Consider the following 72,089-nt stretch of genomic DNA (forward strand, 5'->3'; position numbering starts at 1 on the left):
GAAAGGTATTCTTCTAATATAATCTATCATGCCTAGACAAACTTTACATTTCTTTCACTTAGGATGCCTTTTGTACAATGCCAACCAACTATGCCAACACTGATACTCAATTAGTTATTATTTAGACACACCATAGAAATTAATCTATGACAGCCTCAAATACTAGTTAAACCCTTCAATTTATTTTGAAATTCTTTTTTTCTTTTTATCTTAATGAAACTTTTCTTTCCCTTTTTTTCAATACAAACCTTTACATAAATACAATATACAAAATCTCAAACAGCTTTCTATCCACAGACACCATACTCTCACTTCATCATCTGTTTTTCACATCCAATCATCTGCATTCAAACCCATTTGTAACCCATACTACAATCCAGTCCTGGAAAAACCGGGTACGAACCGTCGGTCGGAGTGTTTTCTCCGTCCGACTCGTACCCGGGAAAAAAACATTACAAACATGCAAGTACGATTCGCACGGAAACACCATTTCCGTACGAACCGTAAAAAACACCGACCGACGAAAATATCCATACAAATGTGATCCGGGAAAGCGCCGACCTGACGTCGGGACGCATGCAGCTTGCGTTTCACGAACCAGGAAGTACGATTCGCATCCACAGCAGTCCGGACGGCAATATTTTTACGGCACCCAAAAAGTGCCGGGAAAGCGAAGTACGCCGCGAAACGACCAGATTAGGGGGCCCGGTACGCGCTGTACCCCCCCCAGCCCCCGTGAGTACGCGCCGAACCCCCCTCCAGCCCCCGTGAGTACGCGCCAAACCCCCCCCAGCCCCCGTGAGTACGCGCCGAACCCCCCCAGCCCCCGTGAGTACGCACCGTACCCCCACCCGTGTATGTACACCAGTGTACGTACGAGTCGTACCCCCACCCGTGTATGTACACCAGTGTACGCACGAGTCTTACCCCCACCCGTGTATGTACACCCGTGTATGTACGAGTCGTACCCCCACCCGTGTATGTACACCCGTGTAGCGCTGGGGGTACGCACCGTACATACACGGGTGGGGGTACGACTCATACGTACACGGGTGTACATACACAGGTGGGGGTACGACTCGTATGTACACGGTTGTACATACACAGGTGGGGGTACGGTGCGTACGTACACTGGTGTACATACACAGGTGGGGGTTCGGCACGTACTCACGAGGGCTGGGGGGGGTTCAGCGCGTATGCGGGCACATGTCTCCATGGTTGCTATGGGAGTTCGGTCCGTACGGTGCATTTTCCATACGGTTGTAACATCGGACGCACGGGACAGATCGTACTTGCGCGCTCGGACTTCACTTTTCACATTTGTACGTAAAATCGTCCGGGGATGTGTCGGACACTTTTTCCGACCCGAGGACGTGTGGGGAAATTTTCCCAATGCGATTCGTATGGACTTTTTCCCATACGAATCGTACTTGGCAGTTTGTACGCTACTTGTACAATTCGTACGGTAAAAAGACCGGATACGAGTCGTACGGGGAAAATTTTTCCAGGATCGGAATCGGCACCTAAGCGTTTTTGAAAACCAGAGGGCACTGCCAAACAACCATACAAATTCTACACCAGTCTTTCTAGTGCACTAAAGTACAACATTTGCAAACATTCACATAGTGACAAAATATTGTTTATCACTTTTTGGGTTTGATTTGCTTTTGTTTTTTATTTATTTCTTTGACAAAGTTTGAAACTATGACTGAGAGAGACACTTTTGCTTACTGTGAAGATCATATACAAAGATTTATCATTGCAGCCCCTGTGTTTGCATCAGCTTCCTTACGCTTATCAGCAAAAAACAAATCTGACAAACTTATTCGATTAAGGAAGAAAAAAATTAGAACTGACCTGCATGGCCAATTCTTATTAGAACATCTCAAGGCAGGGACCATCCCTGGCGGCTTACAAATTCGGAACATTCCTGTGATTTTTATTGACAACCCTGTGTACAAAAAAGGTTATAGCTGTATAGAGACAAAATGCATTAGGGACCTGATGGTCCTTACTGTAAAGACAGCTCATAGGATTTCACAACAGCAATTGGAAGAAATAGCGCTATTGGAGACCGAGATTAAAAACAACCAATTAATCACTGATTCAAAAGCACCATTGGAGAAAGTAGAAAACGAAATTTTAGAGTTTAAGGACTTTACTATAAATCAAAAAGGGAATAAGGTTGAAAAGGATAAAAAGAACTTTTCTCTGGATAATGTCTATCCTTTTTTACAACCAGATTTTTATACACGAGCAGAATCCCGTAGGTTTCTTTCCCAAATATCAAGGAAGATCTAGGAACAAGTTCCTTACGTTCTCGGATACATCTTCATCCTCTGGAGGGGACACAGATAGTAACAAAGGTCACCCTAATACAAACAGAAGAGGCAATAATCCCCCACAGCAGCAACAACCTTCCCTTCCTTTTTTAGGAAGAGGATAACAGAGACAAAGAGGACGCAATCGATTCAACAATCAACCATGGGAAATGACTACACGGAGACAATATTACAAGAACTAAGACCGTCTCCCATTTTCAATTTATCGGATCGTGTGTTAACCCAAGCAGAAACTACTATCTTGGAGAAAGGACTAACTTTCGTCCCTTCAAGATCTACGGATTTCATTAAAATGAAAACAGAGGCAATAGAGTTTTAAAGACTTGTATCGCAGAACATCCGTTTTCAAATGCATTAGAGTTCACAGGCCTCCGGAGAAAATCTTCGTTTTGTACTCCATCCAGTAAAATTCCCAAAGAGGTCCTAACTTTTGAAAGAACCTTGCTCTCTGCCATTTCCAATATGGAGCAAAATAAGAAGTATGTGAAATTTAACACTTCAAAAGAGCAAAAAGAGGCCATTTATGGTTTGAAAAACGATCCATCAATAGTTATAAAACAAGCAGATAAAGGGGCTCAATTGTCGTCTGGGGCACCCCTAGTTACACAGAGGAAGTTATGCGACAACTGGGCGACACAGAATGCTACAAAAAAATCACAAAAAATCCAACTTTGGAACTCCAAGGCCAATTGTTTGAGATCTTAAAAGAAGGTCATGACCAAGGATTTCAGGGCCAAAAGGAATATGAATACCTACAAAATAAATATCCAAGAATACCAGTGTTCTATATCCTCCCTAAAGTCCATAAAAGCGAGACCAGTCCACCAGGGAGGCCCATAGTCTCAGGTTGCGATTCCTTGATCGAACCTATTTCAAAATATGTAGATTATTTTCTAAAACCTTTTTTGACTGATGTCCCATCCTATCTTCAGGACACAACAGCCTTCATAAACAAATTGACATCTATAAACTTTGAAGAGAACAAAGACAACATGGTCACCTTAGATGTTGTATCATTGTACACTCAGATTCCTCAGGACGATGTTATAGCAGAGTTAACCCACCATTTGGAAAAAAGAACTCAAACAGTGAGGGTTCCCACAAATGTCATTATTCAACTGGCGAGTTTTGCACTAAAGAAGAATTTCTTCAGCTTCGGAAGTGACTTTTGTTTCAAATCAAAGGAGTCGCAATGGGCTGTCCATTTGCACCAGAGCTAGCTGTGTTGTTCATGGCCATGTATGAAGAAAGATTTATTTATAATAATAACCCTTTCCAGCAATACATTTCCAATTGGATGCACTACATAGACAACATCTTTATGGTATGGACTGGATCATCTGAACAACTAAATGAATTCTACAATTGGCTCAATGCGAGGACAGAGGATATCAAATTCAATCTTAATCAGTCAAAGCAGCGAATGACCTTCTTAGATGTGGATGTATATCCCTCAGATGGAAGCCTAGTCACAACTCTTTTTAAAAAAACGACGGAGAGAAACAAGGCCCTTCACTATACCAGCAATCACCCCAGAAGTCTAAAACAAAATCTGCCCTATGGGCAATTTTTAAGGATTCAACGCAACTGTTTTTTCAAAGATGAGTACTTTTTGCATGCAAACAATTTGTTAAGTAGGTTGCTTGACGAGGGTATCCTAAAAGACTTTTGAAGAATGCAATGAAGAGGGCATGGTAGACACCAAGTGAGTTACTCTTAAAAAAGAAGGAACGATCCTCTATGGATAGATTGGTTTGTGTCACCACATTCTGCTCTAACTCCAATCAATTGAAAAAAATAATACACCAAAAGTGGCATCTGGTGAAGGATCTTGATGAAACCCTTTCAAATGTCCCTCTTTTTGCTTTTAAGAAGGATAAAAGCATTGCTAATCATATTGTCCTCGCAGAGTTACCAAAAATATCAAAACCAACTCTCAGAGACTTTGTGGGTCTAGCACCAGTAAGTGGTCACCATAAGTGTGGGCCTTGCTCCTGCTGCGAGCAGACAATTGAAGGATCCCTGTTCTCTCATGAAGGCATACATTGGAAGCATGAAACTTTCTCCAATTGTAAATCTGAGTTTGTCGTCTATGGAATTGTATGCCCCTGTTCAAAGCTTTATGTCGGGAAGACGAATCAAGAAATCCGCCAAAGAATCACGCAGCATAAATCTAGAATTAAGAGAAATGTGGAAACTGCGCCATTGGTCAACCATTGAAAATTGAAGGGACATACAGAGAGAGATTTGAAATGGACAGTCATTTGCAAAGTGCAAGCGAACCCAAGAGGTGGAAAACTTGATCAGAAATTAATTCAACGGGAAGCTATGCTGATTGTTAAATTTAATACTGCGCTTAATGGTTTGAATGGACTTTCAGAACTATATAAATTATAAATTGTGAATATGAAAATTGGTGCCATCTTTTGTCTTTGGCAGTGCCGCCCTGGTTAGTAATGACCCAACATACAGAGACGTTAAAAACAACCGACTTGTGGAACCAGAAAGATACTTGTTTTCGTGCCATGGCCTTTCATCAGAATGGAACACTGTTTGCAACATCAATAATGTACTTTGTGGCATGCAAAGAAGTGGTCACTCGTGAGTCAAAAAAAATTCTTCCCAAATGGAAAGGCCCTTGTGATTTTGCAATTGCGTTTTTTTTAATTAACATTTTTTGAATTTAAATAAAGAGGCGAACTACATGCTCCAATAATTGGATCACTGTTCCTAGAATCCTCTGAAAAAAGAGGCTGCACAACTCGAGGAAGTTATAGTTTCCTTCTAAACGATAAGGACCTTATGAGCACTTGAATGCGGGTTCCTCTCATAGAGATGCGAACTACAAGTCCCAAGAATCCGGCCACTGCTCCCAGAATACTCTGGTAAGCTAGGTTGCACCATCCGAGGAAGTTCAAATGAGAGCAGACGCGCGCTCGATTCACCGCGATTTATAGACGTATTACGGATGGAGGCTTAATCACCGGTAGGAGACGATCTTCGTGAGGTAGGCGGGCAATGCACTCATAGTTATTTATTTTCAGTATGGAACATAGGGCCAAACGAAGTGACTATAGAATGTTCCACTGGCCGTGAACACGAGTGTACAGTGCCCTTGTAATTCAACAGATAGGACGAAAACTGTAGGGACACAATCACACGGAGTCTGTATGCTTAGAGTGTGATAGTTTAACACCGCATACAAGGGACAACCTCCACTGTGAAGATTGCCGTTTTGAAGTTAAGGTTCAATTTCGGGGCCATCATCGGTAATTGAAATCTTCTTTGCTCCAACAGAAAGGTACAATTGAGAGAGAGCCAGCCATTGAAGAAGGAAACACTGCTGCCTGGGCCCTAAGGTACATTCTAACAAATTATATAAGACACCCCATTCTTAGGGAATTCGGCCCAACACTCATGCGTAGTTTTATTTTTAACAGAAAAAAAAGAATCATTGCAGAGGAGCCAGCCGCCATTGCAAAGCAGATAACGCCGCCTTGTTTTGCACATTTATAGGTACGCACTTCCGAAATAACGAAGAAACTCACAGAGAGATAAAAGTGTGGCAGAAATCTGATGTTTGGTTTTTATCTCTCAGCAGCTCCTGCGTGCCAAAGACATAGATTACATACAGGACAGCTATAAGATTTGGACACCACATCACTTGTAAGTCTATTCTGACAATTGACTGACGACAGCCACACTGGTTTATTTTGTTTGGGACATCGTTTGACATTTTGATTTTTATACTTTTCACAGACCACTTGCCCTTAAAAATACTGAGAGCAGTAAGCCGTTTTATAATAAGTAAACGTAAGCTGATATACGCTGGGGAGCAATGATGTAATGAAAAAAAAGCACAGTTTGGTTTTTAGATTAAAAAGTAAGAGATGGTATCTCTGTTAGTTTTTCAGCCATTTTGGTCCTGAAGAGAACCCTCAAAAGGAAGGGATTTCGAAACGCGTCGACCTTGCGTTGTTTGCCATACAAACGTTTATTAATAATTTGGCTTTTGTGCACTGTAAATATTTTGTCACTTTGTGAATTTTTACAAATGTTGTACTTTAGTGCACTAGAAAGACTGGTGTAGAATTTGTAGGGTTGTTTGGCAGTGCCCTCTGGTTTTCAAAAACAGTAAATAGGATTGGTCAACCAGGAAGGGTCTGTGTTGTATGGCTGGATTGTAGTATGGGTTACAAATGGGTTTGAATGCAGATGTGAGAAATAGATGGTGAAGTGAGAGTATGGTGTCTGTGGATAGAAAGCTGTTTGAGATTTTGTATATTGAGGAATAAGGACGGTGCACAATGCAGCATAATATATTCGGTTGCTCGAATTCGCCTGAAACTTTGCGATTGGACCGTTATTATTATGGCCACCATGGAGACTTACCAGAAATGAAATTTGCAATTGGATAGGACCGAATAATTGTTCTATCGTGGGGATTACGTTCACCCTGTTATACTCGGAGATCAACGCATTTCTTTGTTTTGAATACCAGGAAATTATAAAGAAATGGACATATAGGATCTTTCGTAAACGAATACATTAAAAGCCCTGACGAAGTATCGTAGGAACGAAACGCGTTGGCTGTGCCGTACTATAAAAAGAAAATAAAGATTTTGTCACAAGACTGAAACTACGTATATTGTGCTGCATTGTGCACCGTCCTTATTCCTCAACGTTTTCGTATCTGCGATTGCAGTGGAGCATAAGTGTAGCACGCTCCGGACGCCGCGTGCACAAACCAGGACTTCACTAAGTGACTCTGAAATGTGATGTGCTTAACCATGGTCAGCTACACTGTTTCTTTCTATTAATGAGATTTTGTATATTGTATTTATGTAAAAGTTTGTCCTGAAAAAAAGGGGGGAAAAAGTTTCATTAAGATAAAAAGAATTTCAAAATAAATTGAAGAGTTTAACTAGTATTTGAGGCTGTCACAGATTAATTTCTATGGTGTGTCTAAATAAGAACTAATTGAGTATCAGTATTGGCATTGTTGGTTGGTTTGGTTATAAGGGCTCAGCCTAACTGGTTGAAATCAAGACCCATCGTTGTTTTGTTGTTGTACAGTGCAGCACTCGTGCAAAGCTGGATAAGTTTGGAGAAAGAAAAAAAATCTCTCCTTTTAGCCCCACTCAGAGGCGTTATTTTTGGCACAAAGCCTTGTCTTCTTTTATTAGTAAATAGTTCTTTGGGTCAGAATCCATGGATGGTTGTGTGGGAATGCCCATGTACCACCAACGGAACGACTCGCTTTATGCTAAGTAATGCAAAGCAGCACCTTCAGGCACCTTTCCAGTGCAAAACAAGTTTTTCACTTGAAAGTAAATTCCAAATAAACATTTGGCACCAGTTGACTACAACCTGGGACAAAACGTTAGTAAATCTGTCCCTATGTGTTTGGTAAGTTCTTTACCTGGATGTAGTGGGATTCCATTTACTGAGCTCTCAAGAAGTATTGAAGCAGTCACTTTGTTTATTTAGTTACACGCAGAACAACCAAAAAATGAGTAAACAGGATGAGCCAGTACTGCAATTCGTGTCATTAAATGAGAAGAATCACAAACCTCGGACAACATGCCATGACTCTCCAGTTCATAAAAACAGAGGCGCAACAAAAAAGAACGGAAATAGCAAATTTATACATCAGGCACTAGTACAGACTTCTAAAAAATATAAATGCATTTTATTAAATTCCTAGCACACTTGGGCCCATATTTATCTAGGATTTGCGTCGCCCTTAAATGTCGAAACCGGGCGCAAGGACCACGCAAACCTACGTGAGATTTGTCAAGCCACGCAAGGACACCTTGCATGTCTCTAAATGGCTTGATAAATGTAGAGTAACGTAAGGCAGCGCAAATCGCTGCCTTGCGTTGCCCTGCACCAGGGATGCGTTCCATGGGTGGAGCGTGGTTGTTCCCACGCATCCACCCATGGATTTCGGCGTATTCCCTGATTTACCATTAGTGCTATACCTGGTAATGCATCAAAATGCATCACCTCCCCAGGAGAGGCTTAACGAGAAGAAATATGTTTATTTCACCTCGTTGTTTCCTCTTTCTATGTGTGCTGCATTGTGCAGTGCCCATAGAAAGAGGAAAATAGCTCTCGGGATTGTTTTTGTGCAGGAAGGTGCGCCTTCCTGCACAAGAACAATTCTGCCTACAACACAAGCACCATTGCTCCATGATTGCAAGGGTGCCTGCATTAACAATAGGCAGCCAAAAGAGCACCAGCGCTAGAAAAGGACAGTAATGTGCTGTATAATGTTAACAATGGTGCATTGCTGTCCTTTCCGTTTCACGCAGTGCAGCGCAGCAAGGTGGCTTGCTGCGTTGTGTGAAAAATTGATACATTTTCCCCTTGTTCTTTTCCCGCTAGAAATATTTTACATTAATTTTCAAGTTAAGTGAAAGCGCAGCGTTTCCAGTTCTTTATGTGCATTTATAGTTATCTTTCGTGTTTCTGATGAAAGGCTGAACAAACCAAAAATAAAATAAAATAAAAATGTGCATTGTTTTTAACAGTGCGGGTCGCTGATTGCATTGCTGCAAGAGACGTAGAAGGAAGTAAAATATAGGGAGCAGAGGTCTTCGGTTGGCTCAATGATACCAAGTTCAGCATGCAAAGCAATAGTCATCTGAAGTGTCAAGCACTAAGATTAATGAGATTTATGATCAGAAACCCACGTGCATTAAAAATATTGTGGCTCATTAATGTTAAATGTTTATTCGCCTTCTCGGAAGTGGGCCGAGCAGCAATGTGAAAATGGTTTCACCAGATTATATAATTACCGAGGTGGTATTTTGTTCATTTAAGGTAGCATATGGAGATTAATGGCACTATTTAATTGGGAAATTAAACATGATTTTCACCAATGCACTTGGGTAACGTCAGATATGATAGAAGAGGTACTAATTTATGTAGAATGCTGCAAAAGACTAAAGATGGAAAATCGGAGACTTTATGATGATATTGCAGGGGGCTACAGTTAAAAAATAGAATATGCCATTAGGAACTGTCCTTCTGGGTACCTATGGGAAAAGCATTTCTAGGAATAATTTGATTCCTGAGTTGGAGGAAGATATAAATGTAAAAATAAGTTAGTGGGGATAAACACACAAGACACATATCCTTCAGCAAATCAATGACTTTTATTTTTACTTCTGGGCTCAAGTTATAACTGCATCAGAAAGAACGAGAAAGCAATAAGAGATGCCAGAGAAAGCAGCATCGTCTATTATCAGATCAATTTAAGCAAGTTACTGCACGAATTTTACAGTTTCTGATGGAAGCTTGGAAAAACGGAACAGAATACTTTGGAAATAGGGGAATATTATAGCAACACTATCAGGATGCCAAACCAAGTAACACATTGGAAGTATCCCACAAATTCTTATAGAATCATAAGCATGCTCAGAACGTCCTGAAATTATTTGCAATACACGCTATTACATTTGGGATGTAGTAATATCTATAAAAACACCAGTCCTTTATTTGTATGGTAAAGTGTTACTTTTCTCATTGCAAGTGAGTTCTGATGTCACAAATCACTTGCTAAGAGAAACAAGTCACTAGTCGCCTGTAATAACCTATTACAAATGATTAGTGAAGTCACATTGGTCACAGGGCATCAACGGCGCACCGCTCTGACTTGCTTTGTGTCTCACTAACTCACAGTGAGAAGTTAGAGCCTGATTTTTATACTGGCTGAGAGGGCACTCTGTCAGAAATGCGATGAGTCCCTTCCCAGCAAATATAGTGGTACACCTGCTAAATTTAATTGCATATGAACCTTAAGTTTGGCCATGGTGGAGACTACTCTGTCTCCACCGTGGGCAGCCTTTTCTGAATCCCCTAGGGAGTAAGGGTCATCGAAAAATTGGCTACATGTCCGCCCACCCATGTAGATGGGCAGATGTCATTTTCTACTGTTCCTTCAGCTGGTGGTAAGGAACAGTGAATACATTCTAATTCCCGCTTCGCCTTCCCGCAATGAGCAAAGCCTCCCATGGCGAGGGGAGCATTACTTGTTTTCTTTTCAAAAAGAAAATCCGGTGGGGGCGTGGCTTGGACGCCGTCTGGAATGGCCGCTCTTCAGTGAGCTCCGTGATGGACCGGGAGCTTTTCTTTATTTTCGGCTGTCGCATCCTCGGCGAACGGCTTAAAATGCAGCCGCAATGAAGATGAACTTCTCTGCCACAGTTTCCTATGCCTCATGACGTCCCTGCAGTAAGCGGATGGGATTAAATACTTTAATGTGCGGATGCGAGTGCATTGAGACCCGCGTCCACTATTTTATTTTCAGAGCGAGTGGCGTTTTTTCTCTCACAGAATGAGGAAATATATCTGGGAAACATAGAAAACATGTTTTTAAAGCCTTATTTTCAGATTTTTGCATACTGGCTTCTTTTAAATTGTTTACTTTCTGTCTACTGAGTGATGTTTGAGATATGCCTGGTAATTCCTGCTACCTTTGACTTTCTTAGATATTTTTGAGTGGATAAATACTGTTTTGCTATATTTCTCTCCAACCTTTTCTGCTTCTGGTACCTTGTGGCTTTTTTGTATGGGGAGAACTAAAACCGCTCAATGCTCCAAAGCAATGGCTTCGACCGCTGTGGTGGATTATAATCCCTTCAGTGTTCTTCAGGATAATGTGACTGATTCAGAACAGGTCTTCTTGACCTCATCCGTGACCTCACCCGTGATTAATGTTTTATTGCCTACATCTAAAACTTTATCGAAGTTGCCTGGCACATTGACACAGTCATCTGTGAAGAGAGTTAAACAAGACCCTCCTTCACCAACATTGTCTATTCCCCCATTATCAATGGAGTTGCTTCTGGAAGAAATTCGAGCTCTTAAGCCCTATATGGAAGAGACTAATATCGGTCTCCAGCAATTAAACGACAAATAGTATCATATGGACAATAGGGTTGGCCAATTGGAGAATAAAGTAGATTTTCTTCATTCTACTGTGGTACAAGTTCCCTCTAGGCAATCTCAAATTTAAAGTCTTCAAAAACAAGGTGAAAATCATTACAGGCGCAATAACTTGCGTATTTATGGCTTAGTTGAGGGACTTGAAGGAAATATTTCTCTCTCCTTCTTTCAATCTTTTCTTCCGAAGCATTTGGGTATCCCAGACTCTCCACCTTTGAATATCCAACATGCTCACCGCTTGGGTCATATCTCGCATTCAACACCTTCATCGAGTAAACCAAGAGGAGTAATATTGTATTTTCTGGCAAACACAGATTTGCTAAAAGTCTTACAAGCTGCTAAAGTCAAAGGTAAACTGTCATGGCAAGGTTCTACTCTTTTTTTTCTCACAAGATAATGCCAAGGCAACGGCAGATAGAAGGAAACAATTTTTGGACATGAGACCGTCACTACGAAATATCAATGCCAGATTCGGCCTTATCCATCCGTGTCCGTTTAAGGTCACATATAAAAATACAACTACACCCTATGAGGATCCTCGTCTTCTTCAACAATTTTTGGAGAATTGCAGACAGGAGGACATGGACATCTCAAGACCTAGGGAATAAACTTGTTATGTCTTCGTACTCTGCTAAAATGTTTTGGTTATCTGTTTGTACAGTGTAATTGCTATTTCTGTTTGTAACGTATTTATTTTTCTTTTTTCATTAGGTTCATCCTTATCGTATTCACTCGTATGATACCCGTTCGTCTGATGGTATTTTTGTCTCCTTCCTGTGTCCGTTGTGAGAGCTCCGGTTGATGTACCATTCCCCTTTTGTGGCTCCACTACCCTCGACTTTTTGTGTGTCTTTGGTATGTCATGTTTTGTATCTTATTCATGATTTTGGTATGTTTCTTTTTTACTTGATTCTTTTTCCTGAATTTTCTCTTCCTCTTCTTTTTTTTTTTTTTTAATCTTTCGGAGAATTTTATCAAATATCTTTTTATCTTTCTTTTCGTCTTTTCTCTCTCTAAGGCTTTTTACCACTAGTTCTACACGTTATTCTATTTCTCTTTTCTCTTCCTTTTCTTATTTTCTATTTGTAATCTTTATTCTTTTTACAATGTTTTCTATTATACATTCATTGTTCCAAAGTTATTTTTTAATATATTCTGCATATTGTTTTCATGGAACACCACTTACAATGTTATTCTCTTATATTGGCAAAATTCGTTCTTAAGTTAAAGTTACGTGATAAATGACTTTAAGAATCATTTCATGGAATGTAAAAGGTTTAGGTTCCCCTATAAAACGTCAAACGGTTTTATCTCATCTTTCCTCTTTAAAAGGAGATATTGTTTTGTTGCAAGAAATACATATCGTTGATAAAGAAATTGCTAAGTTAAAGCGTCAATGGGTTGGTCAGGTCTTTGCCTCTCCAGGAACAGGAAAACGTAACAGGGTGGCTATCTTATGTCATAAACGTCTTAATATCCAAATGCTTACTCGAGATGTGGATTGTGATGGCAGGTGGCTTTCTGTCTCTTTGCTTGTTGATAAGATTCCAATAACTATCATTAATGTGTATGCACCTACTTCACCTGATAAGTCTTTTTGGCCAGGTGTATTATCTAAATTGATGACTTACTCTGATGATTATTTGATCATGATTGCAATATGGTTCTTGACCCTATCTTAGACAGACACTCCAAATCCAAATTCATACCTTCTCACATTTATTCTCAATTCACATCAACCCTCTCCCAAAAGATCTCTTGTCGATGCTTGGAGATTATGCAATCCCACCCTCCTGTCTCCTGCCCACTTTTCTCAATCCAGATTATATTATATTTTTATTTCCAATAATCTTGCTCAAAGAGTTATTAATTTGTATATATGATCTATATTGATTTCTGATCACACCCCAGTAATGTTAGATTTAAAACTCCTTCCTCCTCCTCAGGGACCCCGACGGTGGAGGTTTAATAACCCTCTTCTGTCGGATCCTCTTTTCACACGCACCTTTGAACATTTTGCACATACCTTTTTTAAGGAAAATGAAACCCCTGGTATTACACCTCAACTTGTTTGGGACTCTTTTAAAGCCGCCTCTAGAGATTTATTATTAATTTTGTTTCTCAAAAGCGAAAGTTAGCTAGTGGCTGAAAATCTACTGTAGGACAGAAAGACATACTTACAAATATTTCCCTTTGTCTAATGTTGTGTTAAAGAAAATCAGCTCACATGCTAATTTAAGTCTGAAGAGTGTATTAATGAAAGAAAAATTAAATTAATAGTCTGTGGGTCACAGATTTAGTCAGCCAGAGAGTTCCAGGGATACTGGATTGGAGCATGCTCCTCAAGCAAAGGTAACACTCAAATAAGCCTGCAATGAGACACCTTATGCATTGAAACAAAGAGCGCATTCAGGTACTTGAAGAGTCAGATCATGAGAAAGGAAGAAGGCAACTATCAGCCTGCAACAGGAATGTAAACATTTAGACTGAGCGAATGAATCAACACTTTCTCGTCTTGTTAGCCAAGATGTGAAGAAGAGACTTGATAAATTAGAGACCAGCACTTCCTTAAGAACATACATCCGCAAAATTATGATGAAAATGACTAATATATATTCAATACTCTTCATTCCGGAACATCCAAAAGTGCTTTTCAACTAGACCAAGCATCTTCAACAGCTATAGTGTCATCTATTTCAATCCATTTAAAACTTCATATATATGATCAGTCTGTTCTGGTATGTCTGAAGAGACATTCACAATATAATTACAACATTCTGCACCTAAAATTGTGCAAGCTCTATCTTTGGCAGCCAAGATAAAATTAACAGTCACTCTGTTTTGCAAAATTGCTTTTTATTGGGTTTTGGAAATTACCCTCTTCTGTGTAGTATTCTCCCAGATTTTTGATTCAACAGTTTTGTTGGCTTTAGGAACTTTCACACTTCTACTTGCCACGCCATTAGTCAAGTGCTGTGCTCTCCCTTAAAACAGGCAGACATTGGCATACACCTGAGTGGAACATTTCATTACTTTTAAGTCACTTGTACTACATATACCCGGGCCTGGAAATTAAATAGGCTCTCTACAAAAGATAATGAGGTGGTCAGTTCTAAACAAGGTCCAAGACTGGATAGACAAGCAAAGCCTTCTATCCACACTGCAGGCTGACTTCCGGGCACACACCAGTACTATCGACCTGGTGTTGCAATTCATTTTATTATACTGGAGGACGGTGGTTCTGGGCAAAGGCTGCTTGTATGCGGCCTCTATGGACCTCAAGTCAGCATTTGACCTCCTCCCCAGTAGCAAATTATGGGCAGTGCTGCAAGAGATGGGGATGTCTTCTGAACTGCTAATCCTTATTGCTAGACTTCACAAGGGCAATTATGCCCAAATTCGATGGGGCTCGCAGGGTAACGTTACAAATCCCTTTCCCATCGAGAAAGGTGTAGGCCAAGGCTGCGTTATGGCACCTACACTATTTTCTCTGATTATTATTGGGTTTGCAAAACTGCTGGAGTTTACCCCTACTGACGCCCCATTTTAATGTTCACGGGCAACACGTTAACTATCTCGAAAACGCCGAGCGGTCTCTAGTGAGCTCTGCAACTTTTGGAGGAGTTCTGGTTTGCACAGGGCTTGGAAATTAACATGTCAAAAACGTAATTCATGTCTTTTACCCACATAGAGCATTCAGAGGAGGCATATTGTTGAATAAAAGTCCCTTGGAACAAGTTAATGCCTTTACATATTTGGGGATTATTATGCAGAAGGACTTGAGGTAGAATCGACAGCTTGACATGGCCACGTTGAAGCACTGGGAAATATCTGGAGCTTTACAAACTAAGTTCAACACCTCTCTTACAAAACCAGTTAGTCCGGGGCTTCAAATGTACAACATGAAAGTGGTCAACTCTGCCCTATATGGTGCAGAGCTTTGGGGGTACGAGAATCTGTCCAAACTAACCGTAGCAGAAAACAGGTTCCTATGTAAGATCACCAGACTCATGCAAAGTACCCCAGTGCGTCCACTGCTTTATGACCTTGGTAGAAAAGCACTGGCTGATATAGCGAGATTGCGCCCTCTACTTTATTGGCGAAGAATCTGGTGTACACCAGAATTGGCAACATAGTGCAGGCCTTAATGACCTAATTAGAGCAGACCGCTTTAACAAAATTAAATGGCAGCGGGAGGTCAGAGCCTCCCTAATAAGTATAGGTATGTCAACATTGTGGGAAAACCCAACATGCACCCCATTCCCCTCCAAAGAGATCCTAAAAGCAAAATACTGGGATTGGTTGACCCAAAATACATATAGATACAGTGACTCATCCTCACTCACAGGAAGATTCCTAGAAGTTAAACCAGCCCCAAGCCTGGAGCAGTATTGGGATATAATAACTAAGCCACACGATCGGAAGATATACTTCCAATTCAGGGTGGGTTCACTACCAATAAGATCTTACACAGCAAGATGGGTTAATTTGGGTGATAAATTGTGTCCCGTTTGTCAGGCCCATCTGGAGTCATTGGCCCATCTGTTGTTTGTCTGCCCAGCATATGCTGCCCCACGTTGAGAATGGCTGATGCCAATTTGCAGATCATTGGGCACCAGAAGGAACGGTGACGTGCTAAGACAATTGCGCACTCATACATCAACCCCCATTGTCGTTGCACTAGCAAAGTTCTTGGGTTGGACCTGGACTATTAGATCGCAGTTACTCCCTGCAACTGAAGGCTTGTCCCTGTCACTGCTTTTTTTGCACATGGGCATATGGAGTGGACACCCATATATCAGATACTGTAGCACTGTTTTGGTATATTTGGATATGTGTTAACTACCCGTGATTTAATTTTTGTGTCCCTGTATTATTCTATTCCATGAATTTCAAATGGTTTTATAAGTCTTAGCATTTCCAGTTGTTTTAAACTGTATTAATTGTATTTTATTATTCAGAGGACAGATTTTAATCACTTCAAAAAGGTTTGAAATGTGTTCACACACTGTGACTTATGAACTACTTATTTTATGTATTGTGCTTTTATGACATCTGTAGAATAAAGCTTTTTTTATTGTATTGGAAATTAAATGTTGGAACGTCTATTGTGCCTCCCACTACAGTGACACTGTCAAGCATGTCTCCAGGACTGCCATTGCAGTCTGTCTGTGCAGTTGTTCAACTGCCTATTAGAGCTGTCAAGTACACTCTTTTAAACCTCCCTTATAAATATGCATGTCACTTCTAAGTTAGATTTCATTGCCCAATAAGGCAGAGTGCATGTTATTAAGAAGTAGAACATGTATAAATGACTCATGTCCTGACAGAAAGAAGGCCCCAAAAGTCATTTTCACTGTGGCAAGGTTAGCTACCCCAAAGAAAAACAGTGGAATACATTAGAACACCTTGTAAGTTCATTTCTGGTTTGGAAGCAGTTAAAAAACATCTAGAACTCATTTTCATAGTTTTTCAAAATACAATCTGATGTCTTAATCAACTTTTGACTAACTATGTTGGATGGGGTATTTTTTAGAAAGGTTACCTTTCCCTCCTTAAATCTCTAGAAGCGTTTCTGCCAGTATTCAAAAGCCACCTGACTGCTGATGACTCTCCTGTGGTGAGATGTTGATTGCTCCCAGACAGAGGACAAAGGGATTGGGTGTGGGGAGGTATCAGCCTTCCATTGACAGAATGGCCTGGGGACTGTGCCCAAGGACTAGTTACACTTCAAAGAGGCCTACCTTGTCACAAGCAGATGAACCTGCCAACAGGCTTGTCACGTTCCTTTCTCCCCCTAGTCAGCCTGACTCCAAACCCAGTGGCGGGGAGGGAGCTACCCCAAAACTGGTCTGGAGTGTCCACAAGGGAGGGTTTGTCCATTATCAGAGCCACACCTTTGGATGTGCCTAAGGAGCTCTGACTAAGGGAAGAAAGGTCCTGCCATTCTAGAGTTAGGTAGGCACTGTGGGATAGTTTACAATAAAACACACAGGAAGTGCTCTAAAACTAGGTAGGGTCACCTCTGGGAACTCTTACCTCATTGGTTAGGGTATGGCCAGTGGATGCTACTCATCCAGGATGTCACTGGGCATAAATGTAGCATCCCCAGCACCCTGTTCAGATCCCAGCCGGACCTGATTTGGTCCTCTCTTTTGCCTCTGCAGGAGTGACTCCTGACTTTCAAGTATGTCCCCAAGGTCCTGGACCCTTGGCTATAGCCAGAGTATTCTCCTCCCAGCCTAACTGAAAGCTTTGCCGGACTCAATGACAAGCAACGATGCTGACAACATTTGTTGACAGCTTCACTGGATTCGACAGAGAACAGCACCTGATCAATGGCTTCCCTAGACTCGACGCCGAGCAGCATCCGAGAAACACCAATAACCTTCATCAACCGTTTCACCGGGCCCAGCGCCGAGCAGCCATCGATCAACTCGGAGACCTTGCGCAAGCTCTCCCCATCATCGCTGAGCCCTTCCTCGGATCCAGTGACATGCGTGGTTCTACATCGCGATCGACCTTAAATCGGTCTTAAATCTTACCCTTGTCCTGGTCCAGTGCAACCAGTTCCCAGTGACTGGCACTTAGTGCTTTGTGGCGCTCTTTTTAAATACCAATTTGTTGAATGAATAATTCTGCTTCTACTAATTGGATTTCTGTAACTTTGGCATAATTTTATTTCTTAAAATATCCTCTATTGTTTCTAAATTGGCCCTGGGTTGTTTCTTGTATTGTGTTTTTACTTTATTAATGTTTGAGTACTGCGTAAATGCCTTACACATTGCCTCTCGTTTAAGCCTGGCTGCTCTGTGTCAGAGCTACCAGAGGGTTGATATGTTTCCTTAGAGACCACAATGTCTATAAATTATGCACAACGTCTGTACTCTCAATGTTGAGTCTCAGTAAACAAAGACTGAGTGGAGGTTTACACTAAACTACTGATGTGAGCATCAAAATATATTGTATCTTACTGCAACTGTACGGTGCATTTCAATGTGAAAGTGGATAACAGTATACTTGTCTGATATCTATGCTGTACCTAAGAACAATTATATCCCACTGAATGTACCATTATGCATACCTCAACTTAAGCACAAGAGTATGCCTATTGATTTAAGTTTCTCTTCTACTGAATTCTTTTCATTTCTTGGCACCATTAGGGTACGAATCTCATTGAACAACCATAAAACAATAACAAAAAATGAAATGAATACATTTTCATAAATAATTCTTTCAGGAGTGTTATGCTATACATAATATTTACCCAAGTGTGTTTACATTACACTTTATTATTCGTTCACAGACTTTACAAATCTTCATGGAAATCAGATCCCCTTCAGATTTCATTCCAGGGTTTATTTTTCAACTCCTAGTGCATTATGTTACTTGTATGCCTTACCTGAGTCCGAGAACTGAAGAGGAACTTTTAATTGAATCATATTATACTCTGAACTCTATATTACTGTTTCCAGAATGTCCATGTGCGTCTTTGCATGAATTACTGCCAAGTTCTGAAAAAAGATCCAGTCCTTGTTCCACTCCAGAGTTTCATTTTGCCCACCGGGTGGTTCCTGGAACTTCAGAACTCCCCTTCAGGCAGTCTACTGGAGTATGGACTTTTACTGCTCCCACCTGCACTGTGGAGCAGCTACCTCAAACCTGATCTGAATTCCAATAGCCTTGTGCGGCTGTGAGCTGCAGGAGGGATTTAAGACTGGCTTCTACTTTCAGAATCCATGCTTCAAGTGTCTTAACTGGGAGCTCCTACTTTCTTCTCCAGTTGCCTGAGCTGCTGAACCGTTGAAATCCTGAGCAGGGTCCTGTTTCTTGCTACTCGTTTTGCATTGTCTTAGTTTCCTGTGGCAGTGCTGTGCAGCATTGCATTTTATGTGTTTTCCTTGCTTCATAGTCTCACTTTTATTTCTGCCTAGCCTTTATATCCTCATATTCTGAATTCTGTGTGTTCCCGATTGGGCTTTTGACCATGCATTCACTGAGTTGGCGACACTTTTCTTTGCTTCCTTGTACTGATTTACTGTCCTGACGCAGTTCTGAATTCCTGTGCTGTTCCATGTACCAGCAGGGCATACCTTGTTCCAGGGTCTGTTGGGTACATTCTTAAATTCCTTGTTATGATTCCTAATTCCAGTTCATCTGTACCAAGAGGACACTACTTGTCCTAGTGACTGTTGGGTATAGCCTGCTCTTGGTACCAGTGTTCCTGTTGTTGATTTCTGAAGCTCTGTTTACAATTCCTTTTCTTGGTTTTCTCCCTGTATCCTTGCTATCTCTAGTGTTCCCTTAGCTATTGCTAATGCAGTGTCTGTCTTCAGTCTCCGTCTCCTGTTCTTTCGTTTTGTCTAGCTCCCTGTTCTTGATCTCTGTCTATCTTGTATTATAGTAATTCTTCTCACTCTGGATGTATGATCCATTACAAACATATCACTCTCTGTTGAAGTCCACATCTGTTTACAGTGTGGCCTCTGACTTGGTCTCCATTCTCAGCAGGTAGGGGAAAGAAAGACATTGTTTGCTGCATGCCAGTCCTTTGGAATCATACCTGTCTCAATGCTGTTGTCAGTCTCGGTCCATCTTGCAGTGAGTACAACAGTCCCTCTGATTGCAGGCCCAAACCATTACTTTACTGTAAGACTGTTGTTAAGAGCAATTTGCTGGTGTCAGACGTAAGAGCGTCCCCAAGCTACTAAGAGACCTCTTGTCAGAGGCCAATGCATGCCTTACTTTGATCACGCCTTCTTCTTGTCTGTCTCTTGTCTCTCTCCTTGTCCCTGCTTCAGCCATCTCCTATCTTCGGTAGTTATGTGACCACAGTTATACTTTGAGTAGCTTGATATTTACATTGCCTTGTCACTCTGCTAAGTGTTACCTCTGGAATCACTCATCACTGATTTTGCTCCCTGACAACCATACCCCATAAGGGTCTATTTTGCACTGATGTTTTAGCCATACATTATTTTTTATTGTATAGAGCACATTCTTATATTTCAGCAAAATCCTTTAGGGTGGGCAAGATGAGCTTAGCAACCTGGAACACACATAGAGTAACTTGAGTAATTTCAGACCTGGGAGTTAAAGCAAAATTTCAGTAATTTGATTAGCAAAAATATTACTTTTTGACTCTTTGTCCTGAGTGGTTTGATTTGCAACACATTTAATGATGGTAAATTTGGAAGGTAACTAAAGAGCATCAAGTAAATCTTTTATATCAACCCATTTTATAGGGGTTCCTGCAGATCCTAGTACCCCTTGTTTCATTCTGAGAAACCCCAAATGATAAGCAACTCCAAAACCGTACTTTAAATCATAGGGGGATATTTACAAAGAAGTGACAGAGCGCCGTTAGCCTTCTTGGCTTCATGCAGTCTCCGCCACTTCTGAATCACAGGGCTGCACCGTATTTACAAGAATACAATGCAGCCCTGTGTTTCCCCCTGCGCTGGCGCTAATTTAAGCTGCCTAGCACCAACGCAGGCACCCGTACACCATAGTGCAAGGGTGCCTGTGTTCTGGGAAATTATTGTTTATGTGCAGGAAGGTGTTCCTTCCTGCACATAAACAATCTTAAATGGCGAATTATAACTTCTATGTGTGCTGGTTTGTGCAGCACACATAGAAGTTTCAACTCGTCATTTTTAAAATGATTGTTTATGTGCAGGGAGGGAAACCTTTCTGTACATGAACAATCATGCATGGTGTTTTGCTGTTTTTATGTGTGCTGCACAATGGAGCACACGTAAAAACAGCAAAAACAAGGAGAAATAAACCATTTCTCCTCGTTGCGCCTAGTTAGGTCTTCCCTGGTCTTAATTTTGGCTCTGCCCCATATTTACACCACTCTTGTAAATATGGGGCAGTGTCAAAATCAATGGGTGATGCGGCGGAATGCCCACCGGAACACACATTGGCCACCTCTTTCATGCTAAGTATCAACAGGGGGACACCATAGATGCCCCCTCGGCCTACAACCAGAGGCCGTGCCCCCATGGGGGCCCTGCTGGGGTCCTCCAAAGTTGACTTCCGATAGCCTTTCTGTGTCGGTCTTTCCGACATTGTAAACCCTCGGGCGGAATTAGCCGCCCTTGGGATAACTGGAGGCTTTCCAAATGGCAGACTGAGTATAGCGTGACAGGGTGCCTTATTTACAAGGCAGCATTAAGCCATGTTAAGTGGCTTAACACTGCCTTGTTAATAAGGTGAAGCCCGTATTGCCACCACAATGTCAAAAAATGTGATGTTCTGGTGGTGATAGGGGCTTGTAAATATGCCCCAAAGTTTTCCATGCAGTCAGGATACAATCACAGATGAAAGCTAGCAGTTCGGCTACTTAAGCCCAGAGCAAACAGCATAAATAGCTAACAAAGTTCCTTTATCATTTCCGACACATGAACATTCAAAATGATATACAAGAATGCAATTTTGGTAAGCTGTGCATCAGTGAGATCAATGCAAGGTTTAGTTAAGTGGGCTGTTGTTAATAGACAATCATATGGCTACTCATTGTGAGCTATAGGATAAAGAGAAGGGTTCAACACAGAAGATCATATCAACCGAACCGAGAGGCAAATAACAATAATATTACATACCTTGATAAACTAAACATGGAACGGTGCTAAGCTTTAGTGGCCAATAATAGTGTAGCTGAGCTGCAACACGAGTTACTGCAGCAGAGGTGATTCCAATACAATGTTTGCAAAGGCTTCAAAGAGATGAGTAGTCCTGGCCATCAAAGGCATGCACAGAGGCAGTACAGCTGCCAAGAGATTGAAAGTTGAGGATTAATAAGCAACAATCCAAAAGCAAAGCCTCTCATAGTAATACAACATGAAACGTTTGGCATAATCAGGCAATCCTAAAGCAGGTGAAGAGTACAATGCTTATTTCAAAGATACAAATACTAGTTCTGCCTATTTGGACCAAGTCAAAGGTTCAGGAGTGTCTTTCTGAATGAAATCTCTTAATGGTTGGACAATGTTAACATACTCCAATACCTACTGCCTACACTATCCCACCAAACCTGGGGTATGGTAACCGGTCTGGGTAGCTTACGGACAGCTTTGATATGTAAAGCATGCAGGTATTTCTCCACAGCTGAGATGTCATGACCTAAATGTCGAACACGTGGCAGACAAAATTGCAAGTGTTCTTTTATGTCTTTTTTTAGCTGCATCAGTCAGCAGACACAAAGGATCTATCTTGCATTGGTCCACTGAGCTAAAAACAAGTGACAAATCATCGACATATTGCACTAATGGACATCCTTCTGGGAAGCTGATGGTGGCTAGATCTTTCTTGAGTGTCTGTGAAATGATAGAAGACGACACTGTTTAACCTTGAAGCAATCAAAGCTATGTAAGTTGGACCCCAGAAAATGAGAATACAACATATATTGGCTATTAGGGTCTATGGGAAAGCCGAACAGAAATCTACAAAAGTAAATCATGCAATCTTGGAAACACATCACAGAATCGCAATGGTAAGACAGTGAACGTTGGTACTACATGAAAGGCGTTTCAGTGCCTCAAAAGGTGATGCATCAACATGTCTGAGCCCAGATTAAGGTCCATGAGACCATACAAGAGAAACGGGTGGATAAGGTAAGTCAGTTGTCTTCCAATGGTCTTTTGAGCTACAAAAAGAAATCTTCTGGCCTGTTCTAGCAGGCACCTCCACACCCATGTCAGCCAGGAAAGGAAAAAGAATATAACATCCTCCACTAAGCAGGAAGCATTTGTTCAATAGTGTTCAGTGGTAGAATATCAGCCATTTCCTCCTGTACTGCTCTGGTAGATCACATACTATTAGCTGGCAGGTAATTTAAGTTGCTGTGCAGATGACTAGGCATACAGAGGGTAACTCCTCAGAAACCATACACTCAAGTTGAGGGAAGTTAGGAAACAAATGTGGACCTCTAGAAGAAGGGAACTATACTTGCAAAGGCCCAGTAGAAGCCAATAGGATGACCAAACATCCCAAGGTGCCCTTGAGCATCTTACAAAACATTAGGGTCTGAGAAGCGACATATGCATACACTGCCCAGTGCAACATCAGGAGATCGCCTTGGAATCTAGGATCCCTGGTCATCCAGTAAATCCTGTACAGAGGGATACGTCACTTTACCTGGCTTTTTGATTGGTAAAATGGAGGTATTATAAATGCATGCACTAGGCATCAAGGCATCAAAACCCCTTGTTTCAGCAGAGGAGCAACAACTAAGTGGATCCCCGTCTCCTCCTCAGGTATTCCAGTATGACAGAGTCATCAGAAATGGTTTTCACATAAGACAGTATTCTCATTCTCAACCGCAACTTTTAGATGACCTCCATCACTAGTGCAAAATACAGTACATTTTACTTTGTTTAAAAGGTCCCCAGAGGAGGTTCAAAGAAGAGTAAGAATCAAGAGAAATGTATGGTGATTTGTAGTTGGACCTAAAGAGATAGACAAAGAATGAGTAATATGGTGATGAATGTGTGTTTTAAAAATGCCAACAGCATCCATTGTTTTGCCTGAGAGGTAAAGCAGGGAATTCCGATATTTTCAAAGCTGATCTTCTCGCACCAGTATCAATAAGGCACAAGGTGGGTTTTCCAATAATGACATATTGTACGTACTGCCCTTTTTGATCTCCAGTAATTTAAGCATTCGCAGAGCTGTCAGCTTTCCTGAAGCTTTCCTAAAAGGTAGGGTATTAATTTCGAGGGGCAGAATAAAAATACGTTTGTTTGGGTTGCTTGTTTGAACCTTGGGACACATTTGGGTAGTGTTGTTTACAATGTCCTAATTGACTACAAGTGAAACATGAAGTATAGCCAGTAGGAGTAGAATCTCATCATCTTCCCCCCCTCAGGCTTTTTCCCCTTTCATCCCAATCCTCCACCCTTCCAAGTTGATTATGTCTTCCCAGTCTACCTCATCCCCTCTCTCTGAGCATTTGCTGGAAATATTGTATTTGTAAAGGCATCCGCTTAGATTCAGTGGATTATTTATTTTGCTCTTATACAGCAACACAATGAGTTGCAACCCAAACAAATTCTGAAAGACACTGAGGCCCAGATTTACTAAGCCCTTGCTTTGCCATTGCATCATGTAAGGTGACGCAGGGCAACACAAGGACTTAAGTGATATTTACTAAGCCACGCAAAGCCACCCTGTGTGGCTCTACATGGCTTAGTAAATCCAGAGTTATGCAGGGCAGTACAAATCGCTGATTACGATAGTCTACATTGGGAAGGTGTTCCATGGGCGGAGTGTAGGTGTTTTCACGCATCCACACATGGATTTTGGCACATTCACAGATTTACTGAGAATAGTAAACATGGCAACGCGTCAAAATGGTACGCCTTCCCAACAGAGGCGCAATATGGTAAGAAGGAAAAATATGTTTATTTATCCTGGTTATTTCCTTTTCTATGTGTGCTGCATTCTGCAACACACAAAGAAAGAGGAAAATGCCTCTGAGGATTGTTTATGTGCCCCTTCCTGCACAAAAACAATCCTGCCTGTAACACAAGCACCCTTGCACCATGGTGCAATTGTGCCTGCATTGGTGCTTGGCAGTACTCAGTGAAACAGTGCAGGGATAGAGAGCAGGAATGCTTCATTTCTTATTAGTTATGGCACATTCCTGCTCTCTCAGTCATGCAGTGCAGCACAGCAAGTTGTTTTGCTGCATTGCATTGCGTGACTTTTTAGTAAATCTAAGCCTTAGTTTGCCAAGCATGACATATTGTTCTTATTCCATGGGGAACAGCCCTTAAACGAAGGCTGCGGTCACAGACTCGAGCAGTTTCTGTAGAAATAACAATACCAGAATAACAATCAAAATACCTTTAGAATAATCAAGATAATAAGCAGGGGGTTCTCCTTTGTTTTGTTTGCAATTATTAATATTGGTCCAATTGGCTTTTACTGGGAATACAACATTATCATTCAAGCATATCTTTAGCAGCAATAAGAGCAGCTTCATCAATATAGGCCTTTGGTGGCCAATGAGCTTTGTCTAACCTTAGGTCTTTCTCTTCTCCTAGCATTGTTGCACCTAATTATTGATTGACATCAGTCAAGTTTGATTTAAAGCACTTAAAAGCAGTTTGAAATTCTTCTTGAAATGTTTGGGGGTTATCCTGTATTTTAGGGAACTGTGTGATATTTAGGAGATCAGATGGAGGCAAGGGAACATGAATGGTGACTCACCCTCTAATCAAGTGCCTTGGCACTCTTGTAAGGGTAGGTGGGCACCTGACTGGATATGTGAAGAGTGGCTTCATTCGTCACTCTGCACTAGCTGAAGAAGTGTGTTCAAACCGAGGCCTTCTTTCAGACTCTCTCACCATTTGTCTAGCAGTCATCTTTAGACCGTCCCAAGAGATAGTTAAATTGCAGGCCAGGCTGCTCTGATGTGTTGCTTTGGCATTGAATGAGATTGCTTTTGGGGAACTAGTAGACCATTGTGCCAGCTTCTCATCTCATTATCATACCCGTCACACTGTTGCTTATGTGCACAGGTTTGCTTGTGGCACTTCAGCTGGCCAGTCAACCAGTGTTGCTCCATTGCCAGGCATTTCTTCTGATCTGCCTAAAGCTTTTGCTGCTGGTATGGAGAAATTTAAAACATCTAGGGGCTTATTTACAAGCCCCTTGGGCTACCCGTATGTTACTATTTCCCATGTTAAAAGTGAAGCACCAGCAGCGCAAGGGGCTTATAAATAAGCCCCCTAGTATATACTACTCACTAGTGATTTGGGGGGACAAAAATAGAGGCGGAGGCACAAGTCAAGCCTCCCCTAAGTGGTTAATTTGGTATCACACTTTCTCATGGATATCTTTAAATACCCACACCTGAGACTCCTGCTTTCACTTCATGGCTTCTTCCTACCAGTTTAGGATAGCTGCCCATTGTTCTGAAATGAATTTAGATTTAGGGTCTTTCAATTGTTTCTTAAGGTTATTTAAGGTTTCAATGTCCAAGATACCTTCTTCCAGAAAATAATTGCCATTTTCACCACTAGTGCACTTTACCCAGTCATCAATATAACTGCATGTGCGTTCACCATACTGGTGGTACATCACATCATCAATATACCTGCATGTGTGTTAACCATACTGGTGGTACATCACATGGGCTAGAGTCTCTTTTACTGGAGATTTCTCCAATTGCCTTTTTTCTGCCCTCATTTTCCTTACAACACCCTCATTCTCAACCAGGTACAATCATATGTGCCTTTCGGGCCTGTGCTGCAACTCATCCCCATGGAGGGTAGGATAGAAGGCTAAAAGCAGAAAGGTTGGGTCTAACACCTTTGACCATCTGTTATCATGGACAGAGATAGGAAAATGTATTCAGAATCACCTGCTGACCCCTCCCCCCTTACATGCAGAGACCTTTGGTCACAACCTTTTAGAGCTCAAAGAGATTCAGGGGTGGCTAGATCAGTGAACCTCTTTCATTTACATATTTATCAGCTGGTGTAAATACTAGGGGCACGAGGCACTCTTCACTAACCCATACTTATATAGAGTCTCCTAATCTTATACTGTGTATCTCATGCACACACTTAAATTCCTGCACTACCACCGTCTCTACTTCATCTGGTTTATGGCATTGTCACCAGCCCAGGACACACTATTTCAATTTCAAACACAAAATACCCATACATAATTAATACAATCAGTCTTTACAATTCATACATTTGAAAGTGCACTGACACTGTCTGATCTGATCAACCTACCAAACAGCAGTCTGTTCTCCATCCAAGTTTCCTGGAGACAATCCTCCTACCTTTGGCGTCTGGAGTCCAAGAGCAGGCCTTACCCAGCTATCCACGCCAGAAAATCCACTCATATATTAACTACAGTGAGGAAAGGTTTAATAACACATTAATTATGATTCAGTGAATCACAGATTGACTTGACCAGAGGATCCCCTGATAAACTGCCTTGGAGCATGCTCGACAGGCAAAGATAAAGTGCAAATTTACATAAGGGTACACACTGGTCAGCAAAGGAATTATGGGATACTTTCAAGTGAAGGTAGCATACCGGTGTCTAAAGACTGAAATCTTGATATAGGAAAAAGACAATGTTCAGATTGCACAAACCAGCATCTTGGAAAGAGAACTTTATAAGGCTGGAACATGCTCTTTCTTTCATCACATGGCGTAGACAAGAGGGCATATTTATTAAAAAGTTGCGTTGCCCTTGCATCACGCAACAGGGCGCAAGGGCAATGAACAGGGTGCAAGGACAATGCAAAACCTAAGTGGAATTTACCAAGCCACGCAAGAACACCTTGCGTGGCCCTAAATGGCTTGATAAATCTAGATTTAGGCAACACGGTGCAAATCGCTGCATTGTGTTAATCTGCCCCAGGGAGGCAATTCATGGGTGTTCTTATGCATCCAAAAAAGAAGACCAGAAGGACTGAATCTCACGCTGAATTCATGTTAGAATACTTACGAGCAGGAGTCATCCCGAATGGACTCCGGGTTAAGAATATACCAGGCTTATTTGTTGAGATGAAGAAATTTTTAGAGAAGTGGTCACTTATAGCCAATAGATGCTCCAGAGACTTAATGATACTTATTATTGAAACAGCAAGAGAGGTGGTTGAAAACCTATTCAAAGAAATAGCCGAAATGGAAGAAAATCTAAAGAAAAACAATCCAGTAGAAGAGGCCAAAAAGAAATTGGAAGAAATCAATGGTGAGATGAACTCCTTCTGTGAATATCTTATAAAGAAAAAAACGGAGAAACTAAAGAAGGACATCAGATATTTCAGTGAGGAAAGAGTTTACCCTTACTTGACCCCTGGTTATTATAAAAACGAAGTCGACCAATTTAACTCCAATGACCGACAACACTGGTCTCAAAAAAGAGTGATTACATTCTCGACACCTCAGGATCAGATACTGATAGTGGTCCTAATACCTTTGGTAACTATGGACAAAGAAGGGCTAACTATCAAGGCCCCAGAAGAAATGCCCATTTTTTAGGCAACAGAGGTGGCCGTATGAGAACACGCTATCGAAATACAGAAAGAGAGACTTACCAACAATCAGAGAACACTCCACAATTCCTTCAAACCCGAAGGAATCAATATTGGAGGGAATAGCCACCATCTCTGAGAGCAAGACCACTTCCTATCCATTATCCAGTTCATCCCTAACTCCCAGTACCTCCAAAGAAAGTTCACCCATGGAGACTAAAAATTTCTTTACTAATGGAACTCTTAAGGATATCCAAACTATACCGGTCTTCAACCTCTCCAAAACCAATCTTGATATGCCTGCCATAGAACTTTTATCTCGAGGCCTCACTTTTGTCCCCACCACTTATCTTGATCGCTTTAAAATGATGACTGACATTCAATCATTCTTTCGCAAGATCCGCCTTAAAAAATTCTTTGAAGATAGTCCCGCTCAGAACCACGACAACGTAACAGGACTTAGACCCAAATCTATTTTTACACCTACTTTGGACCAAGTAGGTGCGGAAGTAGAGGTTTTTGAAAAGGTAGTCAGTTCCAAAATTCAAAAACTCCTCTCCTTTGTACCTAAACCTAAGTATAACTTGAATTATTCTGAATATCAAGCTCTGAAACAACTGGCCAATAATCCTGAGCTGACCATTAAACCTGCCGATAAGTGAGGAGGAATCGTGGTACTAGATAGTTCAGCCTACATACATCAAATTGAGACCATGCTCAATGTCCCTGAACATTATGCCAAACTTAGGTCATATCCGGAACAAAGAATTAAAGCTGATATTCTGGACACTACTCAAAGGGCACTTGATAGGGGCACTTTGTGCACTCAAGAATTCAACTATCTCAATGTAGAATTCCATCGAATACCCATTCTATATGGGGTTCCAAAAATACATAAGAACCCACTGTCTCCCCCATTTAGACCAATAGTATCCACTATTGGGTCTTTAACTGAGCCACTGTCCAAATATGTGGACACCTTTCTTCAACCACTGGCTTCTAACCTCCGGGGTTATATAAAGGATACGGGACACCTCATTAGTGAAATAGAGGGTACCCCATTTAACAGCCACACTGACTTTCTGGTATCAATGGATATCGAAGCGTTGTATACCAACATTCCGCAACTAGGAGCCCTAGAAGCAGTCAAACATTGTCTTGAGAATAACGGCAACCATATAGACCGGTTGTTCCTGCTTGAGTGTTTAGCCATAGTGTTGAAGGAAAATTACTTTGAATTTAATGGACAAGTTTTCAAACAGATACTAGGAGTAAGCATGGGCGCAGCCTGCGCGCCTAATGTAGCGAACATCTACATGGGAGAGTTTGAGAACAAATTCATCTTTAATGAAATAGCTCCATTCAGTGAAAACATTACAAACTGGCATCGATTCATCGATGACATTTTTTTTCATTTGGAGGGGCCCGGAAGAACAACTCCATGAATTTATGTTGTGGATTAATCTTTGTGACATCCATCTTAAATTTAGCCCAAATATAAGCAAGTCCAAAATTGAATTTCTGGATATCTGGATACAAATCATTGATGAGAAAATAGAGGTTAGCCTCTATACCAAACCCACGGCCAAGAATACGCTACTCCAATACTCCAGTTATCATCCTCGCAGTCAAAAAGACAACATTCCCTTCAGCCAATTCCTACGTTTACGCAGGAATTGTACTACCATATCTAACTACAATGTACATGCTGAAGAGCTAAAATCTAAATTTACTCATAGAGGTTATCCACCCAAACTGATAAAGGATGCCTATAAAAGAGCAAAATACTATGATAGAACGGTATTGTTGCAGACTAAAGAAACGAAAACTGAGGAGAAATTGGTCTGTGTTACCACCCATTCCAACATTGACAATAAGATCAGACAGGTCATTAACAAAGAGTGGCATATTTTGAATTCGGACAGCTCTAAAAAAACCATACCAAAGCCCATTTTTGCATTTAGACGCAACAAAAACCTAAGGAATTCTTTGGTCAAGTCCAAGATACCTCCTGTCAATACTTTTGTCCAGAGATCCATTACTGGAGCTAGACCTATAAGTGGAACACACAAATGTGGCAATTGCCACGCTTGCCAGTTTGCTATCGTAACCAGTGAATTGATCTGGAACAAACGCACCTTTTCATTCAAAGAAATGACCAATTGTCGCACCCGCCATGTGGTCTACCTTATCCTTTGTCCTTGTAACAAAGGATACGTAGGCGAAACTAGCAGAGAATTCCGTGTACGACTCAGCGAACACAAGTCTGCTATTCAGAATAAGCGAGAAGGGGCCCCCTTGGTGGCCCATTGGACTGATCAGCAACTCACTACCTCTGACCTCAGGTGGCTCATCTTGGAACACATACATCCATCCGATAAAACCAATGTGGATGCCATTAGACGTAAAAGAGAGGTCTTCTGGATCTATGTTCTCCAGACACAAGAAAAAGGCCTTAACGAACATCTACCTTGGGAAAATGCGATCATATAGGTCCCCCTATAAATAATCTCTAGCTGTTATCTCCTAGAAAACTCATGTGTATCCTTTGATACATTTTGGTTCAGTGACCATAGGTAGAAAGGCAGGGCCTCTATACAGGATCACGTTTATTCTCCTTTTTGATTGGAGCAGTGGTTGCACGCTTTTTAATTCCGCCACCAGTGAGGATACATATTTTTATATGTTACTGATATCATAAGCAGCACACACACTAATCATTAGGCTCCCCTAATTGGTTCTTCCATTCATATGAATGAACGATTACTGTTCATTGTATATGATCTACTTACACACGTTCTTAATGGAAGTCTAATCTATTCATCTGAGATGATTCTTTCCTTTTCATGTCGTATGACCCTTAAAACGCTTTGAAACCCATTGATAGTCCCTTGTTTATCTTTATGACACCACTCGGTAGACTTTTTGATTTAGTCCCTCGTTTCTATCCATGAACTCGTTGCACCATTTCCGGGTCTGCCATATAATGAAGACGCCAGAATCCTTCTTGTTCTAGGCAGGCAAGCGGCAGCAGCGGGACCCGCGATGCGGCATATTCGGAATTTCTGGTAAGAACGCGACCGACACTATCAGATAGCCATGGAATCACCTTTTCAAGCCGTGCTCACATTACTACCTAACACGCATTTTAGATGATGTGTATACCTTGTTTTTTAGATCTCTGTCAGGACGCGTTGTCCGCCGTTCTAACCCGAGTCTAACCCGTGCTGTCGATCTACCTTAAGATTACGGTCTGCCAAAGTATGGAATAGAAAACATTCAGGTACATACATATATCATTCATCAAGCTTCCTTAACCCATTAAACTATACCTAGTTCTCTCTTACTCATAATAAAGTCTGCTGTATATATATTTTCAGGTCTTGAATAACCTGGCGACCACATAGATTCTATCCATACTTCATCCTTGCGGGAAGGTTAATCCTGGATAAGAAATCCCCCTGACTTATTTTATATATATCCAGGCTTGGATATTACTATTGGGGACAGCGATGACCCTCTTTGGTAAGCAGCATAGTATAGAATCTATTATATCGCCCTTGCCCCCATAAAGCAATTTTTTACTAAACTTTTTTTACTCAGTTCGTGTTCTTACATTTTCAGGTTACTCTTGAATGCGACCATTCCCTTTAGCCTTATCCGCATTAACATATTTGGACTCAATCGGATGTTGTTTTTGATACCTATCGACTCAGAACACTGCCATTACATCCCACTATATCCTGGCAGAGTAAGTAAATTGTATAGTTCTATCTTGGCGCAAGTTCCTCTAGCGCCATGCGCTCCCTCCAACTTATTGCGCAGAGAAGTCCTACTAGCCTATTGCCATCTATACCGCTAGGTCTGAGAGTCGCATTAGAACAAACATGTTCTTTTAAATTTTGCACATATTCGTAACTCTACACAGCTTGTTATTCCATCCCTAACTAGGGTCTAGCAAGAAAAAGAAAAATTCTGCTCTCCTTTCATGTAGGCCGAGCGTGAACCTTGCAGTATAACCCTTCAAGTTATCTAATTCTAATACTCATCTCTAAAATTTCCCAGATTTAAACTCCTTAATATATATCCTTATATTTTGAAAAAGGGTCAATGTGTGTCTGTTCTTTATTTATTTTTTTAGTATTCATGTATAAAGTTATGGTCAAGAACGAAGTTGCGGCCCACCTGGTATCCTCTCTCTAAAAAAGAGTCGCTGCATGATAAGTATGTGTGTATATATATTTATTTTCACAGCTTCTCATGTGCACATCTAGGTGATGGGTCCTTGGCATTTTTTCTTTCACTATTTTCTTTTATTTTCCTTAAGTGATTGCTTTTTATCACGGGCTAATATGAGCCTTTAACGTTTTCATTCTCAATAGCTCCTTCCACCTCTTGAAAAAATCACTAAATCCAAATGATTATAAATTATTCATTGCGGTTCTTTATACCCACAGACTTACGGCTGTCAATACTGATTGTGTAACTATACCTTTTGAGACTGGACTCATAACTAGGCCTTGAAGCCTTGGTTGTTTGAAAGACCACCTAAGCACGCCCTGAAGAAGGAGCCCTTAAAAGCAGCTTATGTGCTCCGAAACGCGCGTTGGCGCTGGTCTCATGTCTAGATTGTACAACTCATGGTTTTAACCGTCATTAGACTGTTGTTTAAAAAAAAAATTTGTGTGTTTTTCAGGCCTATTGTCTTGAATGCTTTTGAATGTCCTTGAATTTATGTTGTACATATGTTTTTTAGATGTACTGTCTTTATATTGTTAAGGTTAGTTACAATTTTGTTTCAATATTGTGACGCTATATGTATATGTCGTTCAAAAGAATAATGAAAAAATGAAAAAATGAACAAAATGAGTTAATAAATGAAATAACATTGTTTTGTACACCGTTGTCTGTGGTTGCTGTTAATACTTGTGGACATATTGCCCTTTTGAAAGACAAGCGTAGGAAGCTCTGTGTTTTGTGTATGTTCTTATGCATCCACCCATGGATTTTTGAATGTGTCAAAATGCTATGCCTCCCTGGGTGTGGCGTAACAATGTGTGCTGCATTCTGCAGCACACATAGAAAGGGGAAAATGCCTCAGAGGATTGTTTTTGTGACAATCCTGCTTATAATGCAGGCACCCTTGCCCCATGGTGCAAGGGTGCCTCGGTTGGCACTATGCAGCACATTGTGCACCAGCGCTGGGAAATGAAAGGGATTTCATATATTGCTAAGTATGGTGAATTCCTGACCTTTCCATATCACGCAGTACAGCAAGGTGACCTGCTGCACTGCGCAATTATTTGATAAATAAGCCTCGAGGTATGAGAAAAAGTGAGCCAAAATTGGCACCTTTCTTCTGATGCAGGATTCTGAATACCAACCACCATCCTTTCCAGCTGACCCTCTAAGTGACTGCAACCATAGAAATGCCTGTTCTGGGCAGAGTTCTAGAATCACACACTGACTGATTGTGTGATAGGCGCACCATCTTCTGCTTAACACTTGCCAGCTCATGAGAGTTCCTGTTCTGCAAACAGCACATACATGAGCAGTATGTATAGAAGCAATGAGTAAAACACTGTCATGTTTATTCAGAACTGTGGGCACATTGAGCAACAAATACCCTGCAGCACTTAAGAAGCATTCCTTGGAGATTGACACACTGAGCTGCATGTTATCATTCTATAGCACACTTTTATTGAACACCCTGGTAAATTTGAAGAGCATCTTAGCATATTTCATCAACACTTAAGGCTCTCTGAGCCATATCAAAGACTGCATGAGGATCATGCTTGGCAGGCTAAAACAATGAGTAGCTCTTTGTCAGCACCCTGACATATTTGACCAGCACCAGGAAATACACTGGATTTACTCTGTCATATATTTTTTTAAATTCTGATGTCATTTTATTTTCTGTTGTATGAATTCTAGCTGTATAGTTAGTTACTAGAAACTGAGCAGTCATTATATTTCCTAGTGCCAGAATTAAACCTAGAAGTATTTCTCTGGGCACAGGATTATAAATGGGCATTTTTATACAGTAACACTAGAGGGCTGATCACTAGTGGGTCAGGTAAACCCTTGTTTTCGCACCGGTCATAATTACAATTTGGGAAGTATTTATAGCATTCAATAAGTATAAGATGTGTTAAATATTTCATCCTTTGTTAAATTTCAACAGGTCAAACCTGCCCAAATTTAAAAGGGTAAATATGCATGGTATTTGTCATACCATGAAGGTTTTGGTGCATTAAACATCAAAATCCATATGTTAGACCCGGAAAGGTCATAATAGGTGCTATATATCACACCCAATAAATAACTTACCCTGGGTTATGGGTATTTATGAGGTGCGATAAATAGCACCTTATTTCAACCTATTCATAAGCGGGCTCTAAATGTCAGTTCAGAACTCCCCTGTGAAACAAACATATGAGGGATGTTTGTGTATTATTTGGAAAAAAACACACTATGATGTCATGTAAAATTATTTAATTTTGTCCTTAAACACTGGATTTTGAAGGGAAAAAAAATAAGTAAATAAGTTTTGGCAAAGCCAATAGGTCTTGTCTTGACGTTTTTTTTCCTTTAAAAAAGAAAAGTATTTTATTTCGAAGCGGATGTAAACAAGCTTTGAACAATTACTCAACTAAAGACAGCAAGTGTATAAAGTGGGACCCATGCTGAATGATGTCGTGGATATAAACAAAATGTGAATCACAGTTCAACAGACAAATGAATAAAGGCTGACCAAAGCCAATTTATATATGCTAAAGCTGTCTCAAAGGCCAGACCTAAAAAGGAAACATATAAGCACTCTATGTGTATTCTTTGTAAATGCTGTAGATACTATGGACAAAAATTTAAAAAGCATTTCAGTTTGATCTAGTGCATATGTGCTCTAGGCCAAAATGTTCTACCATAAACCCCAAATCTAACTGTGTTTTGTCAGGCAACGCCTGCCTGATATACAGTCTTCATAATTGTACTTTTGGAACCCTGTCTGACTCTCAGTGTTGTGCACTGTCTTCCTTTGCTAGGGGGGATCCCATGTATGACAACAGTGAGATCCATTCTAGTCCCCCACGATACCCAGAATGCATTGTTTTAAAGCAAGTGCCATAGGTCTCCACAGTACCATCATTAATACTGATCTCATCTCTTCCCAATAGTGCTGGATTGTCCGGCGACAACAGACCATATGGAGCCAGTCTCCAGTGTCAGTGCTGCAGTGTATAAGCAGAGGAGTGCATCTTCCACAATCTTTTGTGGGAACAGTAATACCTTTGGCGATACTTGATTTGAATGTGGTGTAAGTCTCCCAGCATAGCAACTTCAAGAGGTGCCATTCTTACCTCTGTTCATCCCCCACCTTCGAATTGGCCTCTGTTGCACCCACAAAACTCACAGCACAGATAATTGATCCAGTGTATTTATCATCAAGGATTGGCAGATGCAAGGATTGGTAGATGAGCGAGATCCCATACCTTCGCAGGGACTTTAATTTAATCTTTTTCTCAAGGGGATTGAATTATGAGCTGGGCACTGTATTAATCTAATGCATGTCATATCTGCAAATACCCAAATATTTGTAAGTGATGCAATTAATATTCCATAACAAGTGTCTCAAATGACTTAAGGTGACCAGGTCCCCATAGATCCCCTAGGTTGGAGATTCCAATGAGATCCCACTGCTGAATCCCTCAAGGTGCATCACCTGCCTCAGTGCAGTGCCACTCGATAAGAGAGTCTCTCATGTTTGCTTAATATACTACCCTTTCCAGTTTAATGTTCAGTGCCAGCAATGTTGAGCAGCCCTAGTAGGTGTTGAGGTAGTCAGAGCATCGAGCACCATACAAGTTGTTAAAATCACTACTCTTCATGACCTTGAGTCAAATTACTTCTTCCTTTCAGTAATTGCCATAAAGCTTCAATCCTTCCTTCAAATGCCAGATGCCAACATTCTAAGGTTAGTACCATTAGGAGCTGATTGAAAGAAGGGGGAACGGGAATGTGCTAAGTCGAGAAATAATCAAACCCAATGCAATATAACAGACGTAGTGCAGAAGTGATGAGCCTTTTTATAAATCTAGTTTGTCAAGTCATCTCTAGCACCAAGGGGCCAATCGTTGATGATCAGTACTTGAGAGGCCCAGTAATATAGTTGTATATTTTGCATTCCCAAGGCGCCTTCATATGTGGATTGGACACATTTGCCTCAGGAGATTCAAGATGTTTTCCCTTCCCATTCAAAGCTGGGGGACATAGGCCTAATGATTTCAAAGACTTGGTCTGGTATATCATGAGAGTAATTTTGAATCGTGCATAAGAAGCTGGGCAGGCCCACCATGTGGTACAGTGTCCCAGGGCCATAAGTGTCTCTGTAGATCAGCAGTAAGGGGGCCAAGTTAAACTCCTGTAGAGTGTTGGATCCATGGAAATCTGAACCCCCAAATACTTAGAACTCTGGGGATAGTATTATCAATTGTGGGGCCTTCTTCCTCATCGATGCTGCATCTCGAACTGGGAAGACAGCAGATTTGGAATAGTTAACCATTAGGACAGATGCCTAACCATAGCGATCTAAAATCTTCATTAATCTTTGCCCCATCAACCAGATATAGGGGATAAAAAGAAATTTGCTGCCTGCATATCACGCTACTCGGTCCTCCATATCACTTCCTCACGGAAACCCCTGCAACAGCCTATCCCTTCTCACCCAGACTGTGAGTAGCAGAGACAGCATACAGCCCTGTCTAGTTCCCCTCTTAATTGAGAATTTCACTGACAGAGCACCATTCACTCTCACCCATGCCCAAAGTCCCCACAGAAGCAATGGACAGGAAGAATGGCCCGAAATTAATTTTTTTAGTATTTGTCATAAGAACTCCCATCTCAGTCAAAAGTTTCTTCAAAATCTACTAACATTAAGGCACAGGATGCCTTAAACTTGGGGGGCAAGCATGAGTGTTATTTGAGCTTGTTTATACAGTGTCGGGTTCGCCTGACCAGCATAAAGCCATTTTGGTCACTGTGTATCAGTGATGTGATTACCCCCACTGATATATGCGCCAGGACCTTTGCTAACATTTTGACTTCAGTACTAGGCCTGGGGTCTTCAAAATGTGCCTGGCAGATTGCGCCTCTTCAATTTCCTACTGTTAAGGGTGTCTCAAGGAACTCTCCCTCTACTTGAGTAAGCCCGATGCTGTTAGTTCACCTACTAGGGGTTTACCCTTTCCCTATGAGATGGGGGACATGCCTTATATAATTGTATATAGTAGTCAGCAAAATCTTTGACAATGTCTACAGCCTTTAGCACCACCACTCCAGATTCATCAACTATCATCGCTATGGGTCCATTGGCCACATCTTGACTAGCAAACCAATAAAGGTGTTAACCAGGTTAATGACACAATCAATACATTTGCCCCTGTGATGCCAGACCAGCTACCTGCTGTGCTGAGGGCCATGTTTTTAAGCTAGTTTGCAGCCACTTCAAGTTGTCGCAGGGTCGCAGCATCTTTCATAAAAATGTAATCATGTTCTAGGACCATGACCCTCTTTTCAAGTTCTGCTCGGGTGGCTTTCCTATCTCGTGCCTTGACCTTGAGACAGGCCTCTGCCCCTCCCCTTTGCAAGGTTTTATATGCCTTGCATAGCATTTCTTATGAATCTATTGAACTGCCTTTCTTTGTATTTCTTTGTACAGGTATCCTACAAAGTCATTATCTGTCTGTCACCAAGCATTGATGTGCCATATCCCATACTACCACTTGCTCGTCCTAAAACTAAAAATAATAGTGAATAGTTTGAAATGGTTTATGGTAGTGATGGAGCAGAGATTTTACCTAACAAACTTCATGGCAAAAGACAAGACTTTACGCAAATGATGACAAACGTGTGCTCAGATTTTCCATGTTTATTTTAACTAATATGAAAATTTGATTCATATACTGCATCGTGAAAGCATGCAGATGGGAGAATGGTTTATGTTATATTTTATGTTCAATTTCAATAGATGGGATTATTAACAAGTATTAATGATTTTGACCCTGATAACATGATATTAATGAAACAGACATTTTATGTGTAATAGATTAATTTACAAGAATGAATAAGACACCATTATGTCATGTTTTAACATGTGCACCAAAAATGACAAAAGAAAAGTAGGTGCTACACTGGTTTTGTTAAAGTTGTTCTCGTAAAACTTTCTCTAACATATGTTTTATACATATGAACTTTGAATAGTATTCACGTAAAGAGATTTATATGCATTGTTCCTATATGTGTAACGTTGACATTTTAAAAATGTATGAGTATCTTATACTTACATGGATTATGATTGATTGAAGTGTTATTAATGTGTTCACCTACGAAATCAGCAGTGTTAGTGTATAATTAATGTGAGATTTGTAATTCATTATAATTGATCGTGTATTCGCTGTATTTCATGTAGGTCTCATTTCCTGCTCTCTTTTTCATTTGAACTCGTGAACTAAATATTCTGAAGCTTGTGGGAATATTCAGCAAAGTTACCATTTGTCTTCCAACTCTTAAATGTTTCCTTTGACATACTATGTACAGCAAGTAAGATTGCAACATTTTCTGTAACATACTAGAACAGCTTCTTGGGAATGGAGTATTGACGAATCATAGCGTTTTTCTCTTTCTCTCTCTGAAATATCACATTGTTCAGATGACTAAGCTTACATGACTTAAGGACTCTATGTAATTATTTACTCGATTTTTCCGGATTGTATTCTTTTTACCTACTACTTTACCCTCATCCTATCAAGAATGACCAATAGGGCAGAGCGGTCTGACATTTCTGGTGATGCCAAGGGGTGTCACCCCGGAAGCTTATGGAGTATAATTGCTCAGAATTTGTGAAAGATGAGTCGGCAGCAGCACCCATTCTTGGATTGGAGACTGCTTGATTCGGGCATCCGTGGGTTTCGGCTACCCATGACGTTACACTGCAACTGCTACTGACTGGTGTGCTAATGCAGAACTGAACCTCTCAGCTGAAGGGTTTCACAATATGCTGCTGTGACTCTATTGTTGCAGACTTGACGATCCAGAACTGGTTACTCAGAACTTTGCTAAACTTCCTAGAGGGTCTGTATGAGGCTTGCCTCATTTCCTTATCTCCTATATCAATTCACACCTTGGCTTGGCCCCCATTATCCATCTCAGGTGAGGTGGATATCTGTTTGATTATTCTCAGAGGCTTAATGTCATGTTATTAAACTATATTTAACCTGATATTAGGGCTGAATGATTAGCAATAATTAATTGATGATGTCCCAAATTACTAAATTTACAGTTAAAGTAAATTATGCTGATTCTGTCTCATCATTTCATTGTGGGTAAATCTGTGGGTTTGAACTAATTATAGAGTTAGAAATGTTATTTGTCTTATAAGAGAGAATTTATTGGTGATGACAATCATCCCATTCCCTGTCCTCAGAGGATAATTGTCCATCCTCTCAATATTCCAGTCCCTCTCAGCACAGAACAAGATCCATCGAAGGGCCAGGAGGTTGACCTGGTAGCCTGATGGTTTTTAAAGAAATTAATTGAAATAAGAACACCAAGTTGATAATAAAATAAAATGTATGGACCCAGATTAATGCTAAAACACTAGTATCTGGGCCACCCTGATCTGGCCTTGTCCACCGCCGGGACAAAGAAATAATCCATAGCTGAAATGGGAGAATGTTCTCTGGAGTAGAAAGTGTAAGTCTTGTTCAGTGGGTGCCATTTTCTTCAAGAATCACACAGATCCCTATAGTTAACTCAGTTAGTGAACAAGGAACGTTTATATGGGTGGGAGTACCCAGGTGGTAGACATCCACTGCGCTATCCATCATAGAGTATAAATTGCCACCAGTCCCAGTCATGCTTAGTGGTGTGTTTGCTAACAGGTTGTTGAGCACAGAGAGGTCTCCTTTGTAAAGGAGTTGGGGCATTGAGCCGTATAAATTAATCATGAACCAAAAACATCCCTTCAAGTGGCCTGATGCTGCAACAAATCAATCCAGTTTGCCTGCCTGGATTTTTGGGATTGCCAAAGGTACAATTTTGTGCAGAGGTACTGCTGCACCCATAGAACCTTTGAAGAATGCCTCACGGAATACTCTGTTAAAGTGAATTTAGCTAAAGCATCACATCTCCCACAGGGAGATAGGTTTTCTGTAACATGCACATCTCTGGGACATGTCATCTGGTAAACTGAAAAACAACAAAACCATTTTATCTTGTCACTAAGGACATTAATGTTCCATGAAAAATGCTAAGTGTTTGGCTGTTACATAACAGTTCGTCAGACTATATGTTTGTTAGCCATGATGTACGATTGGGTCTGTAACTTTTTTTCCGAATTCGAAGCATCCCAATCTCATCCAGACATACTTGTAAGCTGTGCTGCTGAATCAAAATGAGAACTCCTAAAAGTAACTTGTGCACCCAACTCCCTCCCACTTTATACTTCCCCTCTAGAAGCATTTGTTTCCCATGACACTCACCTGCAACACTATGTAGATTTAGGACCTAGGGGGCTGACCAGATGTTGTCCAACTTAAAATCTCCCACCCACCCCCGTAAGAGTACCGTCTAGAATCTGTTATAAGTCAACCAAACAGCTATGCTGTGGAATCAACAATAGGAGCTAAGATTACAGTCATTAAGTATATTCTGGGTGGGCAGCACATCATTCTGGGAAAGTGTGCTTTCAGTTCAAGTCTCCTGTTCTGGAGCAACAGTCTTCACAGTTTCTCTTGATCCCTTGGTATGAGCCACTCAAACGACACCCTCTCCACTTATCTCCCTCTCACATCTTTGAGAGAGACTTATAGTTTGGTTCCTTCATCATCTCCGTTCGCTTCTTTCCCAAGGTCTCTCACTGGTGTTGCTTGCCAGGGGTTGTGTTGGTGGTTTGAGCTATGTTATACACCCAATGCAGCCTCCTGTCTTGTAAACCTTTATTGTAACGAGGAATCTTAGGACATATTCTACCTGCATTGCTCTCATCTTTTCTTTTACTTCAAGGACAGAATGTCTCTGTTATTGTACCAGACATATTTACTCAGGGAATATCATGGCCTTATTGGACTTCAAGGTCACTTCACAAGTCCACCTGGCAGATCTGAGGACTATATCTTTATCCATGTAATTTAGTAGAGCAGCAATAACATGGGGAATTGGAGTGCAGGAGGAGGTTTAATGGATACGGCACTGTGGGCCTATCACAAAATATTGCTGGGAGAGTTCCTCTGACCACAGTCCACAAATTATTCCTGAGGGCCTTACCCTCATCAATTCTGATTCTGGAGTTCAGATTCAAACTTTGGTTTCTGTGACCCTATGAATTGTCTAACCAAGGTCATGCCTAGTCATAGTTCATCTATTTTACCTGATCTGGTATTTATTATGCCTCACAATATAACTTCTGCTGTAGCAGCCATAGACTTGGTTTTGCCAGTGGTTGCTCTGTATGGAGGATTGACATGAGTGCTTGGAACAGTTTGGGTGTCTGGGCGTGCTTTGTCCCAGACCTGGGATTTAGTAATTAACTTTGATTTGTGAGGATGGCCAGCAGCCTCATGCATTTGAGAAAATGTATCCCTGGATTGAGAGAACCACTGTCACTAATCTGCCATGTACTTACGCTAAGTGGTAACTACTATGCACAGCGTGATAAAATATATACTGAATGCCCATGGTCTTTGGGTTATTATTGTCATTAGACTATGACAAGCACAGCTGAATTTGGACAAGATCTTTGCAGGAATATATCAGCCAGCCCATCAAGGAATGTCTGAATGTCTAAGTAGCATTCAAAATGGGAGGGGGAGGACCTCAAATTTGGGAGATGCACCACAATGTGCCAGTTATCGGGGCATAGCTTGGTCAGTACGTTTGGGGGGAGGCTTCAGATTCAATCACGCTGGCATGTATTGTTATAATACATTATAGGACAAGCAGGGTGCATGAGAGGGGCTTAAGGGGAAGTGGAAAGGGAGAGATGTACGGATTGGTGGGAGTACTAAGCGAGAGAAAACACAACATTAATAAAATAACCAACATTTTCGAGGACTTTCAAAACAGGGATAGAGAAAGTGTATTGTGCATCTTTGTGTGAATGTAAAACGTCCTGGTGAAATCCGACAGACAGCTCTCCATACCCGACTGAATGCACCTTTACCCAACTATTTATCAGAACATACATTTATTGGGGGCGGTGTAACACCGCAAACATCCCCGTTGAAGCTATGCCCCTGCCAGTTATACTGCCTGAATAGAGGAGTGAGCTGCTTAATGCATTAAGAGCAATATTTTACAATAAGCAAAACCATAGCCCGCTTCAGCAATGTTTTTCTGCTTATGCCAACAAATGCCTAAAGGGAGTGCCTGTCTCTGAAGTTTTGAGACTTTTTTCGCATTCTGGCTCCACAGAAGAAAAAGTTTTGATTAGTTTGCTGAGCTGAAAATCTTTATATTGTTATTGCAAATTAAAGTCATCTTCCTTTCTCATTGTCTCAGTTTTTCGACTCCTGTATGCCCCTTTTGTTTTATTATATCACACATTCCCCATTGCAGAACAATTTAGAAAATAGTATTAAAGTGTTTACTGCCTTTTCATATCAAGCATGCTGTATCTCATCTTTCTGGGTGAACCTGTGTGTAGGAAGCTGGCTCTTTATATGATATACCAAAAGAGGCATATCATGCAAAGAGTCCAGGGGTTCCCTCATGAGAGGACTGGGGCTTGCTCTAGCAATTCAGCAATTCCAAGGTGCTCTTCTGGGGGTGGTGTGGTTGAGTAGCCCTTTGGCTTATCAGAGAGGAGTGTTAGACAGCTGCAAATACACACAATAGTCAATAATGATGCACACGACTCAGTATGGGAGCCACACCAATTAATAAAAATAACATGTATCTTTATATATGTTTAGACACCAGAATCAATACGATCTAAAAAGTTGACACTGCATTTTCCAGAAGCTGCAACGTTCTCCTAAGGGAGGAAAAACAAGTACAGCATTCAGGTACAGTACAGTACAGTACAGCGACTGACGAGATCAATCTCCAGGACTTAAGGTGAGTATCAGGCCAAGTCCATGGCAGCACCAGCCGGTCACCTCCAGCGGCACTAGGGCTGATGGGTGCAGTGGTGCAATACAGTGTCGGGTGCTCAATGTTAGTCAATTGGGATAGGTCTTTGTGAAAAGATGATACAGGTTTTGAATGGGAGGCCAGTCGGGTTGAACCACACAAAGGCCTCAAATCTTGTGATGCGAGAGGATGTGGGGAAACTGCTGGTCCTCTTCTCCTTGGACCTGGGTGGCTGGGTTCAGAGGGTCTTTTTGGTGTTCGGTTTCTTTATCCAGGAGCACTCGTGGTTGAGGGGTCCTGCAAAAAGAGGCTGCAGGGGATGTTGGGGAGTTCACGAGGGGCTAACCCACAGTGGACTCGGTCTCTTGAGGGCTTGGGACCATGCTGACACCGTTGGCCCACTTTGACATGGGCAGAGGGCTTGGGTGCAGTGGTGTATGGCTGCGTTTGGTTTTGGCAGTTCTGGGGTTCTCAAGGTTCTACTTGGGGTACCTCCAAGATGCATGGGAGCAGCTCAAGTACTCCACAGGAGATCCTGAGTCTTTATTGAAGGCAGGCCATCCTCCCAGGATTTGAAGGTACAACAGCTGCAGGATGAGACGTCTTTGCACAGTTTCGACAGTGAACAGTAGACAGGCTGGGAGGTCTGGTGCCAAGTCAGTTGCTCTTCTTCAATCCTCTACTTTCGCAGCTCTTCAGTGTCCTTCTTTGTAGGTCGGCAGGATCTACTTTTCTGGCACCGGGGGTTCCCCTAAATACTGAATTTAAGGGTGTTAGGGGAGTGTAGGTTAGTAGCCAATGTGCATACTTTTCCCTGGGGCCACTACACCCCCTATATGACCACTTCCTGTTGGAAGGGGCCATAACCATGTCCTATATTCCGTAAGTTTCCCATCGCCAAAATGGCTAACTCTGAAAAGTTGCCTCCACTTCAGGTAGCCCACCTTAGGGGTGGTAGTTGCCTGAATGTGTACATGCCATGCTAATTTTTCGCAACTGTCCTGTCCCACAGGGTCCTGGATAAAGGGGGTCAGCTTTTTCTCCTGTGACAGAAGCCAGATTTGCATTTAGAAGGCTGTGGGCTCTTTGAAGCTTCCCTACCTTGGAATGCCAATCTGCATGTCATCCTGTGGGAGGGGGTGTAAGAAATTTGTCCCTGGTAGTCAGTCAACACACCAGTGGCTGGTAGATTTTCAGGGGACACCTCTAAGGGACCCTCTGTGCGCATGTATCAATAAATCCAACACTGGCATCAGTGTGGGTTTAATAATATGAGATGTATGATACCAAACATCCCTATTTTCAGTGAAGCCATCATGTAGCTGGGGAACTCGTTTTCACCAGTGTCCAGCACATGTGCTGAAAATGTCTTCCCCTTTGACTTGTACTGGCAGTAATAGAGCTGACCAGCACAGGAGCATTTCTGCTTGTGAAGATATGCCCTCACATATAGTATAGTGCACGCTGCCTTAGGGGTGACTTACCTACACTGCATGCAGTGTCTGTGGGCATGATACACAGGGATGTGTGCCATGTTGTGTTTGCACTTTTGTCTGCACCAAGACACGCAACCAGCATTGGCATCTGTGTGTGTTTGGTGAGGGGTCCTTTAGGGCGGCACAATTCGTGCTGCAGCCCTTAAGGTCCCTCTTTAGCCTCCATGCCTTAGATACCAGGGGTACCACTTACTAGGGACTTACAGGGAGTGCTAAAGGTATTGCCAATTGGGGTACAATGGCACAGTTATTGGAAATCTGGCACTGGGGACCTAATTAGCAGGACCCCAGGGCACTTCCAGTCGAAAACACATCAAATACCACAAAAAATGGGGGTGACCATGTCAAAAAGGCCACTTTCCTACACCCTGGCAGAGACAGATTTTGTTTTTGAAAATAAAAAAAACAATGACCCCCCTTGCCATTGAGCTTTCTTCCATGGCGTGGGGGTCATATTTGCAGTTTTCACTGCCCCTTACCATCAGATTTTACCTGGCGGTGACAGACAGCAAAAACGTGCCACTTATTGGCCAACTCTAAACAGGGCAGAGGATAAATGGCAAAACCTCTGATTGCCCTTACTGTGTCAGACAGTGGGAGGTGTATGTCAGTAGTGAAGACAGAGTAGTTTCTGCCGTCAACATACTGGAGTTCTGCCTGACTAAATCTCCAGTCCACCCGCCCTATTTTGAGTCAGCTGGAGAATCATTTTTCAGATGCTGGTGCTCCCGATGACTCAATAAAATAGAAGCCGTTGGAGAATAGGCATGCCCCCACCTACCCTATTTAGAGCAGACGGTCTGGTGTCCTTTTTTTCTGTCCATCTTCGCCACATAAAGAGAAACAAAAATATTGACCCCCACATCCTGGGCGAATACTCCGACCGTGTGGTGGCTATTAGGGGCCTATTATCAAGGACGGCGTTAACATTATCGCTGGTTTAGCGGCAGAAAACTGCCGGTAAAGTGGCGATAATGAGCTTGATAATATGCCCTGGAGAATTCCAATAGAAGCCCATGTTCACACCAGAACATGGACTTCTATTGGAATTCTCAAGGGCATATTATCAAGCCCATTATCGCCGCTTTAGCGGCAGTTTTCTGCCGCTAACACCGGCGATAATTTTTAACGCCGCCCTTGATAATATGCCCCCAAGTTTTTTCTTTTTTTACCCACTTTGGCAGATTGTTTTTTAAAAACAAAAAAGTTTGATGGATGTCCACCATAAAGACTGCAGCTGCACACCAAACTTTCTGTGCCTTCACAGAAGCCACCTTGGTGGCAGCTTCTGTGAAGGCACAGAGATCACCTCAGCGCAGACAGTGGTTTCTTCATTTGTCAGGTGGCAATCCAGCTAGCTGGGATGATGGAGAAGATGACCTCAGCAATCTGATGGACAATGGGCCGCCTGCAAGGGCCTTAATCAGGCCCTTATCCCCAGTTTGATAAGCATAATGCCAACCCCAATGCACTCCACCACAAGGGGTAGAGAAAAATTACAAAAATAATGCTAATACTATCTTCACCACAGATACGAGTAGTAAAGGTTTGGGTAGTGTTCTAACTGACCTGGATAGTGATAATATAGAGTCAGTCATCGCCTTTGCTTCACGTTCTCTTACTCTGCTGAGGAACGTTATTCTGTAATTGAAGGTGAAACACTCGGGTGTGTTTGGGCTCTAGAACCCTTTAGAAAGTTTCTCTGGGGCAGGAAATGTGTTTTACGCTGCGATCACAAGCCCCTTACTAAATTACTAACTACTGAAGGTTTGACCAATGTCACGTCTAGAATTGCTAGGCTTTCGATGAGGTTACAAAATTTCTTGTATAACGTACAATATGTACCTGTTGTCAAGATTTTCACTGCTGATTTAATTTGATTCGTGGCTTGAAGCTGAAAATTCTGACACAATTTTGCTCGAGCTTAAACCAATAATTGTGAGTGACTGGAGTGATATGGACAAAAAGTTAATTACAGATAAACTGAGAGGTTTCTGGAAAGTTTGTGATTAACTCAGTCTCTCTGATTCTTTAGTTCTGCGAGGTGACAAAATTATTCCTCCGAAGAGTTTAAGAAGTAAGATACTTGACCTTGGTCATGAAGAACATTCTGCCATTACACGCACCAAGTTACATTTGAATGAACTTTATTGGTGGCCTAAAATAGACATTGATGTGGAAAGGTGTGAGAGGTCGTGTGTCAAGTGTGAAGTCTCTGACAAAACTTTAAAAACGTTCAATCCATCCTTAGCTTCTCCCACTTGCCCAGGATTTCCTTGGGAAGCAGTTGCAATAGACTTTATGGGTCTCGTCTTAAGGCAAGATGGTTTACAAAAGTATATTTTAGTACTTGTGGATACCTTTTCCAGGTGGTTAGAAGTGGTGTAGTAAATGTAATCAACACTAAAACTGTTGTCACATTCCTTGATGATATTTTCCTTAGGGAAGGGTTTCCTAAAATTATCTTGCCTGACAATGGTGTACAATTCAAATCTTCGGAAATGAAGAATTATTTGGCTGCTTCTGGTATCCAACAAAGGTTCCCCACACTTTACCATCCCAGCAGCAATGGCATTGTTGAGAGAGCAAACTGCAGTATTAAAGGAGTTCTTCAGTTAGCCAATAAAGGAAATGTGTCTTGGGATGAGGAGTTGAAAACGTTATTATGGGCCTATAGAAGCACCACCCATTGCTCTGTTGACAAAAGCCCTTTTTCTTTGATGAGGGGTAGAATTCCTCATTCCAAAATTAATCCCGGTTGGTTGAACAGAAAAGAAGTAGTTCAGTGTGACATACCTGAAGCAAGAGAATGTATCAAGGCATCTCAAATGAAAAACAAAACGTACTATGACCAAAGGCATGGTACTAAGCAAGTGAATTTGTGCAAAGGTCAATGGGTTCATGTGAAACATGCAAAAAAGCTTCATAATGGGGAAAGCAAATTTAGTGACCCCAAACTGGTTGTGAAGGTCATGAACAACACTGCTTTGCTGCAAAATGGTGAAGTTTGACATTTTAGTCGCCTTGCACCAGTCACGTCGGATTTAAGTCAAAAAATGAAAAATGTTGAGGGTAAAAGTAAAAGTTTTTGGTGGTTAGACTATTTGGATATCATTCCAGAAATTGTAAATTCTAGCCTTTCTGATTCTGATACAGCAAGTGTTTCTCTTGAACCTGCTGACACTCAAAGCGTCTCTCCTCAATGTATTCCCAAAACTGTTGCACCCTTGTAGTGAGTAGTTACTGCATCCTCGCTCTGTACCCCAGCGTGAGGATGTCTCGTTCTGATCATGTGTTCGTTCAAAGAGGATTCCATGATCGGACGCTGCTCGGTGTGTTCCAGGGTTCCGACAACGTTAATCAGTTGTCGGGAATCCTGGTGCGCAGCTGGAGCGTCTGGTGGTGGATGCTGAATATTTATGAATAAACTTCAAGCTTCTTGCCTCACAAAAGCCTCCAGCCTCCTAACTACATTTGGCAACGAGCGGACGAAGCCACGCGTCCAGCACCCACCAGCCAAGCTCTTCCTCCTCGGCATTTCCTCGCCGGCACCTCCTCCTCCTCGTGCGGAAGACCACAGGCAGCTCGTCTTTCATACATCACGCATCCCCGACGATTTTGGAGATTTACAAGTTGCTAGATGACGTTAGGCACTTCGGCATCGGTCTCCCTAGCAACGTGAGCATTACACCGATCTTCACTGACGCCCTCTGAGGAAGCCTACTGATGCTGCAAGGTCTTCACGTAAGCGTCTTCACGCAAGCGGTCATCTTAGCTTCGTCTGGTTGCTTGGCAACGCATCGCTTCAATTTTCCCTACTATCCAACGCTGAAAAGACGCTTCCTGAGCTCGAAGGTAGGATCTAGCCTGCACGGTTCCGTCTTCACTTTATTTTTTTTCTCTTTTGCTTCTTCTTTTTATTAAAAACTGACAACTCTGGGAGATCATTCAGCCTGCACGATTTAACGGTGACAGGCACACCTTTTGCTTTCATTTCAAGCTTTGCACTTGTTGTCCCATTCTGAGCCTCCAAATTCGGTGATAGGCTCACAATTTCTTTACTTATGTTGTGCTAATCCAATTTGCTGACATTCTCATTTTTAAACCACCCATTTATTGCTCATTACCAATTCGTTATTTGTTCATGGCTATCATATGAAAAATGTTGTTTTAAATTTAACTTTATTACAGTGATTCTTCATTGTTCATAGTTTGTTTTAGCTCATTCAATTTTCACTTATGGCTACTTCCCAACAGTTTGCGCAACCCCCTCCCTTTTTACAGCAGCCTGGCAAACCCAGTATTCCATGGCGTCAATGGGTAAAAGCTTTCGAGAACCATATCATTGCCATTGATGCTGTCAAGTTTTCTCCGGAACATAAAGTTGCAATTTTATACTGTTGGCTAGGTCTTGCAGCACAGCATGTCTTCAAGAATTTACCCAAATTTCCTATGCCTAGTGGAGAAGCAGGTGATGCAGAGCATTGGAATTCTTATAAGGAAGCATTATCTCGTCTAGCCAGACATTACGACGAAGATCAAATAAAATGCTTTAAAGACACAATTTCTTTAGGAGAAAGCAACGTGAAGATGAAACAGTTGAAGAATATATTGCGCAATTGTGAGTTTTAGCTTCGACTTGTGAATTTGAGGCAGATCCAGACATTTATATTCGGGATCATTTCGTCTTTGCTTGCTATTCTAGAAAAATACAAGAATGCCTACTTAGGGGGAGGAGCCTAGCGCGCAACCAAGATGGCCGCGTAGGTGCGAGGCTCCCGAGGACCTCCGCAACCTCCCACGACTATCCTGAATTTATCCTGTCTCGAATGAGGGGAATGTGTTAGTGAGCCTGAGCTGAGGTGGCACCCGTTTCCCGTTGTCAAATCGGACCTCGGACACCGGAGTGAGCACCGATTGAGGTCTGCGGCCTTCTCCTCACCAGACCCCGGATTTGCGCTGAGGGGTGACCCAGTGACAAAGTGAACAACAGCGGCGGGCCGGGCCTGGCGAGTCGCGCACCCCGCGCTTTCGCTTTCGCACCCCCTTGCAATCACTGCAGGGTTGGGTCGCGGGGCTCTTTGTTTTGGTGTGGTCTCGCTGGGAGACTTGGCCTGCCCGCCGGCTGTGACCCACCCCGCCGATCGGGGGTGGCCCCCCCCGGAGCTTGTGGCCCTGATTGCCTGCCCTTCACGACGTGACTGGTGCGAACGGGAGACTAGTGGCCATGGCCACCAAACAAGATGGAGACCGGGCAAAGACCAAGCCGACCCGGCGTGGCACCACCCATCAGGCCAACAGTATGGACCGCTATACCCTCCAGAAGGGATCCCCCGGCGGACCGCACAAATCCTCTGAGGACCCTCCTGATGCCCCGGACCTGCCCACGGATCTGACTCTGCGGGATGTCATGGGCGCCATTGCCGAGATGAAGGCCTCGGTAGGCCAGCGGTTCGACACACTGGCACAGAAGATCGACTCGGTCCTCGTGGATGTTGGCCTGGTGAGGGCCGATCTTTCCAAGACCAACGACCGAGTTGATTCTTTGGCCCACACCGCATCGGGCCTTACTACTGATGTGGCGGCGCTACAAACAGAGGTGCGCCGGCTTAGTCAGGCGAGCGCGCTTATGGATCGGCGCCTGGAGGACTCCGAGAGTCGGGCCCGGAGAAACAACATCCGCATCATCGGAGTACCCGAGGGACGGGAGGAAGTGGCGGCGGACCTATTTGTGGAGGACCTGATCGCTACCCATCTCCAGCCACGGGGGCTGAGTAAATTCTTCACGGTGGAGCGGGCCCACAGGGTTCCCGGGGGAAGGCCGAAGGTCAGAGCCCCTCCGCGGCCCCTCATTGCCCGGATTTTCAACTTTCGGGACAGAGACGCTATCCTGCAAGCCTCCAGACTGCCTGGGGCCGGTTAAGCTTGACAACATAGAGGTGAACTTTTATCCGGATTTCACCCCAGCGGTCCAGAAGCAGAGACTGAGCTTCCAGGGCGTCAAGCGCCGTCTTCGGGACTTGAACCTTAAATACGCAATGCTCTTCCCAGCCAAGCTGCGAGTGGAGGTAGAGGGTCGCACGCACTTTTTTGATCGCCCGAAGCGGCCGGAGACTGGCTGGACACTCTGTCTGGGGATCGTGACCTGGGGGGCGGGGGGGGGGGGGCGGCAGGGGGAGACGGCACACTGGATCGGGACTGAGGGGGTGATGTTGGGCTTCACTCTGGACAAAAATGTTGCCACTCTCGATTCAGCATCTGTCTGTATAATTTCCCCTAATATGGAGGTTGTGTGGGGTCTCTTGGGGGTTCTCCCTCCTCCTCTAGGGGGCTTAGCTAGTTTTTATTATATATATGGGGCGACAGGCACACTGCACGTTGGGGGGGCTGTTCGGGCTCATGCAGGGGTGCAGGGAGGGGGGAGTTTTGTTGGGGTGGGTAGGGATGGGGGGGTGTTGTTCGTTTTCACCACAAGGCAAAAGTATCATTGTGCTAGCTCTATAGTGCTCTCGGGGGGACGAATGGTGGCTCTTGTCTATGATGGGGGGTAGGGAACTAACTCTGTTGTCCTGGAACGTGAATGGACTGGGGGACAGGATTAAACGTGGGGTGGTCCTGCAGTTCTTGAAGCGAATCTCGCCCGATGTAGTTTTTCTGCAGGAGACACACCTCATTGGCAACTCCTTCTGCGCCATGAATCGGCGTGGCTATCGCCTAGTGGCCCATTCGGGCTTTACGTCTGGCTCAAGGGGTGTGGGCATCATGGTTAAGAACTCGCTTCCGCTGGAGATTGATGAGGTGCTCCATGACGACAGGGGACGTTACGCGGTCTTGGTGGGAAGGATGGAGGGCAAAGTGGTGGTTTTTGTGTCAGTATACGTCCCACCGGGGCTGCAGTCGACTACCTTTGCGGACCTGGGGCGCCTCCTCCTTGGCCTTCCGGGGGGGATTCTGGTGGTGGGGGGGGTTTTAATGCGGAGGTTTCCGGGACTGTGGATCGTCACCCCCCTAGGGACCTCCCCCGGGCCCAAGCGTGGCTCTCTGGTCTATTGGACACTTTGGGATTGGTGGATTGCTGGCGTTTAAAACATCCCACGCAGTTACAGTATACCTTCCATTCGGGGGCCCATGGTAGTCTCTCACGACTAGATTATGTCCTGGTCCCGGCGGCCTATGTTGGGTGGGTGGGAGAGGTGCGCCATTTGGCACGGGGTATCTCGGACCATTCCCCGCTCCTGTTACACCTGGACCTTTTTCCGAGGGGTGAGGGTAGGGTGGTCCCGATCAATCCCTGGTACTTGCGCGACCCCACTATTCGCGCTGAATTGATTAAATCCCTCCAGCGCTACTTTGACGAGAATGTGGGGTCCGTGCCTTCGGCTGTCTCACTGTGGGAGGCATTCAAGACAGTACTACGAGGAGAGGCCCTGTCCCTCATTTCCCACACCCGGAGGCGCGAGCGGGAGGAGGTGACCCGGGTGGAAGCTGAGATAGCCGAGTTGGAGGGTAATCTAGAAAGTGGGGTGACGGATGCCGTATTGCATGTCCTCCAACTCAAGCAAGCGGCCTATAGGGCCCTCGTCACGGAGGCAGCCAGGGGCCTCAGTAGAGAGCAACAGGGGAGATTGTATGATGTGGGTGATAAGGCTGGTAAATTGATTGCGTGGCTGGACAAAAAGGAGAGAGCGAGTCGTGTAGTCCCGCTGATTGAGAAAACAGACGTGTGTGTGTTACTGAGCCGGAAGAAATTGTCTCCTGCTTCGCGGACTATTTTCGTGGGGTGTATTCCCCGGTGTCTTCCTGCTCTGAAGAGGATTCCCGTACCCTGCTCAGGGATATCGCGCTGCCTTCCCTTTCGGAGGAGGACAGAGTGTCGTTGGACACCGCTCCAACCTCCGACGAAATCGCCCTCGCCATACGTTCGGTCGCTTCCGGCAAGGCCATGGGTCCTAATGGTCTCCCCATCGAGTTGTACAAATTGAGACCGGATACGCTGGCACCACATCTCCGATCGATGTTCCTGGAGGCCCATTCGGTGGGCTCCCTCCCGCTGGACCAGCGTCTGGCTACAATCGTGGTTATCCACAAGGAGGGGAGACCTCGGGACCGGGTTACATCCTATCGGCCCATTTCGCTACTGAACGCGGAGCCTAAAATTCTCGCCAAGGTCCTGGCCAATCGGCTGGTCGGTGTGGTGGGCGAACTGGTTCACCAGGATCAGTCCGGCTTTATTCCCCATCGTAACACAGCTCTTAACTTGCGGCGTTTGCATGGGGTGCTTGCACGTGTTCAGTACATACGGGAGCTGGCCATTTTGGCATCCCTGGACGCCACCATGGCGTTTGATACGCTTGAATGGCCATACATCTGGGCGATGCTTGCGAAGTTTGGCTTTGGCGCAGGGTTCATCAGCTGGGTCAAATTGCTGTATTCGGGCCCATTGGCGCAGGTGGTGGTGAACGGTAGAGTATCGGCTCCGTTCGAGCTGGGCCGGGGCACGCGGCAGGGCTGCCCCTTATCGCCGCTCCTTTTTGCGCTTGCCTTGGAGCCCCTGGCAGAGTGGCTGCGGTGGGAGCCTTCCATCCGTGGTCTCCGTTGGACCCCCGAGCATGAGGACCGCGTATCCCTATACGCTGATGACATCCTCTTGTACCTAGCTTCCCCACGTAACTCACTTATAGTACTGGTTGATGTTTTGCATTCATTTGGTCGTAACTCCGGCCGTGTCATCAACTGGGCTAAATCGTGCGTGTATGTTCTCTCTGGGGAGGCGCCCATTCTCCCGCGGGGCTGTCCGATCCAGATCGCCCCGCAGGGATTTCGGTACCTGGGTGTCTTCATTACTCTGGACCCGGAGGCCCGGTATGATCGGAACTTGCTTCCCCCCCTCCAGCGCCTGAAGGAAGATGTCACGCGCTGGCGGCGCTTGCCGCTCTCGCCGCTTGGCCGGGCGGCATTGTTTAAGATGATGTCTCTGCCGCGCTTCCTCTACGCTTTGCAGAATACTATGGACCCCGTCCCAGCGCGCTACTTCCGTGAGGTGGAGAGTTTGCAGCGCCGCCTGTTCTGGGACGGGAGGCCGCGTATCGCCCTGGCGAAGCTGACGCTCCCATGGTATGACGGCGGGATTGCCATCCCGGATATCAAACGATACTATTGGGCCTCCCAGCTGGCTGCGATTAATCACGGCCTGTATGGGCCCGCTTTAAACCCGGCATTCGAAATGGATAAGATGCTACTCCCGGGTGGGGACTATAATCGAGCGCTCTACTCCGGCACGCTCGACGCTCGGCTGACCGGCCCCACGCGTGTCATGGTGCGAGTGTGGCACGCGGCTAATGTGGCGATGGGGTGGAAGGATCGTCTGACCCGGGCGTCACCACTATACGCGTCCGAGCAGTTGGGCTCCCTGTGGACCTCGAAGGGCTTCGAGAAGTGGGACATGATAGGCATTAGCAAGGTGGGGGATCTCTGGACGAGGGGAGGATTTAAAACGTTCGAGATGCTGCAGACGGAATTCCACTTGCATGGCAGGGAGTACTTTCGGTATTTGCAGATCCGTCATGCACTGGGCTCCGTCTTCCCGGACGTTGCATCCATCCCGGAGTGTTCCCCCCTTGAGGATAGAGTGCTGGATGGACACATTCCGGACAGCACGATCTCGCTGATCTACAAAAAACTGATCAATGACCGCACGGGATTGCTGACTGCCCTTCGTGAGGCTTGGGTTGCCGATGGACTGGAGCTGGACGACGAGGACTGGACCCTTGCGGTGGCCTCCCCGAAAGAGGTGGCCATACCGGCCCGCCTTCGCTTCGTCCAGCTCAAGATCCTCCACAGAGTCTACATGACGGGGCCGAGGCTTCTGCGTATGGGCTATGCTGTGGACGGGTTGTGTAAGCGTGGGTGTGGCGCTTTGGGGACCTTTCTGCATATATTGTGGGAATGCCCGGAGGTGGAGCGATTCTGGCGTGGTGTGCATGAGGTCCTGCGTGTGGTTACGCATGTTGTGCTGCTACCCGAAGCGAGGAGATGCCTGTTGAATGTGTGGGAACCTACCGACTACTCGGCGCCACAGACGTGGTGGGTGACTCTGGGATATATGGTGGCCAAGCGTGATATTGCTCAACTGTGGGGATCTCAGAGGTCCCCGACTGTCTCGGCCTGGAAGGAACATATGGATTGGTGCATGTTTCGGGAAAAGGTGGTGTATGTTGCGAGAGGTAAGCCTGGGACATGGGTGAAAGTCTGGGGCCCCTGGAACGCCTACCGCGGGGGAATCTGTACTCCACCGTTATTGCCCGATCCGTCGCCTGCCCCATCCCCGTAGCCGACCCATCTTTCCTGTTCCGGGCATTGAGTTTTACCCAGCCCTAATCCTGATCTCTTCCCCTTCTTGATACTCCTATGGATTGGTAGGGTCCCCCTCTCAGGGGAGCACATGCTGCTATTTCTGATTGTAGATTGCCTTGTGGTTTTTGTTTTTTCTGGTTGTTATTTCAGTTTAAAATGAAACCGTACAGTGGGGTCCGGATGGTGTGGCTATCAACGCTGCTAACTCCTGTGCATCTTCCTTAGCCGCAACGCGCGCTCTACAATGTGTATCATATGCTCCTTTTGTTTACTAGCGGCCGGCCGGAAGGTTGTAGGCCCATCTTTGTATATTTTTTGAGTTTTGTAATAAACGGTTTCAAAAAAAAAAAAAAAAAAAAGAATGCCTACTTAGCTGTAGAAAACCTACACCTCAAGAAACAATAGATATTGCCAAGAGTATTGAGAGGTCCATCATCACCTCCAAAGGTATTCAGAATGATCAATCTCACAACTCTTTTAAAACTCCTACACAAGACATTGTTAATTCTGTTAATGCTGTGATTACTAACAAACCATTTAGACAAGTGTTAAAAAAAGGAAACACATTTTGTTACAGATGTGGATCAAAATCACACCTGGTAAACAACTTGTACACATCATTATCAAGATATGATTGTATCAATTGAATGTTACTCTGTTTTTACCCCTCATTTTGTCAAAGGCCCCATAGGAACTGCATTTTTGGGGGACATAGAGATTCCCATCATGGCGGATTCGGGATCACCAATAACTATATTATCAGATGTTATGTTTCTGGAGAAATGGCAAGGATCAATATCTTTATTTCAAACTGACGTCAACCCATAAGCTTTTGGCGAGTTTGAAATAGACATGCTAGGCTACTTCAATATTAGATTAGAATGTTTAGAAAGGTCTATTTTTATAAAGGTATATGTTACAGTTACGGGACGCAACATCATTGGTTGGCAAGACCTTGCCAAAATGGGTTTACATCTTGTTCCAGGCTCCGAAAACCCAATCACTCTTGGTGATCCGACTCAAGGCTATAGTCCTGCTGGGTCTAGAAATGATCCACATCCTAGAACTGATTGCTTATGTCTCACTGATCACACCTCTGACCTTAAAAAGGTTCTGGATACATTTCCCAGACTCTTTTCAAATAAATTGGGAACTGTTAAAGGTTTCCAATACCAAATTAGACTTAAGCCACAAGCTCAACCCTTTGTCCACAAGGTGCGTCCTTTGCCCCTTAGTGCGAAGGATGAACTCAAGTCGGTCCTCAAATCTTTGTGTGATGATGGTGTTATTGCTCCTTCTGACTCTTCAGAGTTGGTTTCCCCGATCGTCATTGTCCGAAAGGAATCTGGAGAGGTCAGATTATGTGCGGACTTGCGCACATTAAATAAAAACATCTTGATTGACTGTCACCCCCTCCCCAAAATTCATGAAATTCTTGCCAACTTGGGGGGAGCCAAATTGTTTTCAATCATAGACCTGCGATCAGCCTACCACCAGGTACCTTTAACTGCGGATTCACAAGAGTTCACCACGTTCATCACACCTTTCAGGGTTTACAAGTACCTCAGACTCCCCTTTGGCCTGGCCTCCGCGGCCAGTGTTTTCCAGAAGATCATGGATAATCTTTTTTAAAACCTGCCCAGGGTCCAGGCCTACCAAGATAACACTGGGAATCACACTTGTCCAATTTGTCTTCAGTATTGACTAAGTTAGATGAGGCAGGTATGACAATTAGAGCTGACAAGTGTAAATTTGCCACGCAGCAATTGGATTATTTGGGTCATACCTTGTCTCGAGAGGGAATTAAACCCAAAGTATCCCTCATTAAAGCCATCAGCCACGCTACTCCCCCCAAAGACAAAGACTCACTTCGATCGTTCTTGGGCCTAGCAGAATACTACGCCCGTTTTGTCAAAGGATATGCCCAAACGGTTGAGCCATTGCGTGCTCTTTTGCAAAAAGGCTCCAAGTTTGATTGGTCAGAAGAAATTTCTTCTTCATTTGTTCAGGTAAAAAAGCTCATTCTCGAAGCACCTGCCCTGCTTCCCTTTCATGATTCCTCAAAGTGTTTCATAATGGTGGACGCCAGTCTCACAGGATTGGGGGCTGTTCTTGGCCAATGGGTCTTGGGAAAAGAGCACACCATAGCTTTTTCATCAAGAATGCTTAAACCATCTGAAACACATTGTAACACAATTGAACGCGAATCTCTCGCCTGTGTTTGGGCTATCGATAAATTTAAAAATTACATTTGGGGGCGTGAGTTTGATCTGTTTACTGACCACAAACCCCTCACGCAGCTACTCAATGGTAACGGGCTTGGTAAAGCTTCAGCCAGGCTTGTTAGACTTCTTTCCAAGTTACAAGAATTTCACTTCTCCATAAAAAATATTTCAGGCAGGAGAAACTTCAGGGCTCATTGCCTGTCACGTATGGCTTTTCACGAACCCTCTGAAATTGAGGATGTAGAAGACACAGAGTGTGTGGTTGCTGCTCAAGATGCTATAAAATTATGCCCCAACATTACTGAACATTCCTGGCTGGACGCACACAACAAGGATGAAAGTCTAAAACTTGTAATTGAATTTATTGTTAAAGGTTGGCCAGAAAATAGGAAACTTTCCAATAAGTTGAAAGCCTTCACCATGGTTGCATCTGAATTATCCTTTGTTAATGGCATGGTGATGAGACATGATTCTTTTGTTCCCCCATCCAGTCTTAGAAATTACATCATTAAATTTGCACACCAAGGTCATCTTGGAATTTCAAAGACTTCACAACTCATTAAGTCTCACTATTGGTGGCCATCCCTTGAATCTCAAGTTAAGTTTCATATTGATTCATGCCCTGAGTGTCTTTTATCCACCAAAAAATGGAAAGTTATGAACACACCCTTACATCCTGTTCCTTTTCCCAATAAACCTTGGGAAAAAGTTGGTTTAGACTTCTCTGGACCCTATGATCTCCTCTCACATGACCTAAAATATCTCATTTTGTTAATTGATTATCATTCTAAATGGGTTTATCATATGTTCTATGATTCAGCCAATTCCACCAACGCCATTAAGTTCTTAAAAAATTATTTTCGGTAGAGGGTTCACCTTCTGTTATTGTTACAGACAACGGCACCCATTTCACTTCTGGGAAGTTTAGTTCATTCCTAGCTGAGCGTGATGTCAAACATTATAAGGTCGCTCTATATTCACCAACCTCAAATGGTTTGGTGAAAAGGGTAAACAGGTTAGTTAAGGATGCCATTCAAGCAGCCTTTTCTTCTCATCAAGATGTACAAGATTTCCTTGAAGCCAAGCTGTGGTCTTATAATATTTCCCCTCAATGTACCACAGGTGTTTCTCCTTTTTCCCTTTTAAGAAGTAGAACTGCTCACACCAGTTTGTGTCCTAATTGGTTACTTAACAAGAACAACAAGAGCAATGATGGCAATCAAGAGTTGGCATCCAAAGTTTTACAAAAACAAAATCTCATGAAGTCTGTGCATGACTCTGCTAAAAATTTTGATGCACTTGAATTGAAAGTTGGTGATTGGGTTTTCATCAAAAATCCCAAAAGAATAACGAAGGGTTTATCAAAATTCTCCCCACCGGTACAAGTCACCAGTGTCAGCAGAGGTTCAGCTTTACATGGTGTTAAAGGATGGTGGAACAAAAGATCTGTGGTACATCTTTCTGTTTCACAGGCTTGTTCCTTATTTAACTTGACTAAAAAGGAATTTGAGCATTATGACTGGTCGTATTAGTTACAAGGTCCAACATCTGATATTGGAAGTTCTTCCACATCTCGTATTCCCGTTGCACACTCCAGCCCAGAAAGTTCTTCCACTTCTCGGATTCCAGTTACACATTCCAGCCCAGTAGGTGCTTCTGCCTCTAACACCGCTGTGATCACTGCTGACACCTATTCCTTACCACCGGAATGGGCAGTCCGTTGTAGAAAATTACCTTCCATACTGAATGATTATGTTTTGTCATGATTTTTATACTTCATTATAATTTTGCTTGTTTAATCTTGTTTGATAGTTTTTGCTTCACTTCTTATTGATGTACTTTCTTTATGTTTTTGTCTTCTCATTTTGATCCTTGTGGAAAGGGAGAAGTTGTAGTGTGTAGCTACTGCATCCTCGCGCTGTACCCCAGCGTGAGGATGTCTCGTTCTGTTCATTTGTGTTCGTTCAAAGAGGATTCCATGATCGGACGTTGCTCGGTGTGTTCCAGGGTTCTGACAACGTTAATCAGTTGTGGGGAATCCTGGTGCGCAGCGGGAGCGTCTGGTTGTGGGTGCTGAATATTTATGAATAAACTTCACGCTTCTTGCCTCACAAAAGCCTCCAGCCTCCTCACTACAACCCTCCTGTGATTACAATTGTATTAAAACTGTGGGAGGATTGTGAAGAAACCCAAATGTTTAGAAATGTTTGATTGTAATTGATTTTGTTTTTGGTTGGTTTTTGTGTGTGTTTTCTTTTAAGAGGGGGATTGTGTAGTATAGTGCTTTTATGGTAAGTTATGAGTCATTGTTAGAACTGCACCAATAATCTAGAATACTAGAATTGTATGATGTTGTAAGGATTCTCCTTGCAGTCAGTTCTGCTTGGAGACCGTTTGTGCTGGCAGTGCTTTCTGCGCAGGGACTGGAAATAAAGAATCCTGCTTACAATTTCTCTACTTGTATGGTGTCTTTTGGAAGATGCTACAGGAAGCTAATAAGGGAGGGGCTGAGCTATTTCAGGCCCGATGTTTCATGTGAGTTCAACTGAAATCTGGAAAAAGCTACCGGAGAACATGATTCCAAAACCCAAAATGTTTGTGGGTGGCCAGAACATGGAACAAGGGATATGAGACATAGGTGAAGAAGTAGTTCTGCATCAGAACAAACTGAAACTTATGAGAATAGTGAAGATTGGGCATGATGATAAAAACTGGAATATTACAGCATTTGTTTCTAGCATTTCCGCAGATCTCTTTGGAAAAAGCAAGCAGAGAATCCGGTGGCTGCTGGACCAAAGTAAAAGGGAGCTAGTGAAGAGTAGAGCCTCAAAAGTGGGCTCTTTTGTTCCCTAGTCTCCTGACCAATTAACTGACGGTGCACTGCATGTGATGGGAGTAACGTGTTGATCTTGTACAAATTCTCAGAAAATCCCTGCTATATGGTTAACAAGGATTGGCAAAGAATAAACATCTGACTTTGATGTCATAATGCATGCAAAGCAAGGCATGCGCAGATGCACACAGGCTATTTTGCCATCTCATTTAGTAATCTGCCGAATGTCACCACGGGTATGGGGAATAAAAACAGAGCTGACATGGAAGGCAGAAAAATATTCAGGTTGCACAAAGATGAGGCACGCATCATCTTTGCATATTTGTTTGTCTGTTTTGATATGCCTCTGCACATTAAAGCCAGTCGTACTGGCCTAGTCAATGCCTGTTGTAAAGGCTATAACCAGAAATATGCCCACTGCTCGCTGCCCCATTGGACATCAAGATGCACCACATTGGAAAGATCTAGCAAGTCTGGAACTGGTTTGGTCTCATTCAGAAGGTACTCGGCTTAGTAGTTTCGGCGGGTCTGTTCCTATTGGACCACGAACAATGCTGGTATTCTTATGGAAATGGTACAGTGTGCAAAAAAAAGTTGCCTGAAATGTGAGATAGAGAAAGTACCAGTAGTTGATATTGAAGAATTCACTCATTTTTTTTTTTCTGGTGGATACAACTATGGTAGCTGATGTGGCCACAGATGTGGTTGCTGCTGTGGTCCCTGCTGAGCGTAAAGCAATGGTTATTGGTGTGGTCCTTGCTGTTAAGGAAGTGAATGCCTCTGATTGTTCCCTGATGTGCTGGCAGCTGTTTATTTCTATTGTGTTCCCCACTGTTGTGAAAGATGCCACTGCTTCTCTTGTCCCTGGTGTAGTGACAGCTACGGTGTTTGCTCTGTTTACAATGATGGTCGCTGATGTTGTATCTGTTGCTGCTACTGTGTTCCCTGTGGTGGTTGCAGTTCTTGCTGAAGCTGTTTTCATTGTTGTAGTCCCTCTTATACTTTCAACTATTCTTGTGGAATAGTTAGTTCCTTTGGGGAGGTCATTGTTGTAACATCTGTCTTTACGGCATGTGTCCCCATAGCTTTTGTTATTGCTGCTAAGGTAAAAGCTGTGGTTGATTCTGTGCATCCTTTTGCAGTTTTAGCTCTTGCAACTGGCCCAAACATAATGGCAGCTGTGTTCACTGCTGTTGCCCCAGCAGCTGTTACAGCTGTCGTTGCTGATGTATTTGCAGCTTTTGCTGCCATTGTGGTAGTTGTTGTGGCAGCTTTAGTGACTGCTATAGATGTGTCTGTAACTGTAACAGTTATAGTTCCTGTTGTGGTGGTAGCTGTTGTTGCTGCAAGAACAAAGGAGTTGCCCTTGCACTCTTCACAACTATTTTGCAGATTTTCTTGAAATTGTGGTGGTTACTATGGTTGCAGTTATTATGGCTACTGTGGTAGCTCCACTTGCTGTGGTTCTTGATGTGATAGTAGCTGTTATTGCTACTGTTGTTCCTACTAAGGTTGCACCCACGTTCACAGCTTTGTTGAAATCTTTGGTCATTGCTATGGTTGGTTCTGTGGTGGCTCCTTTTGTCCCTCTTGTAGTGGTATCTGTTGGTTCTGGTATTTCCCCTGAGTTGGTGGCATCTGTAATCACTATTATGGTCTCAACTGTGGTACTACTGACCCTTCAGCGGTGATCAATTCTACAGTCTCAGCTGTGATCACTACTCTAGTCTCTGCCATGATGACATCTGTGGTCTCTCCTGTCATTAAAGTTGTTGCTGCTCTAGTGCTTGGAGCTATTGTTGTTGCCATAAGTCCAAACGGGCTGACCTCAAACCCCTCTCAGTTTATTTCTTTTTTGTTCATCACATGAGCTCTGATCTACAACCAACACTGTCTCATACAAGACCTAAAAAGAGTGCTTTTATCTCCATTGAATGTTATACAGTTACAGCCTACCCATAAAAGAGCTAATCAATATCCCAAAGCCCATCTCTGTATACTTGTTTTGCTTTCTGTTTCTTTTTTATGATATGAGCTCTGACAGACAGATAAAGCTGTTTCTAACCAGACTCGAAAATGAACTTGTCTCAACATGGAGAAGTGATGTAAAAAGGTATAGTCCCTTGTGCCTGTGAGTGCCTTGCTTTTCTAAAATTTTTGAAGTGCTGGTACCTTCCCAAGGACGCAGACAGAAGAAAAGAGTTTGAAACACTCTCTCTTACAGGGAACCTCCACTGCTAATAAGAACATTGAAGAACAAATTAAATGACTACAAAGGCTTCCTGCTTGGAATGCTTAAGAGCCTCTGCACAGTTCCTCAGGTATTTAATAAGTATTTTAATGAACATCCTTCTGTTTAGAAGGTGAACATCAACACTGGTTGGAAGTTAATTATCATTCAGTAAAAGGTAACCTTGTGAAGATTAATTGATGCCTTTGCAACATCAGGTTATTGTTCTTTATTATGCGATAGGCGATGAGGAGGCCACAAAAAGTGGGCTGGATGTTGAAAAGACACCTCCAAGACTTTTGTCATTAAACTTTCATGTGACCTATTGCCAAACCTTACACTTGATGAATGAACATTTGTGTTCTGAACTTGAGCCGCCTGAGAGCTAACATCACTGAAATCCTGCGGTTCCGTAGTATTCCCAGATCCGCAGAGCACTGCAGGCTGATTCATTAGCCCTATTTCAGGGCCAGGCCTTCATTCATGCTGTGCAGCAGTGTCATGATTCACTGAAGAGTAAAATAAAGGACTGCTACTTCTCAGACTCTACTCCAATTTAGGCTTCTTGGTTCAGAGCCCTGCTCCCGGGGGCTCTGCTAAACCTGAAGGTCTCTTGGCTGCCATGTCGCTCTCTGTGGCACATGGCTTCGGGGAATACAACAGATCTTGTGTCAGAATCCCCTTCCGCGGCTTTCTCCTGCAGGCTATTCTTTCACAAAAATTACCGCAGAATATTTCTGAAGCAGCATCAACCAGAGCGAGGCTGGTGCTGAGCTAAGCCGCAATCCCTATTTTGACACGTGTCACTGTATTTGTGATGCCTGGAAGCAGCAGCTCTAGAGAACCAGAAGCAAAGCCAGTAGTTTGCAGCATTTTGATCTAATGCCTTCAACAATGCTTTTTGTCGATGCAGTGCAGCATCGCCAAAAAAGAAAATAAGAAAAGGAAAGGGGCCTGATGAAGTGCACGGGTGCATGTGATGCAGGGGAAACTGCATTTTTTTTTGTAGGGGTGCATTATAATCACACCTGTAGAGCGCAACCACATATAATCCCTTGTTGTGTTAACACGAAGTATTAAGATCTTGAAATGTGTCATATGTAGTGCCCCCATGTACATCCAGGCACCAAGTGCTCTTTTACACTGTGGCTTGCGCTGCAGCCCTTTCTCTGGGCCGCAACAAAAGCCGCCGAGTTAAAGAGCACTTTTCCGACTGCCAGCACGGCGTTCGCATCCTAATACGGCAGTTGGACTGCCAGCCGCTTGTCAGGTGGTCTCTTGACCACCACAATAGTTGTCGGCTCTCTGACTGCCCCTATGTCTCATATTTATGTGCACATATTCATATGAAGAATCCATCTGTAGTATGGGGTTGTGCATGTGGTGAAATCCATTCAGTTTACCTATCAAAAGTGTGAATTATGACTGCCAGTGGATAGCTTCATTGTCAATGTCTAAGCCAGAAAAACTATTTGTGAATCTCTTTTTTAGAATCAAATGCAGCCCTAAACCTTAAGTACATAGGTATAGACATGTAACCCCATTTCAAGGGATCTTGGATATGGTGTGGTATCTCCGCCCCCCAGAGTCACAGAAACTGGGGGTAACTGTAATTCCAGGGCCAGAGTAAAGCTTCTTCAGAAATGAGGAATAACCATCCAAATCCAAAAGACCAGGTCCACTTCTATAGGTTGTTCCAAATTTACCCTAGAGTTTCACATGGAGATCATGACTGTGGTCTCCAGGTAAAAAAAAGTAAGTCTATGACTCTAAAGATCTTGTAATTCCAACAGAGATCATAATGCTCATTACTGGCCCCATCCAAATATTCCAGGACCTTGGAAAGGCCCAAAAAGTTGCTCTGGAGAAGGCATTCAGGGCACAGTGATCATTAGTACAGCTGATTTAGCAGAAGTGATGTGAGGGGCCCACTGCACTTCAATTATTACTGTATTTTACGACCACACAAAAAAAGGTGGGCCCATTTTCCTTGACATGCTTGTGTCAGGGCTAATGGTACTTTGTGTCACAAATGAGGATGGAGCATGCACACCACGGGGCATATTATCAACAGCCAGCGATATTATCGCTAAGCGCGCTTAGCACAAATTTATTTATCGCCGGCTATCGCTGGATTACATCGCCAAGATAGCGCGTTATTATCAACGCTTATCTCCAAGGCGATAAAAAATCCAGGGATAGTGGCGAAATGCAGAAATATCGCTGAAAATCCAGCGATATTCCTGCAACGATAGGGAAAACCTTGATGATAGGGAGATGTGGATTCAGCCATAGAATCCACCTCCCATTATATGAATAGCTAAGTCTGGATTTTTGCAGACGTTAGCTTACAGCAATAATCGCGGTTAGCGCGACTTTTGTTATCGCAACGCGGGCATTGATAATAGGGAGAACTTGTCTTGATGACTGTTTCCATTTACTTTTAGAGAGGAATGCCTACTTTGCATGTCATTAGCGATGAATATCGCTGACATGCAAAGAGGCAAAAAATGGGCACTATTGTCAGTAAACTGTCACTAACAGCTGTTAGCTACAGCTTGCTAATAGGGCGATAAAAATATCGCCACTTCAGCGGCAAAAAGTGCCGCTAAAGCGGCGATATTGCCCTTGATAATATGCCCCTACGTGCCTGATTTAGAGTTTGGAGGAGAGGGTACTCTGTCACAACTGCCATGGAGTACCCTCTCTGCCACACCCTTAGTTGCCTGTATGATTTGCAGCTGGGCAGACCTTAAGCATCATGTTAGCGATGGAGCCTACTTAAGAACCTCACACAATGGAAGACAACTCTATGGTGTGGGGCTCATAAGTGTTTGCGCCTTTAAAAAACAAAGTCCTCCGTGAGTATGGATGCACGCCAATAAACATAGGAATGGAGGGGATGGGACTACTGTGGGCTAAAGAGCATGTTTTACCCCTCAATTGATATGTCTATTTTGCATGTTTTTGTGCATATTACCTCTGGGACAAGATTCCTATTTAACAATGAACAAAACTCGAAAAACATGTTTTTGTGGTTGAATTTCATTGATTCTTCATAAATATCTGTAGTTTGTGTATACAGTGCTTTAAGTGGGATAAAAAGGGTAGCGGTCTCTAAAAGGGGCATGATTTTAAAAAAGGAACTAGAAATCCCTTCCAAGAGGTGTGGCATATGTAATTAAGGATGCAGCTTAAAAAATGTTAAACAAAATTCGGTGTTTCATTCAGCATGCACCTTGAAGAATACTTGTATTCCTTTCTATGAGTTTTCTGTGACTGCATCCAGACATTCCACACATTGAACATACGCCTAAAAAAGACAGACATATTGGCTTTGCCAATGCTAGTTAGCAGTATCAGATGAGTGGCAACAGCAATTTTGTTGTGAATAATTTAAGTTGAAAATGCTTCAGTTCTTAAAATATGAGAGTGTAAATTAACAAAGTTGAAGGTCTGTGGAAGGGGAAAAGTTATTCAGAGTGTCTCAGTCACTCTTGTTTCCCCTTCTCAGCACTTTCCTCTGCCATCTATCTCTGTTAGACACTTACACTAATTTCTGAAATCCTCCATCTGCTCATCTCACACGCCATCATCTGCTGAAGAGCTTTCTCTCTCTCCTTCTGCATGTCCTTCCTTGCACCACCTCCCCTTCACTGTGTATACATTTCTCGTTCGCTGGCTCTCTCTCTCACACACACACGCTCTCTCCCTGTCTCTGTCTTTCTCTCACACAGACACACAAACACACACTGTGAATGTTTCACCAGTTCTGTATACCTCCTTCACCTACTTTCACATATAAGGGTAATTAGCACATATGTGGCCATTGCTCTGTGTGCTCTACAGCGAGACAAGTATTAGCTGAGCATGTACTCTGAGCACCTTTATGACCCACAGGCGAGCAGTTTTATAAAGTGTTATAAACTTACACTGCCTTCTGCCTTAGCTCCAGAGCTCTTGAATCGTGTCCTGTCATAAGCACTCACGCACAGCCAGAACTGACCCAGACACCTCGAGGTGAATTATTTCACACTGTGCACTATTGAACAGTCACATGTGGCATGGAAAGAATACAGAAATGCAACATCTAGAAATAGCAAATACTCTTAGGGAAAGCAAGAAGAAGTAAAATGTGAAATGAGGGAGTAGCCAGAAAAGTAAAATCCCCCCATTTTATGCCAAAGCTCTGAGGGCACCAGTTAAGCGAAGCAAGTGAGCCCGACCCTCCCTAGAAGAGCTTCCTTGTTTCTTCAAGCCAAACATCTGTCTATGAATCCTCTCACCCTTCCATCCACCTGCTGATGACCACCATTTCACATTCTGTCATTCATTCATTCTTTTATCCATCACTCATCCTTTCACCAATCCACCCTTTCATCTATCCTTTCACCCACAATTTCTTTCACCCTTCCATCCTTTCACCCATCCTCTCACCAATCTACCCTTTCACCCACCCTTTAACTCACTCATGCATCCTTTCACCCATCCACCTTTTCATCCATCTTTTCATACAACCACACATCCTTTCACACATCCACCCTTTCACCCACCCTTTCACTCACTCATGCATCCTTTCACCCATCCACCCTTTCATCCATCTTTTCCTTCACTCATGCATCTTCCACTCATGCATCCTTTCACCCATCCACCCTTTCACACATGATTTTACCCACCCATGCATTATTTCACATTTCCTTCCTTTTAACCTTCCATCCCTCTTTCCCTTTTCTAACAACCCCTCTTTGTTTGGTTAAAAATTAGCTTTGTCTGCTGTGTTGCAGACAGAAGAGGCCCATAAAAAAAAACATTCCTACAGCAGCTAAGCGGGGGTCCATCCTTGATGTGGAATACCATAAGGCATACCTGCCAACTTGAACAAAAATCTCACAGTGTAAGGAGGGGGGCGGTCCTGGTGCCAAGAAGTACCCACAAAGCACTTTTAAACCCAACCCTGTCCCCAAGTCCCTCCCCCCCAAGAAAAAGCTTGCTGAGGCTGAGGCCTAAGTCTTGGGGTGATTTCATACTCCTTAATGGACGTCGGTAGTTCAAAGCCTCGGAAAACGAGCTGGAAATCCACAATCTACAGTGGTTTTCAGCTTGTTTTCCCTGCCACCATGTGATATCGCCTACTCACCGGCAGACCCTGTGATGGGAAACGATATAGTGTATCACACGGTGGCACCGTGTGAGTTGGCAGGTATCATCATAAGTTTTTTACAATCATTGTTGAGAAATCCAGCCCCCACCCCTCCGGCCCACCGGGAAAAAGCCCAGTGCCTGCTACAGTCAGTCCGGCCCTGCCAGTAGGGCCCTGTTACAAAGGGGCCCATTTCACTTAAATCCCTGCATTTGTTTTTTAAGGTAAATCGTTTTAAACTTCAAACATTTCCAACTAACATGTAATTGCCTGGGCTTGAAAAAAAACTAGGACAACTCTTTCCCGAGGGCTGTTTCCTCACCCTGAAGCAATTCCGCGAATATGGCAAGACTAATGCATCAGATGTATTCAGTTTTCCCTGTGCACTTAAGGAGTCTGCCCTGCTGACGCACATGTTTCTAGCGTGAGCGTGGGTCTCGAAACTCTGAGAACTGTATGGAGACTGCCTGCCCGGCCTGATCAGACAGCAAGATCATATTGAGAGCCTCGTCCGGGGGTAACAGTATGGAGGTTCTGCTGTGAGCAAAAAAAAAAGCCTGTCCGTTAACTACAGACATAAGCGTATTCATTTTCATTTCTTGAACAGGTTATACAATACACCCGTACTGCCACGCAGATTCAACACCTCCCGCCAGTCCGACTGTGCCAGGTGCGCTCTGTTGACCCTGAAGACTTTATACACACGGCCTGGAGCTGTCCCACATTCATGATTTTTTGGTTGAGGTTACAAGTGCAATTAAAAGCGCCGCTTCCACTCACTTAACCTGTACACCCTTGACACTACAACTGAGCTACATCATTGATGCCCTGCGCCTGACCATACTGTAGGGTACCAAGAGCTTGGATGGGGCCCCGTCCCCGGATAAGAGACTGGCTTAAAGATGTTATACTAAGTAATGAAATAGCTGAGATTCACGGCACATCACAGCCTCCTTGGTCCACGCCAAAGGACATATGGGGGACCTTTTAAAGGTGATATGATGTATATGGAACATGGTTGAGGTGCCCACAGATACTTAACCGTTTACATGGTTTTATGTAATTACATTCCATGACCGGCATTGCTTGGAAGCTGCCCCCATTGACTTGATATTTTGGGTTCTGTCTGATGTTCCAGCAGGCCCGGCTCCAGGAATTTTGTTTTTGGGTGGGCCAAGGGTGCATTTGGGTGGGCCACTGCGGGCTCGATTTGTTGCATATATGTCTAGGCAGGCCTGCTTCAGGGCCCTCCTTTATCTCCTTAGTCTTACAAGGTCCAGTAAAATGCACTCTTTTCCAAATCTCTTTCTAAATATTATCACTCTCAAAAAGTGTTTTTCCATGTAATGTTCCTTTGATGAGAAGAGGAGGTTTCTGAGTATCAGGCAAGTGACACTACTTGGGCTCCCTCTGTTCGAGGCTTCATGGAGGATCCCTCTTCATTACTACCTCCACCTGACCCCGTACTCTGCAACGCACTCCCTTACAGGCTTGATTATCCACTACTCCTCTCCAGTGCACCTTATCTCAGAGCTGACCTTGGGCCCCAGCCCCATATCAGGCACCATTGGGCTCCACTTTCATTTTTCCCGGTAAAAACATTAGTAAAATCACCTTCAAACTTAAAACATTTAATTGAGCAGTAAATATAATTAGCATGCACTTTAAAGTATGTTCCACAGTAGTCCTTATGACCCGACTGCTAATTAAATAAACAAAAACAGAAAGGCCATGACAAGGCCGGCTTCAGCGCTGATGCGAAAGTCTTTTTTGGCGCCGCACCAATAACCTCTTTCTCCGTAAATACCTTTACTACCACCTTCCAACAGTGCCCCTCATCCCTCCATGGCCCCTCTATTGACCTCCTCCTTGGTTTCCCTCACTGCCATACGCCACAAGTGCTCCTCATCTTCCCATAGCCCCACCCCCTCATGACCTCCTTCTCGGATTCCCTCACTGCCACCCTCCACCAGTGCCTCTCATCTCTCCCTAGCTCCCCCCTCCACCCCATAACCTCTTCCTCGGATTCCCTCACTGCCACCCTCCAACAGTGCCCCTCATCGCTCCATAGCCCCTCCCCCTATTGACCTCCTCCTTGGATTCCCTCACTGCCACCCTCCAACAGTGCCCCTCATCTTTGCGTAGCTCCTCTCTCATATGCATTTCATTTGTTGTACAGCGCTACTCATATCAGTGTAGTGTGTGTCAGTAATTTACACCACGCACACATTATACAGAGACAATGAATCATACAATTATGTAAATCAGTCTACAGGGAATGTCACATAAGCCAATGAGGATTACAAGGTGTATGAATCACACATACTGGTGGGCAGTATATTTTAAGAGGGTTTGGTCTGGAGAAGCACAAACTCAGGATTTAAAGAGTACTCCAGTGGTTAGGGGTTGGCTTTACTGATAAAAATGTATATCTGCCCAAAAATACTCATTTTAGCAACATTAGAATAATGAAAGACTGAGGAAGTTCTAAATATATCACAAAACAAAAAAAGAAAAGTTCTAACTATACCATTCAGGTTTGCATACAGATCTTTGATTACAGTTCATTGGTCACTGTCCTATGTTAGGATTGTAACTTCTGAACTGCAAGTAACACAAGGACCTCTGTGACAAAGGCAGTAACCCACTGAGCTTCCACATAAAATACAGTTCATCTGCATTTAAAAACTACTAACAGACAAATGATTGCTCTCCAGCTGGATCATTAATCACCAGCGTTATCTGGGCATCTTTTATTGTCTTATTGTTGTCCTGCATCGGCCATGATAATGATAAAAACTGTTTAAATGAAGCACTCACGAAGTACGTGTCCTGCTGGGCCTGTGCATATTTTAAAAAGAAAAACAAATAGTAACACATTCTCTTACCTACTCCATTAGTCAAACTTTGTGTCACAGCCTGGTGTGATAAGCAGCTGCAGGGGACAGGAAAGGTGAATAGGAATAAACAAACTTCTTTTCTCCTGCGCTGCAGAGAAAAAGAAATCACCACGCAGCAGAACATTGTCGCCTTTGCCATGTGGAGATGAAGGGGTGAAAAAATAAACAAAACCTCGTTAACATGTAAATGGTCTTTTAACCCCTTCAGCGCTGCGCGGATTCCCCCGCGGTGCTGAAGGGTTCGAGCGCGGGCGGGGCCATGACGGAACGGTTCCGTCATGAGCACAGCTCAACCGATGCTCATGACGGAACCGTTCCGTCATGAGCATGGAAGGGGTTAAAGACTTGTGAAGAACTGGGTGCAGCTGCGATAATCTCAAAAACTGTGTGTGCGCGCCCGGGAATCTGTCTCGGCCCGGGATGACACGCACGACGTGTGCTTTGCGCGCCTGCCTTCAAGCCCTCACTGCGAGGGCCAGGGCTCCTGTTTGGGTGGTCCAAGCTCATCTTTGGGTGGGCCTGGCCCACCCGGCCCACCCGCTAGAACCGGGCCTGTGTTCCAGCCTGAGGGGCCCGCTTGCATTTTGATGGGCAGTTCCCCATGTACCAAATGACTGTCCCTCTGAAGAGTCCGTCATAGGAAAGTCTAAGGGGCATATGCACCAGGGGATTGCACCACCAGAACGTCCCTTTTTTTGACGTTCCGGTGGAGCATTGCTCTGCACCATATTTACAAAGTGGCGTTAAGTCACTTTGCACAGCTGAATGCCGCTTTGTAAACATGGCACCCTTTCACGCAGGTATCTTCATCAAAGGGGCGTGCAATGGGTGTTGCTGTGAGCGTTCCACCGCAACACCCATCGCTTTTTTACGCTGCCCCAGGAATACAAGGATGTGTTAAACTGAGGCATCGCCAAGAACTAAAGCCACGCAAAAGCAGGCGTTAGATTGGGGCAACGTTTTTGCTTTTTCTATGGGTGCTTATACAGGAACAGTGGTCCCTTACAACATAGGTGAAAGGCAATGATGAAAATAGCGATACAATATGTGTTATATAGGAATCTCAATAGAAAATTAAATACTTGTATTTACATCATGAATAAAAAGAACATAGAAAGTGGGACAGTATTCAAGAACAACAATTCGAAGAAGTCCTGCATAGCAATGCCTGGCCAAAATACGATCAACAGCTAGGCCACAAGCATATGGACAGCACCATTGCACAAGTGTATTGTAATTATTTGAACAAATCAGTGTCACTGACACTGATTTGTTCAAATAATTTCTGTATGTGAATGGGAAACTGTGGATGTTGGGACCGAGTGGGCATCAATTGGTGGCTTTTTGTCATTTACTTTGGTGGGAAGGAGAAGGATTTATTTATTTATTTAATTATTCATTCGCAAAGTGTTCTGTCACTGCATCTGGTATTGCCGTGCTAGGAGCATCATAATCAATGGGTTCAGGGAAGTAAACACAAC

General features: G+C 43.3%; 1 long non-coding RNA gene across 3 annotated transcripts; it reads left to right on the forward strand.

The window, feature by feature from the left end:
- The first annotated feature begins 5,160 nt into the window (after nt 1–5,160).
- Nucleotides 5,161–33,077, forward strand: LOC146823019 (uncharacterized). Of its 3 annotated transcripts, none has more exons than XR_014961871.1 (7): nt 5,161–5,227; nt 5,640–5,701; nt 5,783–5,858; nt 5,941–6,008; nt 12,009–12,152; nt 32,447–32,529; nt 32,763–33,077. It is a non-coding gene; the product is annotated as an uncharacterized LOC146823019 (long non-coding RNA). The 3 variants fall into 3 exon arrangements; XR_014961869.1 differs by lacking the exon at nt 5,161–5,227 and adding an exon at nt 5,233–5,349; XR_014961870.1 differs by lacking the exons at nt 5,161–5,227; nt 32,447–32,529; nt 32,763–33,077 and adding exons at nt 5,233–5,349; nt 17,465–18,307.
- Nucleotides 33,078–72,089: the final 39,012 nt, after the last annotated feature.

Source organism: Triturus cristatus, chromosome 5_2, assembly GCF_964204655.1.
Source record: "Triturus cristatus chromosome 5_2, aTriCri1.1, whole genome shotgun sequence".
In the NCBI taxonomy this organism is placed as follows: domain Eukaryota; kingdom Metazoa; phylum Chordata; class Amphibia; order Caudata; family Salamandridae; genus Triturus; species Triturus cristatus.